At 40.7% G+C, this 72,089-nt stretch overlaps 2 protein-coding genes across 2 annotated transcripts; one reads left to right on the top strand and one right to left on the bottom strand.

The window, feature by feature from the left end:
• The first annotated feature begins 40,806 nt into the window (after positions 1 to 40,806).
• Positions 40,807 to 58,664, top strand: LOC6525402 (carbonic anhydrase-related protein 10). The gene is made up of 8 exons (XM_002101201.3): positions 40,807 to 41,540; positions 50,181 to 50,228; positions 52,282 to 52,418; positions 52,584 to 52,775; positions 52,840 to 53,002; positions 54,444 to 54,598; positions 55,518 to 55,649; positions 56,101 to 58,664. The coding sequence occupies exons 1-8, from the start codon at positions 41,453 to 41,455 to the stop codon at positions 56,185 to 56,187; spliced, it is 1,002 nt and encodes a 333-aa protein (XP_002101237.2). The 5' UTR covers positions 40,807 to 41,452; the 3' UTR covers positions 56,188 to 58,664.
• Positions 58,665 to 67,847: 9,183 nt separating this feature from the next.
• LOC6525401 (mitochondrial carrier homolog 2) lies at positions 67,848 to 69,604 on the bottom strand. The gene has a single exon (XM_002101200.4). It carries the CDS (start codon positions 69,489 to 69,491, stop codon positions 68,319 to 68,321), a length of 1,173 nt encoding a protein of 390 aa, XP_002101236.1. The 5' UTR covers positions 69,492 to 69,604; the 3' UTR covers positions 67,848 to 68,318.
• Positions 69,605 to 72,089: the final 2,485 nt, after the last annotated feature.

The following is a 72,089-nucleotide window of genomic DNA, read 5'->3' as shown; positions in this document are numbered from 1 at the left end:
TTTTTCCCCATCTACTTTCGGTGGTGGCAAATCCATTTGCGAGAATTAGCTTCAGGGAAAGTTTGTGCTTTAAAATTGCAGCTAAATTCAATGGTTTTTAACGTGAATTTTGGTGTGTGAAAAATATATAAACTGATGTTGATTTGTAATCACTTAAAGAGAGTTTCACACACGCGCTATTGAAAAAGGTAATCCAAAGCTTTAACTGAAACTGGTTTGCTTTTGAAAAAAAAAGCTTGATGAAATGATGTCAAACGGATTGATGGATGTTTTTGGTCTTTTATTTTAGCCAGAAATCCCAGTGAAATGCCAGTTCAAAATGGCAAATAGAAAGCGGCTAATTAAGGCTTTCATCGTTGGCCTGTTTGTTCCCAGGTAATTTACATGTAAACAATTGCCCGATTCTGTTTGTTTGCTCTTGGTTTTGCCAGTTCTATTTCTCTATTTTACTATTTTACTATTTTTCTATTTTTGTTTTCACATTTCAGTTTAAGCCATCATCAACTGACAATTTTGCGGCTCTGCGATGTCCTTCTCGCCGCCCGTTGCACATTTACATATACATTTTGGCCAAAAGGCTGGAGGTTGGGTCGAAAAGTCAAACTAATCTAACAACTGCTAACAATAAGAACCAGGATTTTCCCCCTTTCCCCCTTGCTTCTGTTTTTCTTTTTTTTTTTTAGCGGACCATCTAAGCGCCAAGGGCAGCCACTGGTTTTTGCCCCCATTTCCCAACAATTTTCACCCCTCCCCCCCCCTGGCAGTTTCCCGGCTTTGTGCAAGTTGTTTTAACAAAGCATTTTGTAGTTGGCAAATATATCTCTGTGTATCTGCATGTGTTTGTATATATACATATATATGTGTATATGTACGTTGACAATTTTGCGTTGTCAGTTGTTGTTTTAATTAGAAAACTTTTTTACCAAACAATAACAACAAGAGCAGCTCAGCAGCAAAAAAGCTGAAGCTGCTGGAGCAACAGCAAAACTCAAAAAACGATTTTGAACGGCACAGTATTTTCATTCGCAAACGCCCCCGCCCCCCGCCCCCCGCCCCCTTGCAGTATTTGCATTTTCTATTTTATTTTGCTGCCTGCCAAATGAATAATGAATTTCTCTTCATTTTTACATTTTCACATTTGCACATTTTCGAATTTCTCCTCCTGTTTTCCATCAGCTGTATACGATATATGTTTGGATTTACATTACTTATCGCAATTCACGCAAATTCATGGGCTCAACTGAAAGTGGGAACACTTCAATCAGATCTACAAAGCAGATATCCAACTACTATATCCAACTACTATATCCAACTACTATATCCATTTGTGGATACTGTGGATACAAGGAACTGTAGTTACCCTCAGTTGCGAATCATTATTGCGCCATTCGTTCGACGATTTTTTTTGGAATTTTCTTTTTGTTTATTTTGCAAAATTAAATCCAACGTTTTAGTTTTATGAGGCAAAACTTGCTTTGTTTGCCGAATGGAAGAGGGGTGCGTGGTCAACCGCAAAGCCAGCTGGCCAAATCGAGGTCACTTCAGCTAACAGATACCCTGTACTTGCAAAGTGTTTATTTTCTTGCAGCTGCAAGAGTTACCTGCATAAATGAGTATTTTTCTTGAAACGTTTAAGGTTTTTAAAGATCTCTAAAAATAAACATATCTTTTTTTACAGCAATATTTTTATTAGAGTAAATTATTGCATACCCATTACAAAATGATATATTGTAAACATAAATTATTTTCATAGCATGCGATCAATTGGAAGAGTGAGTACTTGATCTGGGAAAAAGAATGGAAATGAAAACGCAAACACACACACACAAACAGAACGACCCACATGTATTAGAGTGCGGTTTGTTGTCAATCTCGTTAGAAACGAATCCTTTCGTAATCCTTGTGCTTCAGCTGCAGCTTTTTTTGTCCCTCTCTCTGTGTGTGTGTCCGTGCCTGTGTGTGTGTGTGTTTTTGTGTGTGTGTGTGTTTTTGTGTGTGTTTTTGTGTTTTTGGGTTTGCTTTATTTGCGCTGCTTGCTTTCCACCATCGCTGACGTCAGAGGGCGGTTCATGCGTTTTTGCTGCCTAATCCGCTGCCACCATCAAGATGAGCTCCATGGGAGTACTTAGGGGGGGGGGCTAAAGGGATAAAGTTGGGTTAAGGGGGTGGCGTGGCTCCATCCTATCACTATATCGCTATCCCACTATCCAACTATCCCACTATCCCACTATCCCTATCAGCAGCTGAGCATCTCAGCACTCGGCCATCCAACATGCAGCGCTTCCAATTTCACGACGAGCCCCGCAAATCCCACATAAGAAATTGTTTTCCAGTTATCTTTCATTTACCGCCATTGCTTTTGCACTTTCTTCAATGTTTCCCTTTTTTTTGGGAACCTTAAAAGAAATTTGGGGCAAAAGGCTTGTAATTATTTGGGCTAGTTAAAAATGTTAAATGCCATTGCGACATCTACAAATGGGCAACATTATTTACTTTCGAAATTCGCTGCCAGGCAGCTAAATATGATTGATGGTCCTTGTCGCGTTACGTAATCGCCGTGTCCTTAGTGCGTGTGTGTGTTCATAGTTTGTGGCTGTGAGTCCTGCGAACTCAAGTCATAAAATGCCATTATTTCTGCAGGTGCGCCGTCTGGTTAACACTTTGTTGCCGGCTTTTGAGTCACACTGACATGCAGACTTCACAAAGTTGTTTACGTGATTTCTAGATAATTATCAACATATTTTGTGCACTGCACAAAAGTACAAAAAACATACCATCAGGTATACGAAAATATTGTGACACGTTTGTGCTTACATTGTTACTGTATATTCTGTAAAGATTTAGCACTTAAAACTTACCTTTGCAACTGCTTATACATACTATATATTGCCATAAACATATATAATAATTTTTATATATTTTAAGACACTTAAATTGTTTTAGCTGCTGGCTTTAAGAGTGCCCTTACTCGATTGCTTTCGATTCGATTGAGCTCAAAGGCAGCCGAGTCAAGGACGGGCAGCAAACAGGAAACTCTGAACATTCGAACGCATATTTACGCATTAATCAATGAGGCAAACACGGCTAGAAGAGCGAAATAAAAATGAATGAAGGAATGGCCAAGTTGGCCGAGATGGCAAACAGGTATAGGTATTTTCCCACTCTTCCATTTTCCATTTTCCGACGCAGCCGCTGCTCCTGCAGACGTTTTTCCTCCATCTTCATCTCCAACTCCATCTCCATCTCCATCGTCGTCATCGACTCATTTCCATTTTGATCCTAAGCTTGGCCTGGCCTATTCATGTGGAAATCGAGTGCGGCTTGTGCTCCTAGTAAACATGCCAAGAAATTCGTATTTTTTTTAAAAAGACTCGACTAACTGAATACCTGTTGCTAATATATATAAGTGAATTATTGCACGATACATGAATTATTAGTATCAAAAATGTTAGATGCTTGCAAACTTGGCTTTTGCGCAAGTTTAAGCTTAGTTGCTTTTCCATTTCTTACGAATACCCAGTATACCCCTTCGATCTGCGATTAAGGGGTATAAAAATGTTCGAGTTTCGGGGCAGCGAGTGGGCGGGGACAGGCGCGTGGCCCCTTAGGACATGGGCGCCATAATGATATGAGTCACTGACTCAATAACGACAACCGACGTCTACCGCAAATGGGCAGGGGGGTGTGGGTGGTTGGGGGGTTGCATAATAATCGGGAAAAGCGTGCAGAAAATCGAGGGTGCACAAAAAAAAAAGAAAATAAAAAAAAAAATGAGGATAAGTCTAGCGTTGACGTTCCATAAAGCAAATCAATTCGATGTTGCCGTAACAGTTTTGTTTCTTTCTGCTTACTTCAGCAAATTGTGTGTGCGCCCCGAGGGCCAACAATGTTGAGCCAGGGAGGGGGGAGGGGGTGGTGCGGCATGTATATTGACAGGGCATATAAATAAATTATTAGCAAAATAAATGTTTAGCCAAGGGCGTGAGAGTGCCATCCTACCCCCAGCAAATATGGCGCTCGAAGCGAGCAAGTGTTTAAAAGATTAGACGAACGATAAATAGAATATATTAACTTTGTGTATATGCATCTGATATGCAAACATTGGAACTTATTTTCACAGATAAATGCTAAAATAGATTTCCCTTATACATATTAAATAGCGAATTGAACTACTGCCTAATTGCTTTAATAATTACTATGCGTTTTTCGCAAATGGAAAATACATAAATATGTTGCCTAAAAGTGTTGCATACTTTTCAGAGTTACTTTCGATGGCGATGTCCTCTCAAGCATTTCAAGCATGCAAATGGGCAAACAAAGTGCTGCCATTTAAACGATGTCTTGGCCACTTTAGCTGCCCCCCCCCCAAACCTCTTAGAAAAAGTGGGCGTGTCACGCGCATATTTTTTGGGGCCAACTGATGCATATTCCATGTAGTTGGGAGTTGGCTTCGCTTTCTGGATTTTGGATTTCTGAATCTGGACTTGGATCTGCAACTGGATCAATTTGCATGCGCCGCAGAACAAAGCAGCAGCAGCAGTGGAATCCGAATTAAGCCAAGTTTATGCCAGGATGACTGACAGGGTGACTCCGTTTTGCTGCAAACTTGACGACAAAAGTTTTTAACCGAATTAGCATCTTGCCAGACAGTTTCCGGCCATCACACACACACACATAGCCACAATGGAGGCTTTGGAATTGGCCAAAATCGGGAGAACTGGTGAGTGGCCCCCACTTTTTGCCCCACTTTGATTTCCATATGTATTGTTATCCCGGCTGCCCATTTTGTTTGTTGTTTTAATTAGAAAACTTGCCAAACAGTCGTCAACGAACGGAATTAATGAATTTCCCATGCCAATGCGAAATCCATGCTACCAACTCCCCCCTTTTGGTCTATAAAAAATCGGCCAAGCGGCAAATTGGCAATGCCCATGGCTTACAGCACTATGCAGTGTGGAAAAAACTGCAGTCGTAGTTGGTTAAATGGATATTTAAAAAATATATGACAAAAGTCTTACAAAGCGTAGAGTACAAACCCTTAAGTAAAAGATGCCAACTTTAAGTTACCCACTGAAAAAACTGCTTTTTGGAATATTGTATCTCCCATTTGGTAGCAAATTTCTTTTCACTGTGCAGATACAGATTGGAATACATTTTTTTTTTGGCGATTTATATGGCTTATTGAGTGTGGCGCGTGCCAAATATATTTTGGCACCCCGTCCTCGGCCTTTTTCTCGTATCAACTTGCAAGTTTTATGACCTCCATATGTAGCTAACAATGCCTGCAATTTATGTTGATTTGCGTGTCCTGGCATTTGCAGCATTTAATTACGGGCTTTGAGTTTGTCGCCCTTTCTTTCTTTTTTTGTTTTTTGCTCAACTTGGGGCGTAATTAATGAGGCCATCATAAATCTGTTTGCAAACGGAAAGTGCCCAAGAAGTGTCTGTTCTATTGGTGGAATACGCCATTATTTCCACAGATCTTTCTGCGCATTTTACTTTCATTACGGCCAAAGAGGTTTGCTCGTTCTATTTTTTTTTTATTTTTTTTTGCTTTTCGCACTGACCCCTTGAGGGCGTCAAACACTTTCGCTTTTAATTACCGCGCTGTGCGGGCGAAATTAATGTTTGCTGTCATGTTTGGCCAGAAAATAAAAAATGAACGGCCAAGAGTACTTAGCGCAAATGACAAATGTTCCCCTTGTTGTCCGGGGTAAAAACAAAAAAAGGAGTGAGTTTATTATTAAGTTTAGCTAGCTTCCGGTTGTGTAGCCGCCCAAAAATAACAAAAGTGAAAAGATAAAGGGGCGTACACAGAATTTTATCGCAACTTTTTTTATATATTATTAAAATAAATGAAAGTGCTGTTTGTATGAACATGCTTATTATTATTTTCATTAGTGTAAATGCCATTTTGTTTTATTTATTTATTAGTACTGCTACATGAAACCCCCTTTTCTACGCCACTGAAACCATGTCCTCTGGCGCTGTGGGCCACTTTATTAAAATCAAACTTAATGCCAAGGCAAATTAATTTTCTTGGCCCTGGCAAACATTTAATCTTTGGCAGGAATAGTTTTAGGCCCCTGGACAATGAAAAGTGGACAATGGACAGTGGACAGTGGATGGCTGTCAGTGGGGAAAATGCAAAGGACGAATGCAAAGGAGTGTAATAAAGAGAGTGAACAAGAATTTCCCTTTTGCCAGTCGCCCTTTTGCCCTTTTTTTTTTGTTTTGTCCAATCCAGAAGTATTATTATTTTAATAAAGCAAAAATGTGAGTGTGACATTTCACCTTTTTGTTTGTCTCCAAACGGAATTTCCATCTTGCTCTCAAACTTGATGAGGGTCATTCCATCTTAAAGCCGAACGCAGAAAATGGAGAAGGGAAATTGGTAAGAAATGGTACAAAAATATACGTAGAAATGGAAGGGAAAGCAGAAACCAAAACCGAAATCCGAAAAACCGAATCGCTATGTGAATGTGACTGTACTGTGACTGTGACTGTGGCTGTGGCTGTGGCGAAAGCATTTCATTAAAAACTTCCAGGCTATTAAGCAAAACTTTGTGCAGCATTTTGCCAAAACTGTGTGATAAGTATCTGAACGAAATGCAAAGCTGCCAAAAGGACGCAGGACACAGGACGATGGCGATGACGATGACGATGACGACAGCTGATGAAAATCGTGAACGCGGGCGCCTCAACTCAGCTTTCCTCAACAAATCACAATTTTCGCCGCAAATTGCTGTCGGGGAAAAGAAGTTCAAACATTTGTCCAAGGATCCAAGCTGGATGATTCAAGGATCCAGGGATCCAAGTAACCGGGGGAAAGGACCCAAGTCCCGCTGGCAGGAGCCAAGGCGTTGTTGAACAACAATTGAATTGCAGTTGCTGGCCGTGCCTGGCGTGACAAGAGTGCAAGAAGTGCCGCGGAAAATTTGTGGAAAATGTGTGGGTGGGTGGTGGTGGTGGTGATGGGCGTGGTGCCGCTTCAAATGCGTGACTCAAAGCGTCGACAACAACAGCAAATACAGCGGAAAAACACAGAAAATAATACGACTAAATTGGATGAGAATCGCAGTTCAAATACTCTTCAAGTGCAGTCAGTGGGAACTGTGTGAACTTTAAAGTCCTATCTTTCTTATCTTTAATGAAATGTAACCAATTATTTGTTATTCAAGCTGAATTTTTGCAATATAACTAACAACAAATTCGTGTCAATACCAACGTAATTAAATTACTTGTATACTTTTTTTTCCAGCACATAACAGTGACTTCTTTAACTCAGTTTCTTGGCCAGAGTTTGCTGCGTCAATGAACTTCATTTCCGCTGGGTGTTGGTGCTCCTTTGGTTCCTTTTGGCTCCTTTGCAGATCCTTTGACTCCATCCACTGGAGTTTGTTGTTTGTGTTTGTTCTATACATTTTCTGGCAATTTGCAGAAGCCACAACACTCGATGCTTGGCTAATGTAGCACATGATTTATAATATTTCAAATGACAGGGGAATCGTGAAAAGGATTTCTTGGCCAAAAAGTTTTTGTGCCCTGCTTTTCGCTGTTGGCCTTCGGTGTTTTTCATGTTTTTCGTGTTTTTGGTGTTTTTGTTGCTTTTGGTTTCCTCTTGTGCCAGTAAATATATGCTAAATAGGCTTTTTGACATTCTACCTGTCTGCCCGCATGTCTGTCTGCGTTTCCTTTCCATCCTGTGAGTGGGGATTTTGGGCATTGGGGGACTGGGGCATATCCTGCAGGAGGCTGGCCAGCTGTAGGCCTGTGGGTCCTGCCATATCCAGTTACAATTCATTAAATTTTATTTTTACGTGCCGTCTGCTTTTCCCCCCCTTTTCCTGCCTTCTGGCATTTTTGGGGCCATTGTGTGCGTCGTGTGCGTGTCCTTAAGCGGAAACTTCGACAGGAAACACCTGATTCGTAAAATATTGAAAAAGTTTTCATTTTTCCCGCTCTTGTGTTTGTTGGCCTTCTTCAACTCGGCTATTTTAAGAGGCTGTTGTCTGTTGCCCTACAATTATTTGGTAGCTTAAGAATTTCTTGTATTGAAATGACAAGAAAAGCATAGCTAATAAAAATAATATTTTTTTTTTTAGCATATTTTTCATAATATGTATTATGATAAAAATGTATAACATAATTCCGTTGATAGGTTAAAAGACTTATGTTTTTTTTTAGAAATAATTTTAGACTGCAAGCCGTATTTAAGCATCCTTTTCAAAGAGCATGTGCGATTATTACATGCGAAATTTGGTTGTTGTAGCTCATGTTTGTTGCTGATGTTGATATGAAATTATTGCAAAATAAATGCAAATTGAATTTCTCATGCATAATTTGCTTAGAAGTTGAGCAAAAGTTATAGCCTGAACTTTGATGTATTTTGTGGGTGTTTACAGTAATCCCTCCTTTCAGTTCTACCAAATGTGTTTTGAATTTCAATGCGATGTGTGTTCTATGCGGCGTACAAAATCGAACGAAAAATGCCGATATATATATGGAAAATTAGCGCTTAGATATCAAATCACTAATTGCATTAACCTTTATATGTAACTTTATATAAAAAATTATAAATTATTACTTTGGGTTTCTAATTGCATTACCGAAACAAATTAATTGAAAGTTTCAATTGTTAGCAGCACAAGAGTTGATTATTTGGCAATGCTGCTTAATTGAAACTATGTTATAGTTGAAAAACTATTTATAGGAAATGTCTTATTGCAAATAGTGTTTTTAGCTATGTGGCTTATTTGAGCTAAGATACAGCTGAAAATTGGACTAAAAATTACTTTTTTTTCCCATATTGTTTTTTTTTAGATTTGTCCTTGCAACAGGACCTCATTAGGCGTCGAACCTAACAGTTTGAAGCGAGTGCAAAGGCTGGCCATGGCACTCACGTGTGAGTTCTCGTATTTCAGCACGTTTCTCATATTTATTTTGATTAATGTCCACTTATCCACTTGCCACCAGCAATTTCAATCGTCTCCAACTTCATGGTTGCCTGCGAGCAGCACGTGCTGCCAAAAGTGGTGAGTGCTGTTCGACGAAGGGAATTGTCTATTGGCCAGATAGCTAAGATGGCCAGTTAGCAAGTTGGCCAGTTGGCCAGTTGGCAGCGACAGCAATTGATGTTCCACCCACAATTTGGGACCTTTTGCACCTGGCCACCAAGGTTCACGTAGACAACAGAGCTCCTCATCTCTGGTAACTCGGCTCAACTCGGATATCACGGATATCAGCAGCGTCTTGGCCATTCCGGAATCCGGTTTGTCCGCGTCTCACAGATCCAGGCATCAGTTGCACTGGCCGGTGTACGTGTTCGCACTTCGCAGCGCACGTGACTACCAAACTCGAATTTATTGAATATTTGCCATTGGCCATTTGATTTCTTATTAGGCGCAGCATGTCCTTCCACAAGGATCTGCCCCATGCCATAGTCTATGGCCGTAACTGAGCTTTAAGCGTTGTTACATATGCTAATTTAAAGCCGGCCAACTCACACGTGGCCAAAAAACCAAGCTGTGAACGGTAGTTACATAATTAAATGCGACCCACAACTGCCAGATTTGTTCGCTGGGGCATTTGGCATTTATCTCTCATCATCACGAAAAAAAAAAAAAAAATGCCACAACAGCACAGCAGTAGATGGTTATAACAACCATTGAATGCACTATCACCCTTTTTTTTTACCACAATATAACTAACAATTTTACTCAGGCCTAATATGACCTAAGGTATAAATGTGAAAATGGCAGGCATAGCAATTAAATAAGTTGTTATTTCAAATAACATATACTACTGCCATAACGCCTACTTGGCTTATTGCATTTGAGGCTTATGGCCAGTGGCCAAAGGTAGAAGTTGGTAGTAGTAGCTAAAATCCTAGTAAAACTGGCATGCCACACCCTGCCGCATTTTATGGCTTGCGGGGCATAGAAAAACACAAGCTGCAACACACTTACAACCGGGGTTAAAAAAAAGAAAAAAAAAAACAAAAAGAAAAAGGAAAAAAAACACTTTTTAGTTAAAGCACATTCACATACGCGTACGTGTGTGTATATATGCATATTTTCATGATTTTCCATGCTTTTATGCGGCATACGAGAAATGTTTTTGCAGCGTTCTTTTTTTGTTGGTCTTTTTTTAAAAAATATTTTTACACTCGGAAGCTGGAAAACTCTGAACTGCACTGGCAGACGACTAAAATGTTGAGGATGACACTTCCGTGTTATCTACTCTCGTGGAGCAGGGAGCTGGGAGCTGGGAACTGGGAGCTGGGAGCTGGGAACTGGAAGCTGGGAACTGGGTTAATGTGGCAAGCTGACAGCGGCAAGAACGCGCAAAAGCGCAAAAGTTTGTGCCCGAGAATTTCGCCACTAATGTCCTTCGAGTCCTTCGAGGAGGCGAGAACGATGAAAGTGGATGGGTGGGTTATCCTGTTTTTGGGGCCACTACAGTGGCATTTGATGTGTTAATCATGCGTGAAATTAATTCGCTCCACAATGTCTCATTAGTCTGCATTAACTGAAGCGGCCAAGCGGTCGGGCCAACAAGGACACACAGCAGCAGCAGCAGGACAATGGCAGGATAGCAGAATGGCAGGCAAACAGGACATGGACACTCGCACACACATGGCTCATATATTATTAAGTTAATCCCAAGCCATCGTCTCACCATCGTCGCTCGGTGTGCTCAAGTGCTTAAAATTAAATAATTAATTAAACTTCAGCCTGGGAGCGGAGGGATTTTGGCGGCAATGGCTGTGGACTGTGGATTCGGTATGCTGCTCAGTTGTAATGGTTTTGTATCTCTATTTAACAGTGTTTGTGCACTGGCAGAAAAATAGCATAACATCTGATACCATATATAATAAAAGTACTTGACTTAAGTACTTGTACTTAAGTAAGAATGCGCTAACACTAATGCAGCTGACACCTAATTTGTATAAATGAATTCCTCAACTTTTAGCACACTTTTTGGGCCAGTGTATTTGGTAACGGAGACTGTATCACAATGCGAGTCACATCTGCGCTTAGCAGCTCATGAATATCGTATTAACTTTTACTTTTCGTGCCCTCGGTGGGGCTACGTGTTTGGTTTTTGGCTTCTTGCTGTTTTTTGCCCAAAAAAGCTGGTGGTTGGGTGGTTGGGTGGTGTGTGAAACAGGTGGATCAGGGGTAGCTCCACCTTGACAGCGAAATGACAGGCAAATCTCGCGGTGAGTATTCAATCTCAGTCGCACAAGTGCAAGAAAATGCACAACTGGAGTTAGAAGCTTTAGCATTTTTGGGCTTACTAATATGTTTGCATGATTACCATTAAGCACTTCTGTCTGCTGCATTGACAACTGGCTTTAAATCAGCTCCTGAATGTGCTCAATTAGGTAGCTATACATATATACAGATGCAAGTGGTAAGTTGCAAGTGGTAAGTTGCAAGTGGCAAGTGGTAAGTGGTAAGTGGCAAGTGGCAAGGTGCAAGTGGTAAGTGGGTGTGTGGCGCCAGGTGTCTTCCCCATTTTATGGCCAGTCGCTGCTGTTTGGCCATCGCTGGGAGTGAAAACAAAAGAAACAGATGATTTATGCGCTGGCTTAAAACTTTGCGGTTTTTACTTTTCACCGCATTTTTGTTTGCCTTCTTAACTATGGACTCTGGTCTTTGGTCTTTGGTCTAAAGGGGCGTGGTCAGGTGAGCACTTGAACATTTCATTCTAGAGTTGGCATTATAGCTGGCAAATTCGTTGACTTATAAATATACATATTGAATTAAATTTCTTTAATAAATACCATTGAAATATATATGCACTCTAATGTGCAATAGATTTTATGAGATTTTTTCTTTGGCCACAATCATGCTCACTGCATTACTATATTTCCCAGTTATGGCAAATACAACATCCCAATTATACTGTTGCAACGCCTTGTTGTGGGGTGTTATGGGTGATGGGGATGATGGGGGTTTGCTAGAACTGGGGATTGAGATCTCTGGGGGAGATGATGATGGCCAGAGTGGGCGGAAGTTTCGGCAAATGCTGCCTGCCTGCAGGTCACGTAGCGCAAATAATGAACTTGGTTCGACTGGCGACTGCAGGCGTCCGTTGGATGGCGCAGTTTGTTTTGGCCAGAAGATGAAGTCCTCGAAAAGGTGGCAAGTGTTCGGGATGAGGGGTCACTCCACTCCTCTCCGCCACGTCCAAGCGCCCGTTTAATGGCAACAACGATGGACCATTCGAAATGATTACGGGTTACTGATTACTGCTCCTCCATTGGCGACCGTACAAAAGGGGTAATGGACGGTCTACTATCGACTGGATTGAAGATAAATCCATGGAACATTTATCCGGATACTGGGCAGGAGGAGCAGGGCATTCGGTAATAAGAAGTTAAGCCAGACAAAACAATTAGCTTTGGTTCGCTGAGCATGTTTCCCAGCAATCAGCGGGATTTTTTTTCAATCAGCATCGGAATTGTCTTCTCCTTCCAGTGCCACTTATTCAATTTAATTTCTGTACCTTTCCTCATGTGAAGTTTTTTAAAAAATAGAATTATGAATTTTAGTTGTAGATATCTAAGCTTTTTATGTTTGGAATTAGGTTTGCAGTTTTGCTGCTTATTTTTGCTAGATATTCGCTTCGTTGATAGCTTAAGTGCATCGATTTGGCTGTCAGACCTTTCAGCATATCGAATATCATAGGAGACTGACTTTTTAGATAATTACTTACAACTTTCATGTTTAAACACAGTTCGATAGGAAATTTAATTACGAGCTCAACGAGGTATTGCATTTCATATTCGGACCAATATTTCGAAAGTTCTGATCAAAATACTGCTATTTATAGTGGCAAAATAACTGAAAAGCGATTTTCGGCCAAAAATCATCATACAAAAATGGAAGAAAAGTGAAAATAATATTTTTTTTTTGTCGAAAACACAGTTCGATAGGAAATTTAATTACGAGCTCAACGAGGTATGCCATTCCATATTCGGACCAATATTTCGAAAGTTCTGATCAAAATACTGCTATTTATAGTGGCAAAATAACTGAAAAGCGATTTTCGGCCAAAAATCATCATAAAAAAATGGAAGAAAAGTGAAAATAATATTTTTTTTTGTCGAAAACACAGTTCGATAGGAAATTTAATTACGAGCTCAACGAGGTATGCCATTCCATATTCGGACCAATATTTCGAAAGTTCTGATCAAAATACTGCTATTTATAGTGGCAAAATAACTGAAAATGGGTTATTGGCAAAAAATGATCATCAAAAATTGGAAGAAAAGTGAAAAATATATGTTATTTTTTTTGAAAACACAGTTCGATAGGAAATTTAATTACGAGCTCAACGAGGTATGCCATTCCATATTCGGACCAATATTTCGAAAGTTCTGATCAAAATACTGATATTTACAGTCGCAGAAACACGATTTTCGGCAAACATTCAAAAATCATAGTCAAAAATTGGAAAAAAAAATTTTAGAAATTCAACTTTAATTTTTAAACACAGTTCGATTCTAAATTTAATTACGAACTCAACGAGGTATGCCATTCCATATTTGGAGATATATTTCGAAAGTTCTGATCAAAATACTGATATTTACAGTCGCAGAAACACGATTTTCGGCAAACATTCAAAAATCATAGTCAAAAATTGGAAAATAATTTTTTTTTAAATCAACTTTCATTTTTGAACACAGTTCGATTGGAAATTTAATTACGAACTCAACGAGGTATGCCATTCCATATTCGGACCAATACTTCGAAAGTTCTGATCAAAATACTGATATTTACAGTCGCAGAAACACGATTTTCGGCAAACATTCAAAAATCATAGTCAAAAATTGGAAAATAATTTTTTTTTAAATCAACTTTCATTTTTCAACACAGTTCAATTGGAAATTTAATTACGAACTCAACGAGGTATGGCATTCCACGATTGGAGATATATTTCGAAAGTTGTGATCAAAATACTGATATTTATAGGCGCAGAAACACGATTTTCGGCAAACATTCAAAATTGGAAAAAACAAATTGGAAAAAAAATTTTTTTTAATTCTACTTTCATTCTTGAACATGATTGGACCAATATTTAATAATATTCCAATAAGTTCTGATCAAAATAGTGATATTTACAGTCGCAGAAACACGAGGCGCGTCCTTGAATACTGCGATACTCGTATTATGGGCATTATGGGCAATCAAAGGCGGCAAACTGTCATTAGTGCCGACAGGCGACATGTTCGATATTCAATTTGCTGCCATATTGATTGACTAATTGAGCAATCTTGATAATTCCATACCCAAAAATTATACACGCGCTATATGCGGAGTGCAATCAACAAATTAAGCCCAAGAACTGAGAGCATTATTTGTTTAGATTACATATGCATGCGCCGGGTTTTTGGGGTAACCCAAGTGTGAGTGTTACCACTCTGCCGCAGTGGTTGAAATCAAAATGCTTAATTAATAGATTAAAACTAAATTATGTTGGCCAACTTGCCAATCTGTCCATCAATCATTCAATTGAAACGTAAATAGTAATTTGGTATGTGAAAAACAACTGGCTACCCAGCTGCAATTCCAAATCGAATGCGAGAGTGAATATGAATATGAATATAATTACTGGCGATTGTTGCAACTTAAATTGAGTTGCCACAGTGGGTGTGGCATGTGTTTCTAATGCAATTTAATCAGACTTCCGACCACAACGATCAATGTTGGTTGACAAAGTTGCAAAATTAATGCACCAACTGGAATTTTTAATAAACAAATATTTTTGGCAATTCTTTACTTAATGTATAACAGCCGAATTGATTTTCATCTTTGTAATCAACGTATTTAGTAATAGTTTTCTATCTCTGCAGCTAAATCTGTTTGTAGCAACATTAAATGTGATTTTAATGGCTTTACGGATATGTGTGCATATTAGTCAATGATAACCATCTTGCAAGTACGCATTTATTTATTGTTTGGATAATTACCGAGACTTGTCGAAGGACATTCGACTTTGCGATTGTGGGATTGTGGGATAATATTATTCCGACTATTGTGCTTGGCTTGCCATAATATTACAGCTAATAAATGTTGTCCTGTCACGACAATCAGCCGGTGTTTGCCGACTTGGGGAGCGATTGACAAGGACGGGGACATGGACATGGACATGGACATGGATAGGGACATGGACAGGGATATTTCTGGGAAGCAAGCTTCCCTTTCCTGGCCAGATGAATGTCTGCATGTCTGAATGTCCTCCGGTTATGCGAACTACAATCATCCCAATAAATATGCAACATGGATGGCACAAATAAAATACATGTATTTAGTTCTATATTTGTGTGTATGTGTCGGCACAATGCGCTTGTGTGTGTGTGTGTGTGTGTGTGTGGCAATTTTGCATTCCTAATGCGACAAGCCAGAAAAGAATTCATAACAAATTTACAAAAATACATAACGAACATAAATAAAATACCCAAAGCAGCTCCGCAACCAACACTCAAATGTATGCTGGTGCACTGCGCCAAAAAATGAGTGAATTCATTGCAGATTTGTGATAAAATCAACTATGATTTAAAGTTGCTTTTATACTTTATATATGCAAAGTCTCTTTTACTCCTTTGAGAGTAGATTTTAAGTTTTTAAGTTTACAAGTTGATAATATTAATATTAATAGTTCCCAGTGCATATGAATCCCAATATATATATAGATATATATTCAGGAAGATAAACAACGCGCGTTGCGGCTGTCCAAGTTATGGATGAGCAGACAAGGTTAGGGGGGGGGGAGGGGGTGTCGTTTTGGCCCGCAGCACAAATCAATTGGATTAGAAAATTGTCAACGAAAACGTCGCAGGGAGGGTCCTTTTTTGCCGCGTGTGTGGGAGAGTGTGTGTGTGTGTGGATGTGTGTGTGTGTGTGTGGCAAGGACGCCGGCAAGACGACGCTGAAAATGTTGCAGCTTACATTGATAAATTATGGATAGAGGCGACAACAACAATAACAAATCGAATAAATATTTATGAAACTAATGAAATGACATCAGCGGGATTTGTCCTGTCTGTAAGTTGTGTGTCCTATCTATGTATCTGTATCTGCAGCTGTGCGTGTGTGTGTGTGTGTGTGTGTGTGTGTGAATATCCTGAGTATCCATGTCTTCGTTCCGGTATGTTAATCTGTGCGAAGGACGCACCTTACAGCTGAGGAACGAGGATGAACAGAACAGAATGATAATGACTCTGCCACGGGGATGATATTTTGATGGGACTTATGATGATGATGATGATGTTGATGTCGGCACCGTATAGACTAGAAAAACCTTTTAGAATGTTAATGACTTATGAGACTTTTGCTCCACCCCCTTCCCCCGCCCACTATGATGTAATGTCTTGGCTGGCTGAAGGAATATTTTTATGGCGCTTGTTCCATTCGACTCAAGGCGAGTCGTTAAAAACCGAGGGAAAAGTTTTTTGGCTACCTATCTTCTATGCCTAACCAACTAACCAGCCATCGAAAAACAAAAAAAAACAGGATACAACAATATGAAGGGATTAAAGGCAGTCGGTTTTATTGGCATACTTAAAATACGGCCTGGCACGCTTTGCGCTTACATTTCTATTATTTACTTATCATAATTGAATATTGTTGTTTTTTTTTTTGCCTCGCTGTGCATTGCAAATTGCATTCTTTGCCTGGATCGCCAAACAATTAAATGTCCTTTGTTTCCTAATTGAAATTTATTGAATTTTTGTTATGTGTATGTGCGTGTGTGTGTGTGTGTCTGTTTGTTTGTTTGTGGGTATTTGTACGCAGCTCGAAGCGCTTTAATTAATTAATTTGGTTGCGTTTTAATGTTAACTAAACACGCAATATCGTTTTGCAACCTCAAAACGCCTGGGATTCAAGTAAAAACGTGGAAAAAATGGGAAAAAAATCAAAGTGAATGGCAACTAAATAAAATCAACGGGAAACCCTTTTCAAAAAAAAAAAAAAAAACTAAACTAATAGGAAATAGATTTAGTTCGATAAAATCGAACAATGTAAAGCAATTTAATATAAAATAATTAATTACAACCAAGCCTCATTGTTTAACCCATTTCTATTTGTGTAAATCAAACAACACACGTATCCGTTATTAAATGTAATTAAGAATGTTAAGATGTTTTAGCTAATAAATATTTTTTGGCTTTTTTTTTTTAGTTTAAGATTTGTTGGCTTTTTTTTTTTTAGTTTAAGACACCATTTGAAATTGATGAGCCATTTGCAGCGTTTTTGTGGCAAACATTTAAGGGCGCCAACATGACAAAGGATATTGTGGCACTGACCGCAAAAAGTAAGCAATCCGGTTATCCGGTAATCCGGCTGGAGTCCATGGCGACTTGGAGTCGCAGTTGGAGTCGGAGTTGAAGGTGGAGGTGGAGCCAATGAGCCGTGATGGGGCCAATCGATTGCTCGGCTGCAAGACCGCAAAACGAATTTAAGAGCCAAAAAGCTAATGTGCTCTGCGTTGAGGTCGAGCTGGGGATTCAGGTTTCGGTTTCGGTTTCGGTTTGGGTTTTGGGTTTAGGTATTGGGGAATTATTTGAGAATGTGTCCGTGTACATGTTGCAAATCAATTTCGCAGGACGACGCCTGACAGTTGCGCCACATCGAGTGGCAGTTTTAGGGGGGGGGGGGGGGGGGGATGGGATTGGAATGAGAATCCGTGAATTTTGGGGCAGCGTGCAGCAAGTCAAGTTGGCCATCCATCAAAAGCATTCGGCGCCCGAAGCGTTAATCGTTGTCAAAACCTGATAAAGACTGATTGAGTGCTTAATGGCATCGCTGGGTGCTGGGCGACTGCGGCACGGACGTTGTATGATAATCAAGTTGATGTCCTTGCGCAAATAGAAAGTAAATCCGCGATGCTGGAGGAGCAGTAGGCAGTGGATGATGATCTAAATCGAAAGATGAGGGTAACGCGGCTCTAGGTGAGTTGGCCAACTGCTGACAGCCCTGATGAAGATTGAGCAGCGCCCGAGTTTCTGCATCCGAATCGCTTTGCTTTAAGCCAAATATTTGCCGCTTATGAAGGCAAATCAGTGCGGCGGCAGCAACGCCATTAAAAGATAAACAGCACGAAGCTTACTTTTTATAGAAACTGTTTATAGAACTAACAGAGTTGACAGAGCTGCAGTTTTCAAAAGCAGAAGTTTTCATTCTCAGATGTCTGGTGTCCAAGTAGAGATCCTTCCCTTGGAACTGCCAACATCTGATGCTCCAACGATTCTGGATTTTGGATCCTTGTCCCTGAATAATTCCGCAAAAAAATAGCTTGTTTTTGTTTTTGGACCGCTGCGTTTTTCTCTTTCGGCTTTTCAATTGCAGTGGAAAAGTATTTGCATATGGCGTTGTGTGTGGACTGCATTAGGAAATGGCTGCTGGTCTTATGGGTGTTGCTGCGTGTGTGTGTGTGTGTGTATTTGAGAGTGTGTGTGTGTGTGTGTGAGTTGGGCGCCTTAAGCGGCTGTTGGTGAAAAGCGGCAGCACTTGGCACTTGGCACATGGAAGATGCGGAATTTTCCCTGCTGTTTGCAGTGCAGTGCAAAAGTATAGTGCAAATAAAGAGGAAAGAGAAATATGTGTACACCAACGCATGGCATATAAAAAAAAAAATAAAATACACGTACTATACTAACAAACAAACTTATTTTTAAACAACTCGCAGGAATGTGCTTAAAAGGAGTAACTCCCTCTTTCCCAGGATGCTTTCAGCTACTAGATGTTTGTAAAAATGGTTTAGAAAGTGCTGGAGAAATGTTTGTCTATCAACATTAAAAAATCCCTTTAAAAACTTTGCCTTTAGCTACACATTTTGAGTACAAAAATATCAGCTATAGTATTGCTCACTTTTTGTACCTAAACTCTCCATTTAAATGATCATAAAAATAACGTTGGCATCTACAAAATCATCTCAATTAATTTCAGGCATCTCTGGTATTCCAATAGCCAATCGATCTATTGTCCTGTCCAATAATCTTATCGAAACTCGCAGTTCGAGTTCGCAGCGAGAGGAGGCCACTCCGCTGCCGCAGAATTCGCCCAATCAATTTATGGTAATCAATTTCAATAAACAATAAACAATCAATATGTCATGTGCAACGTGCATTCCATTCATCCATTTATGTGTGTCCAGAACCAAAACCATTCACATGGCTTTTTAAAGTCCAGCTCCTCCTTCTCCACCTCCTCCTGTTTATACTGCCTCTGTTCTTGGCTTCTGCTCCTGTTTCTGCTGCTCCTGCTGTGACTCCACCATCTCCTGTGACTCCACCATCTCCTGTGACTCCTTATCGTTATGCCGCCTTATCCTGCTCCTGATCCATCGCCCATGTGAGAGCTCCTTTGCCACTCGCTGCAGGCCTCAAAATGTTCCATTTTCCACTTAAATGGCAGGCAGCAAGTCAGAAATTTATGCATGTCCACTTGCTCTTAACGCTGCCACGCCCACGCCCACGCCAACGCCTACCACCCACCACCCACACACACCGTACACTCACATGCCCATCTATTCGTGCACTTGTGTGTGTGTGTGTGTGTGTGCAGTTATAGCTGCAATCATAGATTTAAAACTGAACAATTCACGTCAACTGCAGTTGGATTTTGAAGAGCAGTGCAAGGATAGGATGGGATGGTTTGGTTTGGTTTCGGGTTTCGGGTTTCGGGTTTCAAAATGCTACGGGCAGGCGGAAGTGCCTCCAGTGGACTTTGTTCCTCTGAATCCTTGGGTTGAGGAACTGCGCCGGCAAGGTGTTGGCATTTTGCACGCTTGCAATCAAAGCGAATGCAACACTCGCAGAAATCGAACTATGGAAATGACTGTTTAGTTTAAATGTTTTATTTAATACGGTTATATAGCTGAACTTTATTATAATTAAAAAACTAAGTTATAGTTCGCCTGGATGGATATTAAATGAAAGTCGAAAAGTTACTATTAAGTTTTAAGTATTCCTTTTTAAAATCGACTTTAGGCAATTGCAATTTTCCCTGTGCAGCCTCTCGATTTTGCCCACCACTTTTGGCCTGGCTGCCGATCCGAATGGAACTCTGACCGATGCACTGATGTCCTCATCCGCATCCGCATCCACATCCGCATCCGCATCCGCATCCTTCTTCACCTCCTGGCAAGGACTCGGCTGGTGGCTGGCTATTGGGGCATTGTTCGTCGTGGGTTGCAAATGGCAGGCGCCACAGAGCTCAGAGTTTAGTTGGCCTAGGTAAATACATCATTAAACATGTAAGGCAAATGCATTGTCAACAGCAACTGCAGCACTAATCGAGTTGTGCTGTTATTCTTGTTGTTGGCAACGCACTGAATTGGGCGTTGGGTTATCAGGGGGCGTGGCACAAGGACTTGACTTGGTGGCTGACTTCTCTCACCCCAAATCCGTTCGCATTGCTCGACGTGCTCAAGTGTGTGCCATTATGTACCTGTTTCGAGATGGGGCAGTGCTTTTCAACAGCTGAGGTCAAGCAAATAGGTCAAGAGATAGCTGCACAGTAAGTTAGTTTGCACTATTATATTATATACACTTTTCACACATTATCAGTTGTGAGACCCGCGAAGATCATAAAAATAGTTATAAAAATTGGTCACAAAATGTATGTTAAGTAATCCTTTTGCTTTTGCCGCTGCTGTGCAAGGACGAGGACTAGGTGCACTTGGCCAGAGTGATTTGGAGTGCGGGTGTGTCCTGGCATTGACGTGCCAAACAGCGGGCGATTGTCCAGGACCAAGACAAATGCACATTTTGGTAACTTGCATTTGCATTTCGGGCATTTGCAATCATCCGAGGCAATGCCATGCCCACCGCCTCCCATCTCCAATATAAACATATATGGGGGGGAGGAGAGGGGAGGGGAGGGGTGAGGCGGCCCAACATTCAATTGTTGCGTCCAGGACCCTTAATGGCAATTTTGGTTTTTGCGCCCTGCTGCCGTATTTACGTTGTGCTTTGTGTGTTTGTTGTTTTCTGTACACCCCCCGCTGTTGCACCGCCCCTCCCCCCCTTCCCCCTCACCCGCTTGCCGGGAAAGTGGTATTCATTTAAAGCAGAAATTAAAAAATGTCCAAGCGTGCAATGCAAACAACTGGGAGGTTTGTCGTCCAGTCGAAAAAGAGTGCTGTGAATAAAAAAAAAAAAAGTAAAAAAAAAGAAGTATGAAAATAATGAACAACCAGGGATTAACAAGCCCCCCATGTCTCCACATTGACAAGCGTTTCTTTTTTTTTTCTTTTTTTTTTTTATTGTTGGCCAAACGCCAGAAAGTGTTATCAACACCAATTCACCAGGGGCCAGAAAGAGACGGCAGCAGAGCAGCGCGAAAGAGACGGAGCATGCTAGCAAGCGAATTGGAGATGCAAAAATTGCTTTCGTATATTTATTTGACACGTTTATTGTTTGGTACACTGTTTTTATTTACCAGTAACCAGCCAGCACCCCGGTTTGCGAGCACTTGCGATTTTTAACCATTCTCGATATTTATTTTCAATTTCATCTATTTCGTTTCGTTTCATTTCGTCTGTGTTGTTGTCTTTCTATCGCGCAAAAGGTGTCACCTTTCTGTGGATTTTCCTCGATTTTCCACAATTTTCCTCGATTTTCCACACTCGCCCTTCGAACTGTCTATTAGCATTAGATATCGGCATACAGCAGACTGCAGTTTTCACAGGACATTTCACAGGACATGCACAGAGAGTGGCAAACTTTTGAAGTTTTTCAGCTGAATCAGCCAAAATGTATGCTGCAAAATCCCTGCTATTAATATGTATCAAATTGCAACATTGGATAATAAATGCAATGCTTTACAAAACTCAGATTTCACTTTTTAATTTAGCAACATTTTGAATTATCCAAAACATAATGCAAGTGAATAAATACACTTCTAAGATATCAATATCAGTGCAAATTAAAATCTACAATGCAGCAAATACCTGAGATCGTGCAACTAGCTGAAATCCGAAATATATATATATATATATATATATATATATAGCCATTTCGCTTGACATGGAGCATATTAAACAGCAGGTGGCCATACATACCATCGACATGTGCCTTAATATATGAATGCGAAATATGAAAACCAGTATAATGTTGCGCATGTATTCACATGTCACTGAATATATCCTTGCACATATCGGGCTTCGATTGCAGGCGAGCGGAAGTTGTGGCTGCTCTACGAGTGTATGTGTGTGTCTGTGCCACGCCCCCGGCCCAAACCCACCTGCCACGCCCATCGATTGGGGGCAAAACGAGGTGAGGAGCAGCCGCTTAACCCCACCATCATCACGGCCACCAACACATTTGTCTTCAAAGATGTATTTATGGCAGCACACTTCATCATCGAGGGTATCATCATTGAGGGTATCATCATTGAGGGTATCATCATTGAGGGTATCATCATCGAGGGTATCATCATTGAGGGTATCATCATCACCATCTTCATCATCGTTTTCATCATCATTTTCATCATAATTTCCATCTTCAATTTCATCATCGTTGTTAGCTTTGGTTGTCATTATTGTCCTCCTGCCGTTGTCGTTTTCAGCATTGACACCTCATTGATGTCGGGCCGAGAAGCGAGAAGTGTGTTCTGAATTTCAGTTCAGTTCTCAATACCCAGGACACTGTGAGAAATGTTTAATCAATCGATAGATAAAAGCATTCAAATTCAAGCAAAATCGTAAAAATATACTCCTTAGGAATTAAAAAATAAAATATATATATACAAATATGTATACATACAAATTTATAAATTTTGTAATATTTCCAATTTATTTAACACAATTCAAAATAATTTATGAATAGAATGTTTCTTTCCCACAGTGTAGACGTTATTGCATTTGGCTCGCTGTGCTTACCTCTCTGCCTCTCCCTCTCTTACCCTCAATCCAGCAGCCATCTCACTCCCACACACACACACACACACAGACACACGCACACACATGAAGACAGTTGCAGTGCCTGTCTGAGCTTTACAACTTCAATCAAATTCAATTGAGTTCAATTCAATTGTAACGTATTGTATTTTTATTGAGGCATAAAAAGAGGGAAGCTGCCGCATGTGTGAGTGTGGGTGTATAAGTCTGTGTGTGTGTGTGTGTGTGTGGGAAAGCACACTCTCAGATTTAACAAGTGCGACATAATGGCGCTGACAAGCAACAAACTGGAACGATATATATATATATATATATATATATATAGGTATATGGGGGGTGGAGGGGGGTGGAAGGAACAACGCAATCACTGACACGCAGCATAAGGCTCAGACCCTTCCCCCTCACCCCCTCCCTCGCTTCTTTTTGGGCGACGACTTTTATGACTTCAATTCAATTTGTTTACGAGCCAAGGGCTCCCAAAGTGCGAAACCGTCAGCAGCCTCCGCTCAGCCTTGTGCCATTTTCAAAGAGTCGCGCACAAATGTATGCTATGCTAAATAAGTAACTCGGCGCCAGCAACAACAAGGTCACAGCCGGTGGGTGGTGGCAAGGTGGCAGGGTGGCAGGGTGGCAAGGTGGGTGGTGCGGAACAGCGGCAGGTGATGAGCGTAAAATTTATGCAGCCACATGTAAGGCAGACACCATGAAAGTTGCCCAAAGGGGCAACCAGCGCTGCTCAAACCTGCACTGCAATAAAATATGTGTACTCGTTATCTCAATCGAAGCATACAAAAGGGATTCAATTTTCATAGTGTTTACTATACTTTTAAAAACTATAATTTATAAGAAACAATTATTTAAACTTTTACCTTGTTGTTTATGTATTTTTATTCCGTTGCAAGTTGACCCAGTTTTTTCTCGCTGTGCCGGAAAAAGTGTAAAGTACTCGAAATGGGAAGCGGAGGTGAAGTGGGCTTTCCCGCATTAGGTTGACAGATTTTTCGGTATTATTGTCACGTCACGTCTGGCGGCGGATTTACTTTCAGCACACGACAGCTTAAAGCGAACTGGGAAAATGGGGGGTGGGGAAAATGGGAAAGTCCTTGAAAAGGTGGCAACTTTAATGACAGGGCCATGGTCGGTACACTAATTAAGCAAACTCAAGTGGCCGTCGGTCGCCAGGTGGATTTTGGTTGCTACTTCTTGCATTTCTCAGGGCCTCTGCTCTCCAAGTGCAGCCAATTAAATTTCATGGATAAACACTGGTTGCAGAGTGCGGTAAGGGGGGGAAATGGAGGGGGGGGGCTTGGGGGAATCCCGCCGAGGTGACTTTGGATTTGCGGGCGGAATAGGGATCCGCTGCCGCTGGCATTTTCAAGTTTCGCTACAAATTGAATTTCCAACAATTTTTGCCGCGTTGGCGTTATGAAGGTTCTAGCCACAAAAGCGTTGGGCAAAAAAAAAAATACAAAAAAAAATCGAAAATAAAAGTGGGTGAAAGAAAGTAAGCAACAACAATGGGAGTGCAGAATATTGAGTGCCAGCACAATGGGCAACAAAGGGTTAAGTGCTTGATAAGCGGAAATAGCCGTCTTATTTTGGCTTTACTTGAAACTAGAGTGTCCTTTTATTGTGAGGAAGCAGATAAGCAGATGCTATCTATCGATTTGACAATACAAAATTTATATATTTCATGACTTTAAAAACTAGTTACAAATGTTGCAAGTGCTTATATTACTATGTTTTCTATGCAATAGAACTCTTTTGCCTTTGATTATGGTTTTATTTTAGCAACCTCTTAAGCACATTAGTGATACATCTTATGCCCGACATTCGCTTTTAACCCATTGTGCTTAATTTGCTAGTGTCGAGAATATTCTGCGATGGTTAAAGGGGGGGGGGTGGTGGCTTAACGGGTTAATCGGGATCGGAAAAGGAAAAGAAAGAGGAGGATTTTGGCGTGGAGTCCGCAAGAAACCAGAAACAAAAACCAGTTAACAGCATTTTAAAATTACAAACAAACAAAAAGGAGGGAAAACCTAAATCAACTCGAGGATGACGTCGTCGGCTGCCTTAACTCCATACACCACCATCCACCTTCCACACTTCAGTACTTCTCGCACCACCCTCGCTTTTTTTCCTTAACCCTTTCGATGCTCTTAAGCGGCGGCAATCGCGTTTTTGCACAACTTTTTCAGACGTAATAAAAACGTTCAACTTTTGCCTAGTGCCTTGCATTCTGAGCGTTTCTTTCCCCATTTCTTTTTTTTACCCCCCGCTTCTGTTTTTTTTTTTCTTTTTTTTTGCAGCTGGAGTTGCTTTTGCCATTTTCATTTGCCGCCACTGCAGTTTTCCTCTAGTTGGCGCAATTTTCCGCGTTTTCATCGTTTTAATCGATGTTGGTCAAAGTTGATGGCGGCGCACAGAGGCGGCGTGGATTGGTGGGGATATAAAGGGGGATTTTTCGTTCCGCCAGACAGACATTTGCAGTGAAAGGGGAGTGAAGGGGGAGTGAAAGGGGAGTGAAGGGGGAGTGAAAGGGGAGTGAAAGGGGAGTGAAAGGGGAGCAAAGGAGGAGGAGTAAAGGGGGCCATGGTGCAGGAGCAGCCATCAACAAGGACTAAAAATCTTTGTAACCATAATTAAAAGTTGTGCCAGGCATCCCCTTCGACCCCCTCCCCCCGCCCCCGCCCCCGCCCCCGCCCACGCCCACGCCCATGCCACTTGTGGTGCAAACAATAATTAATTTAAATTGAAACATTTTAGCGCGTTGGCTGCTGCGGGATGAGTTGGGCTGAATGGGTTAAGGAAAAAGAGATGGCTATCCAAGGAGTAAGTACTTAATAGCAGTTAGGAAAAAATATGACAGAAGACAAGGGTTAAAGGTTAAGCGAAATTAAGTTGATAAGTGGTAAAGATCAGCATTATTATTACTAATATTACTAACACAGCATGACTTTATTTGCATGGAAGTTTGGTAAGCAATCATAGTTTGTAATAGCACAGCTTTAATATTGACAGTTATTTAATATCGATTAGCAAATCGATGCATAATTATTGCTCAATTTCCGACATATTCAAATTGTATTGGCTTAAACACTTTGCTGCCCGTTGGCCATAGTATCTCTGCAAAATGTCGACAAAATATGAACTAAACTGAACTGAATTGAACTGAACTATGGCAATGGTTTCAAATGCACTGTCGATAATATTCAACTTGGAGTTGAGGAGTCGAGGCAGTTGTTGCATTTGAGCGGAATTGCAATGCAAATATTTCGATGGAACTCGGACTTCAACTAGAACTCGAACACAAATATTTATTGAATATTTGTCTAATGCGTTATCAAGCACTTTGCCACTGGGCCTTGGCTAAAACTGAGAAATTATTTCATTTGATTTTATTTTATTTCATTTGATTTGATTTCATTTTATTTTTCATTTTATTTTTCATTTTATTTTTCATTCCGTGCCGTGCCGTGTTGTGCGTTTCTTTTCAATACGTGCACACCGCACACTTTCTGGCATTTAAATATTTATTTATTTATTTATATATTTATTTATTTATTCTTGCAAAATGGTTGAAAATGTCGAAGCAATCAGCTGAAAAATACACCTTCTTTTTGTTGGCTTTGCACTTATTGTTATTGTTACTGCCATTTGAATGCTGTTATTCTTTTACGTTTGCCAAATTTATTGTTGTTCTTGTGTGTGTGTGTGTGTGTGTGTGTGGTGTGTGTGTGTGTTGTGGTGTTTCTGGCTAATTGTGATTGCATGTAACTGAAGCATTTTTAGGGGAATTATCTTTGCTTAATTGAATGACATGGCAATTAATTCAGCTAGTTGCGAACAGGGGTTAAGCGGCAAGTGAAGGGGGCGGTGGCTAAAAAACATGGCTTTTTCCTTGTTGCTATTGATTTCCTGAATAATGGATTTTTATGCTCACTTAAGCTGTTATTGCAGCGATTGCAGCTTGTTGCATTTTAGCAAGTGAAACTGTGATTTTGCAGCTGTGAGATGGAAAACTTTCTTGGGAAAACTTGTGCACTATTACTTCTTTCTGCTGGGGGATTTTCTCTATGCCATTTAGGATAGCTCCCAAAAGAGCAAGTGTCCTATAATTGATCGCAGCTCTCTTCAAATCACCTGTCAGCTTGGAAACATAGTAGCCTACTTTCCACGGCGTCCGTTTGTGGCCATTTGCATTATAGCCAAAAAAAAAAAAAAAAAAAAAAGAAAAGCGATGCGAAGTGAAGTGAAAATAAAGAAAAATGAGACGGAACTGCCGCTGAATGGATGCGGCTGTCAAATGCCGTGCAATTTGCCATGCAGCCACGCCCACTCACCCTCACGCCCACTCGGCTGCCAAACTCGACTCAATCTCAGCTGCGGAAATGCACAACAAGCGGGGTGGAGAGGGGGGTGTGTGTGTGTTGCATGTGCGTCGGTTGCAACGGGGGCAACAACGACGAAATGGGGCCATCTGGCAATCTATCTCCGACGCTTGCCATGAATTTTCCACCCCCTCCCCCTGTGAAAATGAAGGGGGGGTTGGGGGGAAGTGCAGGGGAGCCTGTGTGATGTATTGCTTTGTGTGATTCTGACAGAATTAGCAGCTGCTGCTGCTGCTGCTGCCGAAAATTGCACAACAATTGCCGACTTGCTTGTCGGCCAAATAAAGTTTCGCATCTTCGATCAACAAATGGCCAACATAATATTCCTGGCCAAACACACACAATCATGCACCTTCTAAGCCAAAAAAAAAATATATATATATATATATCTATATATATATGTATCTATGCAAGTAAACATTCAGCAGAAGAAAGCCACAAAACAAGGACAAGGAGGTGCTGTCAGTTTTAATGTACTTTCAGTCTCCAAGGATATATTAATTTGGTTTTTATGTAGCTGCGCTTTTAGGCCAGCGGCATATTTTTATGTTTATTAGCCATTATTAGCCACAAAGTAACCAGTAACAACAGCCCAAGAAGTCCGTCCAATATGCCGCACAACTTTACCAATTAAAAGTTGTTGCGAACCGGATTAAAGGTTGCCAAATCAAACGAAACACTCTCGCTTTTTTTTTTCGGTTTTTGGGGTAAAAGGATACTTTACACAGCTGTCTATAAACTCAATTCCGTCTGCCCTTGATTTGCTTAATTTTTAATACTTCAAGCGCCTTTTTTCCTGCCTACAAATTAATTACTTATCTCACGAATTACTCAAGTTAATAGCGTATAAAAGTTGGCCATTTCAAATAGCTTGTTATCGCAGGCATTGGAGTTCAACAATTCCCGGCAATTCTTTGCCATACAATTATTCCATATTCCATATGCAGAGAAGGCAGCACAACAATTACATACGGCCAGACACACACAATAAAATAACTTTTAATTACGCACAACTAAGGGCTGATTTGCATATGTGTGAGATATATATACATATATATTGTGTGCTGCAGTTTCGTAAAATGTAATTAGAGTTTTGTGTAGTGAAGTTGTCAGCTTTTGGATAACCGAAAACGAGCGTTTTAACAAGTTTAATTGGTGCAAAGTTGCACACAAGTTCATCGAGTGAACTTTGCCCCAAACTTTTACCCAAAATGTATGTACATACATATACGAGTATCCGTAAATCCACGTATGCATTCTGCATTCTACATTCTGCGTTTTGCGTTCTGCGTTCGACAATGAGTTGCAAGAATGAGCGGTCGCCAGTGGAAAGTTGTTACACAAATTGATCCGCATTTCGCCGACATAAGTGCTGAGTTGTTAAGCAAATGCAAATCGTTGGTATAACGACCCACTATTATAACTTACTAAGTTTCATCACAAACTTTGGGAATATTGAAATGTATGTGTTTCGAATTTAACGAGTATCTTTTCTTTTGTAAGGAACTTTACTTACTTATTTACTTTAAGTAAATTTCTGTAAGTAGGTTAAGGCATGGAATTAACGCTTTGTGGTCTGCCGCTGACAGAAATACCCCCCCACCCCCTAATTTCCTCAGGTTAAGGATAAAAAGGATAAAAACGCCCTGCCAGCAGCTACAAACTTTCGCCAGACAACTTTTGTCATCTCATTCTTGACTTTAGAATTCTTTCTTTGATTTTTTTTTTCGCTTTAGTTTTTTTTTTTCCGTTTGGTTTGTTTGGCTTCCTGTTGTTGCTGTTGCTGGTGTTGTTGTGCTTAGTGCAAAATTTTCATATTTACTAACTTATGCAGAAAGTGCCAGCCGCTGTCGCTGTTGTTGGCTAATGAAATGCAGTCCCTGCTGCAGCATCTTCCACTGTCTGAAAGCAAAATACAAAAAACAAAAAAAAAAAAGTGGAAATCATACAAAAAAAAAAAAGGGGGGGGAAAAAAAGAAGCAGCAAAGTGTCGGCGGCAACTTTTGCCAGCTGCCAAAACTGGAGACAGTTGATAGCCAGCGAAACGAGGAAGCGGTTGGGGAAATGCAAACTTGGACCTAAGTAAATGCTGCCAGTGCACACATACCTTTACCCCCTTATCCCCCCTTTTCCCCCATTTCCCCCTTTTCACCACACACTTTTCACCTGCTGCAAGATTTTCCTCGGCTCCGCTTTTCTCCGTTCTCCTGGCTGGCAAATTGCCCAGCAACAAAAACAGCCTCAATTTGCCACTGGTTAACAAATTGAATTGCCAGTGACTCTGTCACTATCTTTGCTATTTTCACACTGACAAAAACAACGCCTTAATACTCTCAACGATTTCAGTTTATTTTTAAGTTTGATTCAAATATTGTTTCACTACATTACAACTTTTATTGGCAAAAAGTCCTTTTATTGGCAAAAAGCCCTTTTATTGGCAAAAATCCCTTTTATTGGCCATACTACGTATGTAAAATTCTCGTTATTTCTTGCAGTGTTTCGAAAATGTTTAGTTCTAATTTCCTATTAGAGCAAACAATTTGCACGTTTTTTGGAGGACAGGTAGCAAACCTGTTGCATTTGCGCCAAATGAATTGCTGTTAATTAAGCGTTTTTTAAATCGCTGGCTTTTCTAGCTGCCCTTAAACCCTTTGGGAAGCCACCTTTCCCTTTCCCTTTCCCTTTTCCCTTTTCACTTTCTCTTTTTTTTTTGTTTTGTTGATGAAGCCCCGAGGACTATTTAAATGAAAAACATTGACAAACAGATAGCACTGCCTGTCTGTCGGGAGCAGACCCCATTGACATGCGAAATGAGAGGAGACCCCAGCACCTGTCCATATATGTATGCCCAATCCCAACCAATGCCACCCAATCCAATCCGATGCGATCGGATCCGGACCAATTCTCAGTTGCCTTGGGGGGAGCTGCCGGTGGAGCCCGGTGGAGCAGCCATTGTGAAAACAAAAGTATGACTGACTGAGTGAGCGGCAGTGAGCCAGCGCCAGGAGCAACGTAGCCGTGCACCCTCGTAGTTTTTCACCCACTTTTCCCTACACTTTCCACACGCTTTTCACAACCCCCACTCTCACTTCTCCCCCCTCCCCCACGTCTGTCAGTCTGTCTGGGTCCGGTTTTCACATTGATTTACGGTGGGGGAATGGGTAGGGGAGGGCAGTGAACAGAAGGACCAGCCACTTAACGCTGCACACACGCTTCCTTGGGTGCTTGGGTTTTTTTCATAACTGAACTGTCTGCCTCGAATTTTATGGAGTTTATTAATTTGAGTGCTTTCCACCCTCCGGTGACATGGTTGTTCATGGGCTCAAACAACAAATGGCGATACTTGTTTTATTGAATGACCCCAGAAGCTCAGAAGCCGAGAACCCCACAACCCCCGAGCTCAAACCCCATACTTCAGAGCTAAAAACCCAAACGTTGGCCACTCCAACGCATGTGTCGCAAAACTGTCAATGGAAGTAAACGGATTGGCTTTGAAATACTGCTCTTGACCCGCCAGCCAAACAGTAACATCTGTCAACTGTCCGGCCAATTGATTTTCAACCTTGTCTGGTTGCTACCACGTACTTTAAAAATATTTTACAAATATTGACACTGCCGATTAAACAAGCGCAAGCAAGCAAGCAAGCAAGTGTCGCACATTTTCCGCAAGAAAATGCGAGCAAATAAATCACGTATACGCCATGTTGCTGCTGGTGCGTGAGTGCAGCAATTAGCATGCAATTAGTTGCAGAAAGCAGTTTCATACCAAAACGCGAAACGAAATGAAATGAAAAGGAAATGAAATGAAAGGAAAGGAAAGGAAAGACGCAAGGAGACGGATGAAGGAGGAGGTGAAGAGTAAGGGAAAACTTTTTGATTTGTGTCATTGTCTTTTCCCCAGCTAGATGGTACATGTTGTTCTCGTTGTTCTTCTTGTTTGTGCCATAGAACGTGCCACAAGTTGAGTTTTCCAACCATCAAAATGTTCATCTTGTGGGAGCCGCCAAAAATGTTTTTGGGGGCGCCAACTTTTTAATTGTTTTGCTGGAAAGAAGAAAAAAAAAGGAAATGAAGATAGGAAAAGAATATGTAGATCTATGAAGAGTGCTGAAAAGATGTTCACTTAAAGCTTGTTGCAACTTTAAAATGAAAATGTGTTTGCCGCCTCTGATTTCACTGCTTGCGCTGCTTAGTTGGCCACAAATTGCCAGACAAGCCAAAACATAAAACAATTTGCCGGCTAAATAACAAAACGACAGCAAGATGCGACAATGAAGCTGCTGAAATAATGATGATGCTGCTGATGATGATGATGATGAGTTGGGGATGAGACTGATGACAACATCGCCAGACGGCAAACCACAACAAAGTGCAAATTTATGCCACAATAAATGTAGCCAGTGCGACTTTGGCCCCACGTTTCAGCCCCATTTGCTCACCGTCAAATGAAAATTCAGTTGAAGAAAAAAAAACAAACTTTAAACATTGCTCGAGAGTTTTGGAAGAAGTTTTCTTTAACTATTGCTTATTGGATAAACTCAATAAATACTAGATATGACAAAGAGTGAAGCTTTCCAATTATTGCATCAAAGATGTCAAATTTTAAAGCTATTAATGATATTTAATCATCTTGATTCGATTCTAAAGTCACATATCTCCTGTACCCATATATACTCTTATATATATATTTGTATAAGGTCAGTTTCCTTCTTTTTGTTGAGCTCACTTGTAAAACGAGTGACGAGCCGAAACGAAATGAAACAAAACGAGTCCAAAAGTGAAGTGAAGTGAAGTGTAGAGAAGTTTAGAGAAGAGCAGAGACGACACCTTGAAAGGCCGCTCAACCTTAACCCACAACAGACCATAAATAAAACGTCTTCTTGTCTGGCCACTTCAAGTGGCTATAGGCAGAGATCGGAGATGGTAGAGATGCTAGCTACTGGATTCCAGGACATCGGAGATAGGGGAATAGGCAGAAGCGTCGCCGCAATTTTAGTCTCCATAAACTGTCAGGCATCAGTAACTTATCGACCCTTAGCTTTTAAGTGGATGATTTCCGGCTTCAGATTTCCTCACATAAACAGACACTCCACCCCACACACACACACACACACACACCAGCACACTGGGAGGCTAAGGACACCTGGCCAGGTGGTAAAGTGGATGTGGAAGTGGAAGGAGTGGAGGAGTGGAGGAGCAGCCCTTGTCTCGGTATTTTGTTTTATTTCACTTTCTATGCGGGCTCCCCTGTTCTTTCTATTTTCATCTATTTTCTTTATGTTTCCATTTTTCCAGCGTTCTGCTCTCAACTATAGATAAACACTGTGCAAAAAGTGACCATTTAAAATATTTCACATATTTATGCTGCAATTTGTAAATTAATAAATATATGTGCTTCCATCATTGCAACTTGTACTTTATCGCTATAAATGCTATATATATTTATACATAAAATTATAGTTAATATTTGATTTTTTTGCAGAGCATTTTCGTAACTTCATCATCTGTGGCATCGTTGTCGTCATTTTATTTTATAAACTCCAGCACTTCTGGTCAACTTGACTGACTTTTAGTTGGCTTTAGCGGCCAGGGGGCCTTGAAGTGACATTTGGGGTAAAAAGGTAAAAGGGAGCGGGGAGCGGGGGGGCGAGGAGCAAGGACATGGCCATTTCGACTGGGTCCGAGGTGTGCCAGATCCTGCCGTTGTTCTTGTTGTTGTTGTTGTTGTTGTTGTTGTCGTTGTTGGTCGTGCACACGTCAAGTGTCCTTAAAGGGATTAAGGGTGAATGATAGCGGCTTATGTCTTAGGTGTGTCTGCTTTCCTTTTGTAAAATAACTAATGCCCTTACCTTTCTCCTTTCTCCACTCTCGTTGTTATTGCTATTATTGTTTTTGCTATACTCTGCCATTGTGGGCGTCGTGATTGTTAGTGTTTTAGATGATGACCATGATGATGATGATGGTGTGGCTGCTGCTGCGGTTATTTTACCACAAATTTAGCAAATTTTGTAAGATTTTTTCGTAATCGCACAGCTCAGTGAACGGCTAGCTTATTAATTTAAATAATGTTTAAATTGTATATATTTAAGGATTTAGTGATATATTCCCACTGTTTGCACCAATCCATGTCCAATCTCGGTTAGCTGAACTGTCGAAACTCATTGGCGCATCGATAAGGATTCGCAGTGGCAGTGGCAAACTCTGATCGTAACTCTTCGCCACATAAAATCGGTTGGGAGCAAAGTTATTCCATTTGGATGCCAGGCGGACGCCTGGTCGAGCACTTAATTAACACCAAACAATATAATTTTCCAAACATTCCCGATGTCCAAAGTGGAGGAGGGCCAAAAAACTTTTGTCATTTGCTGGCCCCAATTTTACCACAGTCCCATTTCCCATTTCCCATTTCCCATTTCCCATTCCCCATCCCAATCACCTTCCACTTCCACTTCACCTTCCCCGTCGCCACTCCATCCCAGTTCACTACTCATTAGGAAAGCTCATTATTGTCAATAGTTGGTAGATAATTTCAGATCCTTTGGGGCCTCTCGCTTTGCCCATTGTTTTATTTCCATACCCTTCTTCTGCCTGCGTTTTCTTGCCATTTGTTGTGCTGTTTTTATTTTCAAAGTCATTACTGAAGTTTGCCGCATCGATAAATGGATAACCAAAACAGGAGACAGTAACAACAGGAGCAACAGTAGCAACAGGAGCAGGATGCCAGGATGCCAGGACTCAGCATCCTTCCGGTGGGCAACTTTGTGTTGTCATTGCGGCCCTCTAACATCCATACCTATATACCTATATACACCTATAGCACCTATATACCGACCAATACCTATAGCAGTTGACTGGTCAACAGTTTTCCTACCTGTTCCTGTCTGCCGAGAATTTCCAATTGACTGCGGTGCTCCACAACTAATTGGCAACAAATGAGCACGAAGTTGGTTGGTGGTGCATTGTCTGGATCCGCAGGACTTGGATCTGGGAGCCAAGAGGGACCTGCAAATCAATTAGGCAACGCAGCGCGTTGTTAAACATTGCAAAAAAAAAACAAGACCTTTTGTGGCGCTCATGCAAACACAAAAAAAAAAAAAAAGACAAGAAAATAGAAAGTTGTTAATTGAAAACGGCAAATGTTTCTTTTGTCCGCTAGCTGCGTTTTCCTTGGCGTTTCCTTAAGCATTTCCTCCATTCGACCAGCCAGCCAAGAAGTCAACTGACCTCTGACACGACAAAACCAACTGAATTAACACATTAAAATTACATTTTATTACAAGTCAAGCCAGGACACGGACACACACAGCCGAACTCATAAGTGCAAACAAAAGCCTCGTCACTGTGAGTTGAGTAATAAAAAGGAAAGGCAGTCGGCCACTCAGGAGGTGGAAGCCCAAGGTGCAAATACTTGCTGCTCACCCACAGCTGCCCACTTAAACACACACACTCACACACACACACACACCAGGGAGTCAGGTGTGGCGTTTTCCGCCATGTGCGTGACCAAAAGAATAAGGGCTCTTCCAGCTTGTAAGTCACCCAAATCCACCCAAACCACCCAAACCACCCAAACCACCCAACACCCCAAGCAAACCACGTAGGCCAAGTTAAGCTGGCCGTAGTATCTCACTAAAGACTGTGGACTCCAAATCAGTAGCTGCTAATTTCCGGAGTTTTGATTTGTGCCCAGGCAAGGATAACAGGGGATACTGATTTATAGACGGCTTGTGCTTGTGGGGAAACTCGAGTTACCTTCAAGGGTTAAATGCGGCCAAGGGGAATAGCTAACAGAATAAATATAATATTTAATGGGAATACATTAGAGGGAAGCAGTTCAATTGTGCAAATTTCATAATTAAAGGATTTCTAAGCTTGGAGCTGTAAACTGATAATTCAGCAGTGGATGGATCAAAGCTAGCTGTATCTGAATTTGTAGTATTAATAATAATAATAATAATAATAATAATAATAGTAATAATAATAATAATAATAATAATAATAATAATAATAATAATAATAATAATAATAATAATAATAATAATAATAATAATAATAATAATATAGTAGGTACGTTAGTAACTTGCAAAGGATCATAGCTGCCATCTGGAAGTAGAAGGAGTAGGATCCAAGATCCATTATCAACCTGCGATCATAATCAGTAGCAGGTGCACAATGGAAATCAATAGATTGCTGGTCAGCTTCTGGAACTCCCTTTCGCCTGCATTTCATTGAGTCCTGTGAAGCCAATCGACTCATATTTCATTAGCGCAAAGTTGCAACCGAAACTCGATCGAAATGCCAAATGAAAGCGATGCCGCGCAGAAACTCGACAAACTCGGAAAATTGCCAGGTTGTGCAGCGAATTTGTTTGCGTCGCCGTCAAATTAGATGAGGTAGACGCCCAGGGAAAAAGCCATGGATGCGAAAGGGGCAAGGGGCAAGGGGCGAATCCAAGGCAGTCGGGGAAAAGGCCAAGGCGAAGAACCGCAGAAATTCAATTGAAGGAATGCAACAAACGAATTCGATTTTCCAGAAAGATGAGGCAGATGGGGATAGGGATGGTTGACAGGTAAGGTCAGGTTAGCTGCACCGTCAATTCAATATTCAAAATGTAATTTAGCGTAATGCACACACACACAGACACACACACACACACACAGACACACTCACGCAGAGCAACAGTCAAGTGGCGGAAGATGAGACGGAATTGCAGCGATAAAGTTGCTCTTCGATTGCCCAGACCGCATAGATAGCAGGATGTGGCTGCTTTTCCAACCCATTTTCCTTTAGTACAACAATTTTCCATCACCTCCTCTCCACTCCAAGCTGAGTTCGAAGCAAACCCAGCAGCATCGGCAATAAATTTCTGTTTGGAGCGTGAAAATGCAGATAATGTTTACACCTGAAGGCCATGCACAGTAACTTGGGAAAAGGAAAAAAAAAGGAGCACGGATACGGACGGCGGATATGGCGCCTTAAACTAAAACGGAAATATTTCTGTAAACCGAATTAAGAGGCAACAGCAGGTGTCCTGTGTCCTGTGTCCTGTCCACCTTGCAGGTGACTGGGAAACTTGATAGCGCCACAGTTCAGCAGCGACTTCGTTTCGAGTGCACAAATAAATAAATAAATTACAATTTGAAAGCAAAAATGTTGGCAAAATATAAATGATATGATATAGTGCACAAGATCGTTGCTGCTTAACCCATGTGTTTTGTAATCAAACTGCTTAGCGTTTTAATCATGATAAAATCATGGATATTTAAGCGTTTAGCGAAGCTTCTGCAAATCTCCGCTCGTAATGCTTTTAGTGCCAATCGAATCCCTCGGGCTCTATCAACCAAAATGAATGAAAGCCAGCGCCAGGAGTTGAAGCTCCAATTTAATTAGTGGTCTGTTCGACGTACGTCACTGTCCACTTTCCCTGCAATGCGTTCGCTTTGGCCGCCCAAGGGTTAAGGCAGCAGGCTTTGTCCGTCAGAAAGTGTGTGTGTGTGTGTGTTGGTGTGTGTTGGTGTGTGTGTGTTGGTGTGTGTTTTTGTGTGGCTTTCGCTTTGGCTTTGGCTATGACCCACACCAGCGTATCTGTACTTCCGCTTGAAGCGGCAGCGTCAAAGGAATAACCAACTAAACGCACCGCCGGCGATGAAACGGAACGGAATGGAACGGAATGGAATGGACCGGAACGGAAGTGGGGCGGGGAAACGGAAAAGAGAGCGGGTTTTTCCGCGAAAAGAAAAACTATACTATATATGTATATGTATATGTATATCGGGGGGAAATAACGAAGCAGCGCTGAGTGAAAATCAATAAATAAAAAAAAAGAAACGAAAAGAAAAGAAAAGAAAAACAAAAATAAGAAATAAGCAATGGAGAGACAGGAAAATGGGAAACCCATGATGGAACGATAGAGCGATAGAATGCGGCGCCGTAAAACCTTTTAGTTATATTAATTTCAAATCACACCCCACTCGCCAAAGGCGTGAACCCAAAATGCCGTAAAAGTTTTATGACTTCTTTTCCCACTTCTTACATTTCTTTTTTTCTTGCTTCATTTTCTTTTTTTTTTTTTTGTTCGTTGCTCGATGGAAATTTACAACAATTGCAGACCTTGAACCTGCCGCAGTCGCACTTGCAATCGCACACGGATTCCCAAGCAATTCGATGGCCAAATTGATCTTGTCGCATAATTCTCAGCAAATTGCCACAGCGATTTGTCTTGTTGCCAATTAGCCGCCGTTTCCTGTCGTCGGGGGCGATGGAAAATGAGGTGGAAAATGGGGCGAAAGGGTGGGCGGAGAGGTGGGCGGAAGGCCCAGAGACACGGAAATGCCATGGCAATTGCGATGCTGCCGGTGGATCGCAGGCCAATGGCAATTGCCGTTGGCGTTTTTAATTAGAAAATGCGCAGTGTCTGCGCCAAACACCCACTGCGCCCACTACACCCACTACACCCACTTCACCACCCAATTTCCCCCTCCCTTTTTCCCCGCCCCCGCACCGCTCATCCCCCGTCCACACATTCAATTCGCAGTGTCTGTCTCTCATTCGGTTTGGCAAGGTGTAAAAACTAATTACATTAAAACTGCCACGAATTCAATTGCATTGCCTGCAATTGCAATGTGCAAGTGCAAGTGTGAATGTGAATGTGAATGCGAGTGCGTATGTGTGTGTGTGTGTGCATGTCCTTGTGTGCGTGTAGCTGTCAGCGTCAATGTGTAAGTCAGAAAACTGCAGCAAACCAATGGAACTCTAAGTGCACCCGCTAAACACCGGGTGTCTCAGGGTGTAGCAAAAACCCGGGTGTTTTGCCATTTAACAAAAAACAATCGTATATAACTATTATTAAATAATATTAATACTTAATTAACACTATTCTATTTCTATTGTTCTAGCTGGCATTCAAAGTGAAATTATAAAATTATGAGTAAAACAGCTGAAAGTATTACGTTACATTAAAAGGAAATGATGAATAACACTAAATATTAAATAATACTAAGTACTAAATACTAAATACTAAATAATACTAAATACTTAATACCAAATAATACTAAATAATACCAAAAAATTAGTGCCCTTCTCTGCGCTTCTCAAAAGTTATACATAAGCAAACCACTTTTTCGATGTTTTTCACAAAAAAAAATACTAAATGTGAGTGAGTGGTGCAGTGATTTTAAGTGGCAGCAGAGGATACCAATAATGTGATTTCGACCTACTGGAGGAAGTGCCTGAGCTGGCTATAACCCAGGAGCTACAACCAACTATCTGCTCTGACGTGGAAAGAGCTTGAGGAAAGGGGTGAGTACCTGGTGTTTACGAGACATAAAAGAGTGTTTTTGCCACCCATCCCTTTTTGGGCACGTGCCTTTTTTTCCAATATCGGAAATACAATGATTTCTCTCTAAAATATTCCCAATCGGCAGTTAATATCACATATAGTTCTCAGAGATTTACTTGATTGCAAATCTTTAAAAGTGTTACGAAAAGACAGGTTTTTAATAAAGAATTGTGAACCTTATCGTCACTTGAATAACTAGGCCAACTGCTTCCACAAATAATCACATTTTATTTATGATAAATAATTTATAAAATGTTCTCTATTTTCTAACCACGTAAATATTTAAAAATATTTCCGGTGGTCGCATCATTGTTATTGTTAGTTAGTGGCATTGCTTTTGCATTCAATTGCAATGTGAAGTGATTGGCTTTCAGTGCGGTGATGAGGAGAGGGGTGGTGATTTGTGGGGTTAAGACCGACGGCAGCTGATTGCCAATTTTCCGATTTGCCAATTTTCCGATTTGCCCGACTTTCCAACAGCCGCCGATTGTTAACTGACTGTGATTGAAAGCTTTTAATAATGCAGCAAAACATTTGAATTGAATTAGTGGCAAAAGCGATTTTATGGATTAGCCGGCGAAAACTTGAAGTCGATGCGAGTGCGTAGTGCGGTTGGAAAATGTTAACATCGCGGCTAAAATGAAAACTGTGTAACGCCTGGCTTAGCGGCATTAATATGTTATCGCGTCGCATTTAATGCCACAAAGGCCTCATTAAATATATATATATATGAAATATTTTATTTAGCTAATTTATGCGTGTATGTTGGAAGTACTGATTCGCCATTCATGGATTCGTTTTCATTTGTATGCAAATGAGTTGGAAATCTAATTACCGCAAAACAAAGGACCAAATCCGTTGTCTGTCGCGAATCAAAGAAAGTAAGAAAAAAAACGGTTTATGCCTTGTGTTATGTGTAAGGCGATTACATAATGTGCAAGGACCTGCCCACACAAGCACACATCTCCATTCAAGACGGCAATTTGTAATGCGCCAATAAGAATTTATATCAACGCCGGCTGCCAAGCAGAAACCAGAACCCAGAACCCAGCCAGGCCACGACTCCCGACGAAATCCGACGACTCCTCCTCGTTGTCGGAGTATCCTTGCTCCCTGCTCCCTGCTCCTTGCTGCTTTCTGCTTTCTGCCTGCCTCATCTGCTTTCTCCTTGCCACTGATAAGATGTGCCCGTCCCGCGGCACAGGACAAAAACACAAAAAACACAGGCAACGCACGTAACGTTTCGCTGATTGCCAGCAGCGAGGACTGCCGTAGGGGGGAAGGGTACTAAGAAAAAGAAAAAGGACGAAACCATAACCCAGGACAATCGCAATAACAGCAACAGCAACAGCAACAGCAACAGCAAGAACAACAAGTAACAACAACAATTATGAGACTTGCACGTGGCTGCCAAGCGCTGTAATTCGCCGGATCCGCGGCATTCGGCGACCCAAAGTCGCGCAGGCGTCGGCAGCGACGCAAGGACCTCGTGTCCTGCCACGAAGTCCGCCGAAGAGTTTGGCATTTCGTAGAGTTTGCCGTATAAGAGTGGTGGCCTTAGTGGGAACAGATGTTATGCTAAAGGAAGTAATAACTTCAAATAAAAAGCAGAAGAGTTGAGTTTTCAAAACATTAAAATTTAATAAGTAAAGAATTAAGTTCAAATATATTTGAAGGTAGGCAAGAAAATGCTGCAAAAAGAACACTATTACTTTTATATACTATGATTTATTAATTGAAATTATATATATATAAATATATATATATGATATATTATATAAATTAATAGCAATTAAAAAACCGATCACATCCATATTATTAACTGTATATATTTGTTAATCACTTGAATATATTGACTATATCTTATTTCCCACTTAGTTTGTTCCCATTTGTGGCGATTTCCCAGCATTTATAAGAAGATTGCGTCCCAGTATTTCAAATGGCAACGCTTCGTGCGGCAGCCTTTCGTGCGACATTCGGCTTCGCTCGTTCCTTTTCGTCCTGCCACGAACATCCTGTCGGCGCTGCTGCTGTTGGTAGTGTGCTGTGCCGTCGTTGTTACTGTTGTTGTTGTTGCTGCTGCTGCTGCTGTTGCTGCTGCGCGCCTGCCGAGCAGCACGTTGCATATCCTTTGGCGCTGATGCCACTGACAGCGCCGTTCAGTTTCAATTCGCATTCAGAGACAGACGGACGCGTCCTGTCGGCCCTGCGACTGCAGTTCTTTCGAAAAAGCGCGAAAATTGAAAATTACAAATTTCAAAAATCCAAAAACCTACTTTCGTTCTTGCCCATTGAAGAGCAAAAAGAAAAAACAACAGATTTTTTTTCGAGTGTGCAGTGTGCAAAAAAAAAAGAGCGGGTCAAAAAAATAAGTCCAAAAAATAAAAAAAAAAATAGCAAAACGAGCAAACAGAAGACGGAAATGAAGCCAGCAAGTTGTGTGCATATCGGAGAAAGTAGCGGAAATTAAAATTTGCATATATGCAAAAAGGCGGCGGGCGGCGGTGGGCGGGATATTCAGGAGCAATGAAGATGGAAATTAAGATGAAAGAGAACCCGCAACTGACCGAAACAAGACCCAAGTGTCAGATCTAACTGCAGACTCGTGCGCAATCCAACCCACCAGCCTAAAAGCTTAAGAGGGGCACCCACAAGCACCAAATAAAAAAAAAAAAAAAAAGAAATCCCCAGAACTCCCAGGAGCAATAGTCCAGTTGCAGTTTCAGCTAGTGCAATCCCAAAGTCCAGCCACAAAAACAGCTACAGCTACAGATACAGAGTCCCAGTCAGAGTCACATAGAAAGAAATGCCGTCGCCAGGACACCACACATCATTCTGCTGCTCCACGGCAGGATTTATCGCTTGCTCAGCAATCGTTCTGCTTTGCAGTTCCGGTAAGTGAAATATGCCCAACAAAGGGACTCACAGGACTCACAGGACTCACAGTGCGGGTTTGCCAGTATTCTGGTTGCAGGATTCGGTGGAAAGGAGAGCACTTCCACTCACTCCTTAACTCCAATGCCTCGATTTCTTTTCTGTTGACCAACAAATTTGATTTTGCCAGCTTCTGGTTTTATTGTTGACGTTGCATCTTGCAATGGAAACGTCATCGAATGTAAAATGTGATGCGAGGCAAGTTTAAAAGGATTTTGGCAGTGCCGCACACAGATGCAGCTGCAGTTACAGATACACTTAAAGATACATATACATATAGAGATACAGATACAGCTACAGATTGAAATACAGATACAGATATAGATAAAAATACAGCTACAGATAGATATACAGATACAGATAGATATACAGATACATTTACAGATACATTTACAGATGCAGTTACTCCTAGCCGAACTGAAACGCACCGACACTTGCCGCAAACAGAGAGTGCAGCATGGGGCAGTGGCAGTGGCAGTGGCAGTGAAAGGACGAAAGTCCTGCCACAAAGGGCAGGCGGGAAAAACACTGCCAAGGTCTGGACAAATGGACAAATGGACACATGAACAAAGGGGTAGAGACAAGGACGTGTGTGGCAGGATGTACGCGGACAACTTCAGCTGGCTTAATGCATTTCGTTGCACACACAAAAAACGGCAACAAGCATAAATATATTTGCACAAAAATGCGCTGCAAGCAGCTTGGGGGCAACAGCGTGCTGCGCCACTCACATGTTGAAATGGGAAAACAAATTAACACTCAATTAGCTAAGCCGCAAGCTTGCAACAAAAGGGGGTTTTCCTCGTTTTCACTGTATCTGTAGCTTTTAAGGAAAGGCATTCGAAAGTACATTCTACTCAAAAGATACAAAATTTATTTGGAAAAATGAGCGTTTTGCTTGCCGCAGATCGTTTTAAGCTTAACTCTTTTCTAAAGTGTTCTAAACACTGAAATTGTTGGACTAATAGATGAACTCAATGCCATCCGCAAATCAACAACTTTAAATAATTTTGCGCAATTTTACCCATTTGCCATTGAAAGGCCGGAAAAAGCAGAGGCCGAGTTCATCAAGCTGGTTTAATTCCATGCATTTGGCACACATTTTCTGCAGCATTTTCATAGTCATTTTGCACTGCAGCTTTTTGCAGTTGATGGGCACAATATATACATATATGTATGTATAAAGTATATATATTTAAATTTAAATGTTATATTCATAATGTTTTTACACATTGAACAGCGCATTAGTAATAAAAACCGCAGACAGATCGGTTTTTGGAACAGGCCTCTTAATTCTTTGCTGTTTTTCCTTTTTGATTTTTTTTGTTTTTTGGCTGTTTGTCAGGTGGTCGGGGTGCAGAACAGGACACTCTGGCGTTTGTTATAAAAATTGCAGCATAAACAAGTGCAAATAAAAATAAACCCAAACAACAACAGTGGCAGTGCGGTCAGACAACAACAACAACCACAGCAACAACAACAAGAGCCAGAGGAACAACAAAAGTGGCAGCAACTGAAATTGCATAAACTGCAAAGTGCAAAACTGAAAAACGAGCGAGGCGAATGAAAAGGGGTGTGAAAAGCGGGGCATTGGCGACAAAACATTGCCAGTCATAAATATGAAAATATTAAACCGTATTCACAAAAAACGAAACCCAAATACTCTTTGCAGTGCAAAAATATTGGCCGTGTCAAGTTAAATTGAGACACGAAAGTAGGTGCTCTTCTTCAGTAAATGATTTAAATGTTTTTTAATATTTAGAGATACAGTTAAAAGAAAACAAACTTGTTATTAAAATAAATAACATTCAATAAGCTTAAAGTTACTAGCTTAGATAAACATGAAGTGAAGTCTCTTTGAGTGAAGCACACTTCAAATAAATACCATTTATTCCAAATTCCAAATTCAAGCGATGAGATGGCCAAAAAAAAATGCTTTTACCAAATCAGGTCAGTTTAAATGCAAAAGCCGACTAATCATATGAATGTGGCCAAAACACGCTGATAATAATCGAAAGGCCTTTCCATGGAAGGCAGGTCATAAAAAATAAAGTCGGGAAGCCCAGGAAAAGCGAGAAAATCGAGGAAAACGAAAAAAAACGGAAAACATTTTGTGGGGCGTAACAAAAGCGAACTATATGGCAGAAATGCATGCAGGACAATCAACTCTCTCACAAAACACACACACACACACACACACACACACACACACACACCGTCGCACTCGCAGGACTCAATACGTATATAAATGTGCGTGTGTGTTTGTGTGTGTGTGTGTGGTTTATGATACCATTTAGCCGGAGGGTTGTTTTGACAAATTGTGCAAATTATTGTGTTAAATTTGCCCTTGAGGTGAAAAATCACTTTGACATGACCAGCCAAGAGCCAGCGATTTTCCAGCCTTCTCGCATTTTCTCGCATTTTCCGTACTCCATCAGCTCCACTCAGCTTTTCATTCCATTTCCAATTTTTCGCTTTTCCAAGAAGTGCTTAGCTGATTGTGCTTTTGTCTGTCGTATTATAGACGCCAATACATATGTCAGCCGGAGGGCAATACGCCTCGTTTGACCAGCGATCCACTTTAAGTGGCTGCCCCAATCTGCTGCAAGTGCTGCTGCTTCGAGTCACAGCAGCGTTCAAGGAAATATCGCTCAGAAAGAGATTTCTAAACTTATCTAGAAGATAACTTGTAAAAGGGTCGAATATTTGCCAGCTTACAATTTACATAACTTGTAAATAAATATATATATAAATATATTTTGGGATGTAATTGTTCAACGTGCTAACTATCTATTTAATGCCTATTTTTTTTTTTGGTTGGCGAGTGCTAACATTTTGCTCGCCACTAAATGAAGAGACGTGAAGTACTTTTCGGGTTTCTTTTTTTTTTTTTTAGGGCCAATGCCACTAATTGAGACAGCGCAGATATCCGTAGTTGAAGTTGCCAAGCTGGAAAAAGTTTTCAAAAAACGATTTCGCATGCAGCGTTGACGTGACTCGCATTAGCCACCGAAAACTGCACACGTGTGTGTCTGCAACACAGCCCCCTACCCCTCTTTTTTGGCTGTGACCGGCTCACCTTTGACCTCCAGCTCCAACTCACTTCACTTTGCCGTGGTGCAGGGTAAAATGTACTGTTGCTTATTATCGAAATTGTATATGCCAAGCAGCAGCGGCCACAACTTCCTCTTGAGCCTTCTTCGTCGCTTTCTTTCTTTTCTACTACTTTTCAGCCACTTTTGCCGCCAGGTGGTTTTAGCTGCTTTTTGGGGCAAGTTGGTGGTGCAATTGGTAGTTGGCAGTTGGTGGGTAAAAGTTTGTTGGCACCAACAAATTAAGATAGTTGGTTAGTTGCAAGCGGCAAGCGGCAAATGTCTAGACGGTTTTTAGCCAAATTATGGTTTTCAAGCGTTGTATTTGCTTCTGCCCCCCAAAAAACCTTTTCAGAACATGAGCTTTGGCTTACTTAGCTGGCAATTACCACGATGCACTCGGAAAAAATACATTAGGATTTAATAAACTGCATTAAGCTGAAATAAGAATTATTGAAACAAACAGAAAGGTGACGCTTTAAACATAACTACTAAAAGAGAAGTTATTTATATGTAAATACTTTTTAGGGCGGTTACCGTTGCGGTTGTACGAGTATTTTATTTAATGACTTTTTGCGAAGCTCAGCCGAAGATCCTTATCCGGATGAAATTGCTTTTCAATCAACGTTTTCGGTAGCATTTAAACGCATTTGCACAGCATGCGAAAAAATAACAAATCAAACAGCACAAACATCAACTTTTGCTGTTAACTCATCGCGTGAGTTGAACGTTTATTTCCCTTCACTTTGTTCATCAGCATTCCCCTCGATATTTTCACCTCCTTCTCCTCTTTTTTTTTTTGGTTTTTCCTGACCCATTTTTTAATTTACCCCAGAAGATGAAATGGGAATTTTATTTTTGGCGCCAAGAACCAACAAAAGTATTTCACTGCAAGAACGCAAAATGAAAATTCGCCAAAACAAAAAAACAACAAACGAAACGAAATGAAATGAAGTGAAGTGAGGAATTCCTACAATGTTTTTCTTTCTGGCGAGTGGGAAATGGAAAAACTTTGACCAACTATTTAGAAAAATCATGTAATGGTGTGAAAATTGTTTGTGTACCCTGTTTGCTGGTTAATTTGCCTCGCGATTAAATGTAAATTTGTAAATTTTCAATATGCATTTCAGCAAATTTCGAAGTCAAAGGCATGCAAAATGTATGTTAGTTCAGCATTCGCTCAACTCAGTTGATAATATATTTAAATCTGCAAATCTGCAAATCTGCAGTTGAACTATTTTCCCCCATTTCGGAGCCATGCATTATGCAGCTAATCAGTATTAATGCGATTTCCATTGAAATGCAGTGTGAGCTTTCAGCTCGAGTGCGGGCAACAAATTAAATATTTAAGCGATAAAAAAAACCAGAACCGAATCTGATTGAACATTTGCGAGTAAATGAACTCGCCCCAAAGAGTTTATGAAGTGCGGGAAGCTGGAAAATTGGGAAATTGGGGTAACACCTCAAATGAATGTAGAAAACTCGAGGGCTTTGGAGTTGGAGTCGTCAATCTTTTGGGGTAAAGTGCCAAGGCGACAGTTTGATAAACTTCAGATACTAATCAGCGCTTCTCTGCGCGCTTAACAGGAAGCAATAAATTCTGCCAGGACATGCCAGGATATATGCACACACACACACACATAAATACATACATATATTGTAAGATTGTAAGTTTGTAAGTTTGTGCGCATTCCGCGCCCTTGTCTAGAAATTTTAATTAAAAGCGATGACACAGCGAGTAATTCAATATCGAAATGTCGCCTATTAATTTTAAGGACATTTCCTTTATTGATTCACTGTCAATATTATATATTGAACCCATAATTTACACATAAAAGGGCTATGTCTATACCCAAACCACCGCGATCATTCGCCTTAAGACGCCTTTGTGTTTGGCTGGTTTAATTCATTTAGACATTGAATTGTGGACGGGGCGTGTTGTATGTTTATGTATGTATGTTGGATGTTGGTTGGTCTTTTGATGGCACCCACGCACGATACGCTATGCGTGACTCTATGGTACTCTGTGGAACCCCATTTCGAGGACATTTTCCCGCTTTTTGATAGCCAAACATACCATCTTTACGCCATTTTCACGCACACCAAACTGGCGAGCAAACAAATAACAATGCCTAAATGGCCCAGACACACGACCTCCCTTTTCACTTCAACCACTTCATTCTGATTCAGAAACTGATTTTGATACCGATTTAGATACTAATTCTGATTCCGATTTGACGCCCCTACTGATTTCAGCTAACAAACAAGCCGAATGGAAATCCCAGTTAATTTAGTCATCTAAACGCGCTGGTTATTGATAAGCAAGTCTGTTGAAAGGAGGAAAACACGGCAATTAATACACCTCCATTCTCTGCGATAAAGTAATAAAATGTGTTTAGGCAAATGACGAATAACATTCAAATTTCATGCAAATATTCGTGATAGTTGTAGACATTTTTATGCACTCCTTGGACAACAGAAGATTTATCCAGCTTAACACTGCCAACAAGTTTCTATAAAATATATATATTGTAAATAGTTGCTGCACATAAACCAGGCCAAATTGAGTAAGTGAACCAAGCCAAGCACTCATTAAATAAAACTGTCAGCCAAACCAAATTGAACTCATTGAATTGAGACCCAAAACAACCAGCCAGACATCTCTAATCCGCAAATCCATGAACTATTTATAAGCCCAACTATGGCTATAAACATACGAGTATAGACGTGTTTCGACTTCTGGCCGCCGGAATTGATAAACAGCCTCAGATACGAGCTAAAGCAGCTGGAACTGGCACAAATGCCTAGTGCTCCCAAATAGATAGTTATAAATATAGCCAGATAGAAATGGAGATATATATATGTACATATGTATATATGTATTTGGGGGGATGCGATTGAGACAATAACCCGAAAGCCAGATTCCATTTGAATGGCCAACAGGAACCCATAAACCATTGGCACACACTCGCAAACACACACAGACACACACACACACACACACACACTCGCAAACACACACTCGCAAACACACACTCACAAACAAACACACACACAATTGTGGCGACAGACTGACTGTCTTTGCCACACAAAAAATGGAACTCAAGTCTATTTAGTAGAACCTCGCAATTCTTCGGATATATTTCACTTTTATTAGCAGATTTTGAGACGCAGATAGTTTTACATTCCTTTGTTTTAAAAAACTTTAAATTCTTATAAATATCACATCTGTTGCAAGTGGCATGGAAATTTTTGCAGTGTAACCAAACTTTTTGGGGGGCGATGAAGTGAAATGGTTTTAGCTATAAATTAAGTTGCTGTTGCAACATAAAATAAAAGAGTTTAGCAAATGACTAAATTGTATTTAAGAGAATTTGCGTAGTTGACGAATCCTGGAAGTGAATTGAGATCCTTTTGGACTGCAAAGTGCGGGTATCCTTAATGTTATTTGCAAGCATTTATCGCTCGCCATTTTCGGGGCCAATTCAATAGCATACTTTACAGCGCTAAGCAGACAACAACAACCGGACAAATAAGAGGCAAAAAAACAAAAAAAAAAACAAAAAATAAACGAAGAAATCGCCGGCAAGCGACAAGCAAAGAAACAAACAAACTAACAAATAAACAAAATGAAGTGACGTCGCCGAGTCGCGACTCACAAAAAACGGACGTTCATTGTTATGCCAAGAAAAGCAACACGACGACCCCAAAAAAGGAATTCAGCAGGAGCAAACAGAGACAAAGGCACGAGATGCCCAAGGATCAGCTGGCAAATTGCGGATACACTGTCCTGTGGTGGTGGCCACATTTGGGATACCTCAGAAATGAGGGAGATCTTTTAGGACAACTAAACAACTCCCTTAATCACTCAGAGAACTAACTATATAACAGAGAACAAATATATAATTATAAATTATTATAACCACAGACAAGGCAAATGCTAGAACTTAAAACTTGAAATATATAATTAAAAATTATTAAACCTACAAACATAGCAGATATTAGAACTTAAAACTTAAAATATATAATTAAAAATTATTATAACTACAAACATAGCAAATATTAGAACCTAAAACTTGAAATATATAATTAATAATTACTATAACTACAGACAAGGCAAATGCTAGAACTTAAAACTTGAAATATATAATTAAAACTTATTATAACTACAAACATAGCAGATATTAGAACTTAAAGCAGCGCATTAAATGCCATATTAAGTGTTATCAATATAAATTGACAGTATTAATGGGAAGAACCAATTGAGCAATTGAGCAATTGAGGTGGAATTGTGATGACCCTGGGCAGTCACTTCCTTCGCTCCAGTCGAAGTAACCCCATCTGCTCAGCTGCCTGCTCCAGGGTATTCGCACTGATGCCAGCGCACAGGAAGCGGGCAACGTTTCCCCAGTTCCAGTTCCACTTCCACTTCCAGTTCCACTTCCACTTCCAGCGACTCCCTTTTGAACTTCCGCTTTGGCTTGCAGCAATTTCTTTGGGCTTTATTGCTGCTCCACACCCAACTCCCCCCTTCGACGCTGCCAAACAGCTCGGTTACGACGCATATAGCATAAATTTTGAATACGCTCAAACTGCTCCAGGGGGGGGGGCGGGGTGCGAGGGGGTATTTGGGTGGGTTTTGGCACAAAAAAAAAAAAAAATGGAAAAGAAAATAGCGAAAATTGTCTGTCGCTTGATAAAGCGGAAGCAGAACTTGCCCATAAACGAAATGTGGCAACTGAGTGTAAACTTTATTGGCGCCAGACTGCCTGGCGACATCGCTGTTGTCATGCTCATCCCTTGCTCCCGAATCCACTAAACCAGTGGACCAGTCAGCCAGCTTCTCCGCATCCCCAGCATCTCCAGCATCTCCAGCATCCCCAGTATGCCCAGTAACCGGGCAAAAGACGACTGCTTTTTTGTGTGTGGCCCAGTTGGACGTTGACTCATGCGACACGCAGGCTAGGATAAGCAGGACCAACAGTGGAACCAGGACCAGGATCCGATGGCGTCTCGATGGCTGGCAACTGAAGTCATCGTTTACCCCCCAGAAAGCAGGCAGGCAGCCGCCTGTTTGTTTTGTCTGACTTCGCCGGTGACTTTCAGTCTGCGGATGAAATAACGGCAAAATAACGGCTGGCAAAATCGGAGCAAGTTCCAACATTAGTTGATTTCATGCGCTGTTTACATTGGCAGCGAATTATGCGCATCGAAAAACCGAGATTTTGCTGCCAACGGATGGTGTGTTATTCCGCATCCCCCAAGATCCTGCAATCCTGCTGCACTCCTGCACTCCTGCTCCATTGCTGCACTGCTGCATATGCAAAAGGGATTCGGGGATCTGGGGATCTCGGTATCCTGGCTGACTGCTCCTTGGTGGCAAATTCCAAGGGCCTTTTGCCAGGTGTCTAGACTTTAAGCTCCTTGGCACCTTGGTGCTTACCTTTCAGCTTTAGGCCGCCCGATTTGATTGCTTCCAACTCTCTATCCTTCTTTCCTTCATTTCAGAGGTCCTGTCCAGCTGGGAGGAGTGGTGGACATACGATGGCATATCCGGTAAGTGGCTCAAAAGTAGTCTTAAGCTCTGCTGCGTTTCAATAACACACAAATGTACAAATATGCCAGCAACTATTTCAAAATGCAAAACTTTTCAAACAGGCCTCAACTTTTATTTTTTTGCCGCACTTTAATCAATTTCCATTGTGAATGGGCCAAATGTTTGAATCTTCATATGAATAAATTGGTAAAAACTTTTGCAGTCTGTGGCTGATTTAATTACATTTCAAATGGTTTGGCAACAAAAACGCAGACAAGCAATGTGGGTGTGGCATGTTGTTGCTGTTGTTGCTCTTGTAATTGTTGCATTTCACTGTCTGCCTCTCTTCCCCTCTTTCCCCACTTTCAGCAACAAAAAGTCAAAGAAGAAAAAATGGTAGAAACAAGCAACATGCAACTGCAACAGTGGCAATAGCAACAGCAACAGCAACAAATGAATGCAAAACACAAAATGAACAGCCGCCACAAAAGCGACAATTGAGGGGCGGCAAAGGGGGGCGACGGTGGGGGGCGTTGGCCGGAGTGGGCGTGGCAGTGAGAGTGGGTCAAAACACAATGGCCGGGTCAGCAGCATCACCACGGAGCAGTTTTTAAACTTTGGCATTTATTGCCGCCGCGTGTCATCAATGCACCCACACAAATACAGGGGAAAACAACCACACACACACACACACACACATATCACACACATATCACACACACACACACATCACACACACACACACACACACACACACACACATCACACACACACACAGCAGTTAGCCATCGAGAGCAAATTGCAGAAAACGGAATGCATTCTGAAAATGCTGAAAAACGATTTGGGATTCATCAGTATGGCTGAAAATGATTGAGCCACACTTGCAGATAATTAAATATGCACAAAATGTGCTTCAAATCAATTGTTTATTATGCAAATACAATAATGCAAATATTTTTTATAACAATCATTTGTTAAATGCCGCTGATACTTTGATACTAAATAAATAAAAGAAAGTATAAACTTTAGTCTACTATAGCTACTTAATCAAACACATATTGCTGACATTTATTTGTGCAACATGGAAAGAAGGATATTAAATTTTGAATAAGGCACACAAACCTAATTCCACTTGCCCCCCTTTTTTATTTTGACCAGCAACCACAGCTGCACCCCCCCCTTTGACCACACACACACACCCCACTCAAATGGCCAATACACACACACACACACACTCACTCACACACTCCCACTCACTCACACACTCCCACTCACACACACACTTGTTTGGTGTAGCATTGTTTTGAAAACTTTCGACAGTTTTCAGCCCATCACATCGCAGTTTGAAAGCGACCAAAAACCCAAACCCAAAACCCAAAACCCAAAAACCCAAACTCAAACCCAAAACATGTGAGGGTGCCTGTGACCCCCCAGACGTTGCATTTAATTGCCATTTAAAAGGGGGGTCGCTGGGGTCAGTTGGGCGGCTTATGAAATTTCATTTGGCATTTGAAATTGTCATCGATGTTGCAGCTGCAGTTTCTCTATCTCTTTCTGTTCCTGTTGCTGTTTCTGTTGCTGTTTTTGTTGCTGTTTTTGTTGCTGTTTTTGTTGCTGTTTTTGTTGCTGTTTTTGTTGCTGTTTTTGTTGCTGTTTTTGTTGCTGTTTTTGTTGCTGTTGTTGTTTGCATTGGGCGAAGAGGCGAAGACACGTTTTCCATTTGCTCGATTGACAGAACACCAACCCATATATGTATGTACTATATATGGCAGAGGAGCAGAAACAGCAGCGATGATATATACATACATATACATATATATGTATATAGCCATGTTCCAGCGGTGAAGTACGCCTTTAAGCCACTTTGATTATGATTACCAGCTAACTGGTAACTTTAAAACGTATCTTTTTTTGATTGTTAACCTAATCACTTATGTATAGTAAGTAGTTGCTACATCAGTTAGCTTAAATTCTTGCACTTATGGTATTAAATCCCATTCGCAACTGTGTTACTCACTTTGTTGCAATGTATTCATCCATTTGCATCCTTTTTTTTGTTTTTTTTTTTGGCAGGACCAAGCTTCTGGGGCCTCATCAATCCGCAGTGGAATATGTGCAACAAGGGGCGCCGCCAATCGCCCATCGATGTGGTGCCCGACAAATTGCTCTTCGATCCATATCTGCGACCTCTGCACATCGACAAGCACAAGGTGCGTATAGGTCACCAGGTGACCCCCAATACCCCAAAACCCCCAATCCCCCTTCCCAAGACACCCCTAACTTGAGCGGAATGTTCGCGATATTCGGGATGTCCTGGATGTCCTGGATGTCCTGTATGTCCTGGATATCGTATATATGGCATTTGCAATCCGCAGGTTTCCGGCACACTGCACAACACGGGCCAGTCGCTGGTCTTCCGCGTGGACAAGGACACCAAGCAGCACGTGAACATATCCGGTGGCCCACTGGCCTATCGCTACCAGTTCGAGGAGATCTACATACACTACGGCACCGAGAATGTGCGCGGTTCCGAGCACTTTATCCAGGGCTACAGCTTTCCCGGCGAGGTTCGTACTTAAACATATTGTAATAATAACTTATACATATTTACTATTTGTTTTTTAATTATAGATCCAAATCTATGGATTCAACAAGGAGCTGTACCACAACATGTCCGAGGCGCAGCACAAGTCGCAGGGCATCGTTGGCCTCTCGCTGATGGTGCAAATTGGCGAGACGCCCAATCCCGAGCTGCGCATCATCACGAGCACCTTCAACAAGGTGTTGTATAGAGGTGGGTGCGAATTTCCAACCATTTTCAGACATTTTCCCAACCCCAAACCAGTGACCAGCCTTCATTTCCGTCTACGCAAAATGCTACCGGAAATATTGCAATACACCGTAATGCCGTTGCAAGTTGCAAGTGGCAAGTGGCAAGTGGCAAGTTGCCTTTTTCGTTGGCTTCGCCGCTTTTATGATGTCATTGCAACAACAGCAGCATTGCTTCGCTGGGCCATAATTATGTCCAGGCGAACCATAAAAAATCGAAGGATCAGGGGGCGGGGGGCTGAGATGGGGGGGCGTGGCAAATTGAGACTGGCCGGCACAAAGTGACGAAAATGAAACCTCGAATTACACTAAACCGACACTTAATAATTTCCCCCCTCCTCACTTCCCCTTCTCTCCGCAAGCTCATTGCACGTCTCGTTGGCATTTTCTTGGCCAGTTTAATAGCCTTTTTACAGGTCGTACAACTTTATGGGGGCCCAACCAGCAACCAGCACCAACCAGCCTTAATTTGTAAAACGTAAAATGCCCAAGCGAAACCGAGCACCGCAAGAAGAAAGAAGTCGAGAAATCGAGAACCAAGAAATATGCCGGGCCATTCGGCAACAGCAAAAGCAAAAAGAACCATAATAACTGCAGGATAAGGCGGCTATATAAAGTTTAAAGTGCTTAAAATGCAGATACTCTTTCCAAAATATTGGAAGTTGAAAAAAAGTATCCGAATTATGATATTCTTGCACAATGTATAACTATTTCAGTAGCATATTCATAGTGATAACCATTCGAAGCATTTCAATAGCATATTCTTAGTGATAACCATTCGAAGCATTTCAATAGCATATTGATAGTGATAACCATTCGAAGCATTTCAATAGCAGAAAATAGTGTCAGATAGTAATTAGAAAATATTAGACAAAAATTAAGCACAAATTATGATATTCTTCCACATTGTAGAACCATTTGAAAAGCACAACATGGTGCTAATTCATTTGGATAATGCTCAAGATAGACTAACTTAAGTTTATGCTTGCAATGCAGCCAACGTATCCGTGAGATACTTCCCTCAATCAGCTGATTTGGTGTGAGAGAAAGTAAAACTACACTAGCTCTGCCCAAAAGTGGAACTCCCACTCGAGAAAGAAAGCTTTCCCTTCCATCGAATTCCATTCGACTTGGGCTACAAGCCGCGAGTTGCTTCATTTCCGGCTGGCAAAATGATTTGTATGAGTAAAGCCGAGCGCTGACTTTGAAGTGGTCATGTTGGCCACTGGGAACTGGGAACTGGGAACTTAGAACTGGAAACTGGGAACTGGGAACTTTGAACTGGCTTGAATTATTCATTAGAACAGCGCCATATGCGCATAAATAGAAGCAAGCACCTTGAACTTAGCACTGTAACTTTGATACCCACACTCTAACGCTAACTCTGACTAACATGTCCTTTGCAGGATTCTCGACGCCCATCAGGCACATATCCGTGAGGTCGCTGCTGCCGAACACGGATCACTACATCACCTACGAGGGCTCGACGACGCATCCGGGCTGCTGGGAGAGCACCGTGTGGATCATAGTTAATAAGCCCATCTATATCACCAAACAGGAGGTGAGTTTTGTGCCTGTTGTGGTCCCTCCATTTGCGAACCGCAAATAATTAAATGCATTTCGTGTGTGTTTTTCAATTGCAATTAGAGCGGCTTGTACTTGCTGGTTTGCTGGTTTATTTATGTTCGATTCGATTCGATACGATACGATACGATTTTTACCCATTTTTTATTTGTATTTTTTTGTACCTTTTGTAGTACTCAGTCCATTTTCACTGGTCGCTGATTGCAAGTACAATGAAATCGCATAAATGCAATTATAAAATTGCTCATCAATTTGGGCATTTGGTCAGATCGCGGTGGAAATGCGGTCAATATTCCGCTCTGTGCATAATTAAAAAACAATATTTGGTTAGTTTAATCAATTTGCATAAATGCATATGAAACATGTGTAATGGCCATGCCGCTGGGGTCAAAAGTGTTCGCACACAACAACAACAGCAACAAAAAAAAAAAAAAAAAAAAAAAAAAAATACTCAAAGTAAATGAGTCAACAATAAAATAGGACTGGCAAAAAGCCCAAAATGCAATAAGTGCAATGTAAACAAGTCGGCGAATGACAAGTGAGATGAGATTTTCATAGACTATTTCAGCAGTTGCATTTCTGTAGTTGTAATTGTGGAAAAATATTACAAAAAAAAAGAGTAGAAATATATGCTTCTTGATTAGAAATATCTATTTAAATATGAAATTTTACATATGCGAATTATGCTCTCTAATCGCTAGTAGTCACATCAATGGGGCACTTGACACATTGCACAGCGGAATTTGCCACATAATTTAGCGGCAATTAGTGGCTCATTTGGTCAGCTAAGCGAACCACTTAAAAGCCGCATATAAAGCCGTTATCAATACGTGTTTATATCTATATATATAAATGATTAATATTCGGGTATATATATGTGATTCTTATTATTGCAGTTGTACCAACTCCGACGACTGATGCAAGGCTCCGAGAGTACCCCAAAAGCTCCACTAGGTAATAATGCGCGACCAGTGCAAAGTTTACACCATAGAACCGTAAGGACGAACATAGATTTTAAGCGAAACAAGGTGAGTGGCATCGGTTTAATTAACCCATTAGCTGGCCACACGGTTGTCCACCATGGCTGGGCATGGCTCTTATTTGTGGTCACATCATTATACATTACACTCGTAGTACACGTATTTACACGCACATTTTTTTCCCTTTTTTTTTTTAATTTTTCATTCATTTTTAATGCCCCAATGGGACAGTTGTGTGGGCACAACTTTTATCGCTGATTACTTTTTTATGGCCATATTATTTGTGTTAATTTATTTTTAATGCAAAGTGCGGCGATTTTGTGGCCTCATGCATTCTAAGTGTGAAACATTGTAACGATTTCAAAACTAACCATTTATGTTTTTGCATTTGAAGTTTTGAGTTCGGCAACCGTGTGTTCAACACCTTAACCATACCATATACCCATGTATCTAAATTTCTCTCCCCATTTCTCCGCAATGCCAACGAAATTGGGAACAGAATCAATATGCGTGCCCTTCGATGTACAAGGATATGTACTATCGAGCGAATCGATGGTCACCGGACACGGGACTTTTGATACGTTGACAACTCGGATGGGAATGGGAATTATTGCTATTATTATTATTATTATGTGTGGTAAATAATGTTACAGCAATTACAACTATAATGACAACAACAACCACAACAACAACAGCAACAGCAACAGCAACAACAACTGGTTACAAAAACATCAACAACTGAGGCTGGCAACGAAGCATTTTGCATTTTGCATTTTTTATGTCGCATTCAATTTTTATATTCACGTTTACAACACGAACTCAGGATTCGTTTGGCTTGCAATTGCAATATTCCTACAACAGCAGCAGCAGCAAATTGTATTATTTATTTCATTATTATTAATAATACGACAACTGGACAAATTTAGGTAACAAAAGCAGGAACAAAAAAAATGCTTGTAGAGCGAGTATAACAATAGAGTAAATGCCGCGCCAAACGCAAATGCTAAATTTAACAACAATTTAAACAAAAAGCTAGCACACACACACAGACACTAGCGCAAAATAGGAAAAATAGCAAAAAATAGTAGCTGAAAATTTGAGTAAAAATTGTATGCATATTCTGGTGGCGCAGCATGAGCAGTTAATTCAATGGAATTTAATTCAAATCGGTTTTTGTCTTCAATTCATATGTATTTATGCAAAGCGCAAAAAGCACGAGTCCATCATCGTTTTTTTTTTTTATGCAAGCCCTAAAAGTTTTTAAATCGCTGTGTGTGTGTGTTAATTTAATAAACAAGTACTCTGGATTTTCAATTACCTAATTTTCAATAGTTTTCTAGTCGTACGGAAAATCTGGTCGATTTAAAAGCTTTGCTTTAATCTGGACTCATTTAAATATTTCCGATTCAATGCATTCTATATACACACATGTATGTTTTCATAATCATTTGTGATTTGCCTGCTTTGTTAAATGCCGATACCAACAACAATTTAGCAAAAAAAATAAACAATGTAAAGAGCAACAGAAAGAAAGCAAAAAAAAGTGCGACAACAAAGTGAAATAAGAGAATTTCCGTAAACTGGATGGGTGGACAATAACTAACAAACAAAACTAACGAAATATTAATGAAGAGTTCGAGACGAAGCATAAACAAATGGCAACAGAAATTAACAAAAAGTAAATATTCATATAAGTATACACAAAACTAAAGGTATCTATATAAAGTCATATATATACACACATATATATACATATATAGATATATATACCACTATGCCAGGGGATCTACAGATATCGCGCGGGATTGCAAGTTTCAGGATATTTCTTTCGCATAAATGATGCTATGATCCTTTCAAAATCCTTTCAAAGTTATTGCAAATCCTGTTGCGATTTCTGTGATTTCCTGTTTATATATACACCACTATACGAGTATATGTACGATCGAGAGAAAGTGCAGTCACTAAAGTGAAACCAATACGAACTACTAAGCAATGCAGCCAGGAAGTTGAACAAAAATCACCACTCTATATAGGATGGCTATGTATAACTAACACACCCTTAGGTACTCACACACACATACACACAAACACAACCAATAGCAACCAATACCAATCTATAAGCGTCTATATACTTGGCTTTGAAACTTATGATCCCATCCTCAGTTGGCGGCCATCTATATATATATATATCTATGAATCTATAACTCTAGTCACCAGTCATGGAGTATACAATAAACAATAGCATTAGAATTAACTAAAATAAAATAAATTAATTGATTAACTAGCCGTGTTGCTAACCAAACAGCCCAAGAAGAAATCAAATTCGAATTAATGCGTAAACCAGAAACGATCTATATATATATATAATATATAATATAATATAACATAAAGTAAATGAGTTTTTTTTTTGAAGACAAACAGTGTTGTAAAGTGCTGTAAAGACAAGTATTATGGCTAATGTAGGACCTAAGTTACTGAATAGCATTTAGCAGTTAGCAGTTAGCACCAACTGAGTTTGTATAATATACACGAATATACAGTATACCTAAACATATATATACACACACACATATATATACAAATATATATATATATATATATTTATCAGATCCGTTCAATTCCCACATTCGCAGCTGTCGAGCGACACTTTGTGCAATTATTTCTTTGGGCCAACAAGCAAGCAACTAACTTTGTTAACTAAGGAACATACTAATGGCCCCCCGATTATGTGTAGAGCATTAACTATTTGTATAAAAGCTATTGGGATTTCTCAATTCTGAATTCCTCAACTCGGTAACACTTTGCTACGACTGTAAGTTACTATTGTGTTGCCATATGAAAAGCAAGAAAAGCAGGAAATGCAAGAAAAGCAAGAATGAAGCAAAAACTATATATATAAATATATACAAATTCTATATATATAGATATATGTAACTATAAATGCAAGAATTACTAAGCATAGAACGGGTGAGCAGAAAGAAGCTATTGTTGCCCGAGAAAACTGAAAATTGAAGAATGCAAAACTAATAAATGAAAAGCGAAAGTATTATATGAAAACCAAAATCACAGCCTGTTCTTCATTTCATTTTGGATGGGTAATCTCTTCCCAATATCCGCCAGCCGAGATATAAATGGAATTTCAAATCCTCATCATCATTATAGGCCATCGAGTTGGGGCGAAAGTGAGCTAAGGATTTCATGGCAAACTTCTCATACATTTTCGAGAATTTTCTCAGAAGAATTTCCAAAGGATATCGCAATATCATCGAAGTTGGTAAGCCAAAGCTGCACTGAAAGTTAATTGTGCCAACTAGGGATTTACATTATTATTTTACATTTTCGAAATATCATTCAAATGTGCCGCTACAAGTGTAATTCCAATTGGAATGTCCTTGGGCTGCAGGACAATAATAATTATAGCAGCGAATGCGTAACGCAGTCAAGTGCTTAGAAATGGGCCAGCAACAAAAACACACACACTTTATATCCGTTTGCCGCCACAATGACGACACGCACACATCTATGCACTCACCCACACTCACTCAAAACACACACACACACATATACACACACACGCATATACACACATACACTTACACCTACACTTAGTGCGATGGACACAGTGGGAATGGCCTGTTTAAATATGCAATTTCAATTTCCGAAAAACACAAAACGCGTGCAGCACGCAGAGGATTCACAGCTCAGCATTTCACTGGATGGAAATGGAAATGGAATAAAGGGGTGGGGAAAGCGGAAAAGCGGAAAACCGGTGGCGATTGGGATTGGGATGTAAAATTTGATGTTGGATGTTACCAGGCAATCGGAAATGGCGGATTTGAGCGGCGGTTGGGCGATGGCCGCATGTTTAATTGGACGCAATTGAAACTAAACTAGCGTAAAATAGAAATAAAAACACATCTAGAATTGCTGCTTGCGGCCATATGGCACAATGGCCCATACAATTTCATTCGTTTCGTTTAGTTTCGTTTCGTATAAAAATTAATTACAAATTAATTTACCATAAATTGCAGCAGCGCGCACGACTCGCTGAATTGTTTGGTCACTCGAGTGGCCCAAAGTTCGCCAAACGCATTACGAGTGCGATTTTGTGGGGACCCCCAAATGTTGGCAGTTGGTACTCGGTAGCGGATGCCCCCTGTACTCATACATATAACGACTGTTCATTAGCGCGCACAGTAGTCACTCGATTTAAGGGGGAATTAATTCAAACTGATAGCCGTTTATTTAAAGCTGCAAATTGCTAGCCAGTTGGGGGATTTCAAAAATAAGCAGAAAATACATCTTTTATTAGAGTGAAAATCACATAAACCTATTTGTGATAAAAATGTGTTGCCTGGTCAGGTTTTCAGCTGTAAGTTAGTCGAAAAAAAGTCGCAAAGCTAAATGATGACTGTTTTATGAAGCTGCAAAGCCAGGCTAACAATCTACACAATTTTTGGGATTTAGATTTTCCAGCATATAGAATCCCATACTTAGGGAAAAACTTGGAATCTGAGTTATTTGGTATTAACCCAACGGAAGTGCATGATATTTCCCTGATTTCCTTGATTTTTGCCATTATTTATTGCGGATGCAGCAGCCTTGGGGCAAATAGGGGAAATAGAGAAAATAGGGGAAATAGGGGAAAAGGGGAAGGGAGGCATTGAGGCATCAACCGCATTTTACGAAATGCGGTCAAAGGACTAATTATGCTAAACGCGAAAACCGCAACAACCAGTTAGCCATGGTCAAAATAATAAAATGCGTCCGCTTCTTTTTTTTTTTTTTTTTGTTTTTCGCCACTGCAGTTGTTACTCGATGTACTGTATTTGAATTTTTCTTCGTGATGCGATAAACCAAAAATTGTGCACGATATTTCAATTAAATTGGAATGCCGATGGCCATGCATATGTAATGCATTATGATTTTGGCCACATTTTAGCTGCATTTTCAGTTGCATACACACACACACACACACACACAGTGGCCACGCCTTCCAGCGACAGTTTTTGCATTTTAGCAAAAAACGATGGGCGGAGCAAAAGGGCAGCAGCACATGTAAATAACAGCAAAAGTTTTAATTAAATTTTAAATACAAGTTAATTTTTGTGTATTCTCATGCTCCACACACACACACACATACACTCGCACACTTTTGGCAAATCCATTTTATTTAACTTTGTCTATTATTTATCTTTGTGTATGCGCATCGCGCTGAAAATGAGTTATAAATATTTAGTTGTAATTCTTGTTTAGTTTTTGCACTGTTTGCTGCGGCCCTACAATCGAAATCGAAATTAATATTCATGAGCCAGCGGCGCGACCGGTTCAAATTTTAATTAGAAATAAATAATTCCAGCACTTGTTGCTCCACAAATCCACAACTCCACAGCTACACACAGCAGACACACATTGCCATTCATAATCCTCATCGCATTCAGGTGATTTACAAGTAATCATGTTGTGCATTTGCAGGCCACACAACGCATATTAATGGCAAAGCACAGGGCTCAAAGCCGATAGTCGAACACCCAACGCCCAATGCCCCGTTGCGAATGCTATTCTCCGATCCGGTTTCCAATTCCTGCTTCTTTTCCAGTAATAAACGTGCGTAATCAAGCCATGGCCAGCTGTATCTGTCTGCATGTCTGGGGCACACAACAAAGGCCAAAGCCGGCGCACATATGGGGCATTGAGTGGCAATGCCCAGTCATTGGAAATTGGCAACAGAAAATCCGTCAACGGGTCGTATACGTTTTTGAAACAATTTGCATAGCATACTTTTCGGCGGCAACGCATTTACGTTTTCGTAATAATTTCCATAGCATACTTATGGGGGCAACGCAAGTAGTACGTTTTCGTAACAATTTTCATAGCATACTTTTGGGGGCAGCGCAAGTTCACCGCTCAAGTTTTCAAACTCCAATTTACAAAAACGTTATTAAGTGTTGTCTATTTAAGAGCTAAATAAAATTTATATTTTCTTAATCTTATGTACATTTTTTTTTTGTGCAGTGTATGTGCTGGCACCTGCCTGCCCCTTTTGCCGGGTGTAATATTTGATTTTGATTGAAGTGCAGTCAGGCTTGTGCGGCCAAGGAAAAATCGCACGAGACCTTCTGCCTGTTGCCTATTCAGGACCTGTCAGTCCGGAGTCCTGCCTCCCGCATCCCGCATCCCTCGCCCCGAGTTCGTAGTCCGTAGTTCAAGACGAACGCATAATGAGTGCCAGCCAAAGCCGGAGAGACGGGCTGCACACACACACAAAAAAAAAAAAATTGAAAATGAAAAAAGAAGAAGGAAATGCATTATAATGCCGCCTGCCAACCGACATGAACGTGAGCGAACGCCTCCGGTTCTCCGGTACCCGGTACCCGGCTCCCGTCCCTGAGTCCTCCTGGGACTCCATTTAAGCTACGTGACCAACAGGCCAGGACTGCAGCCAAGGATGCGTGGAAACCGGTTCACAGACACTCCGGAAAACGAGTCCAATATGTGTTGTTTTCCCCCATTGACTCCACCGATTGCTTGCTAATTCTGGCATAGGAATGCCATAGTTATTGTTATAAAAAATGTTGGCCTTTAACACAATTAATTTGTAGACTTACACTTTTTTGAGTTGCAGAATATTGCCTCTCAGTTGGAGGAACTAGTTCGCTTACCAAGACGGCACTGGGATTGGGAACTGGAATCTGTGAACCCTTTTGCCGAGCTGACAGACATCCTGCGCCTGCAGCCGAAACACGTTGAGCTCCTTTTAGCCCAGAGCTAAGCCATCTCAGACTTGGATTCGGACTGCGATCCCGCTTCGCACTGTTTCCCCTCCCATTTCCCTGCCGCAAAATAGATGCGGTTGCTGCTGCTGCTGCGGCTGCTGCTGCACTTCTTCAGCTTCGACTTTCTCCACTTTTTACACGCCAGGCAATTTTATGGGCTGCATAAATCAGAGATGCCCCCGCCAATCCGGCAAGTCGTCTGTGGGCGTGGCAGGCAATTTATACATGACGACGTTATTATTTGCCAGCCTTCCCTTCCTCCCTCCCGGCGCCCCAAACCCCAAAAACTATATACTCGTACATACGTATATATAGTTTAGGCCTTGGTAATTGCCGACACTCGCTGCGCATGAAAATTTAAAACGCAACAAATGAAAGAAAATGTTTCGACTTTTTTTAGAATTTTTTTTTTTTTTTAATTTTTTGCACCCTACACATTTCCAAGTGGCTTTCTGGTTTTGACTGCGAATTAAGGATGGGGGGGAAAAATGGCGAAGGGGACGAAGGACGAAGGACGAGGCCGGCACTCTGGGCCACAATTTGTTTTGGCCCGTTTTTATTTGGCTGTCTGAAGCTGGCGCTGCGAAGAAAAAACATTTAGGCAACTTGGCCCTTTGAAGGCTCGTGGTCATAAATTCCGTTCTCACCACATTTTCCCCGGCGCCTTTCCTCCTGCGACTCCTGCGTTTTTCATTTATTCGTTTTCCTTGCACACTTTTTTGTTTGCCATTGGCAAGGGGCCGGCACAAACATTTTCGTCTGCCAAGGTGCAAAAAACTGTGCCAGCATCAAGCAAGTCAGCCAAGGCAGCTAAAAATTAAGTTCCCTCAAGAGAAAGTCGAAAATTTAATGCTCTGTAGTCCTTAAATACTGTACATACTTTGTGGAATATTATAAAAAATATAAGTAAAATTAAGACAACTATAAAATTAGTTAAACTTACAGTATGCTTGTTGGCACAGAAGAAAAGATACAACCAGAAGATTCAAACAATTAAGTTCGAGAAGCCTCCAATTAGTTTAGGAAAACCTTGTGCATATATGTTGCATATACTTCAATTTGGAATCTGGAATATTGCAACAGGCTGCATGTGTAATAACACTGCAAGTAGCTCCATCTGGATCGGCATGTCCTGACAGAGGAAAACCCAAACAAAGCATATTTCCGAGTTGACTTTGCCTTGGTCCTTCCTTTTGGTTTCGGACCACGCCTCCTTGCTCTTTGGCTCTTTGGCCAGGGGAGGGGGTGGGGTGTGCGTTGGAAGGGAAATAAGGAATCTAAAATGATAATAAAATATTCATATTAATCTGCTTGGCTCATAAAATATTCAGCTGCGTAATTGTTGGCATTACGTTCGAGTCGAGATCCGGGGCAGCCAGCTATGACGACAGTCGTGCCAGGATTGTCGGGAGTGCCATCATCATCATCAGCATCCACCCGCCCGCAGAGGAAATGCCAGGGAAAATCTTACAAGTTTTGTAATTTACACCTGGCTGCTCACCTGCCTGCTCCCCCCACCCCTCTCCCTCCCGCATAAAAAGCAGCATGTCCAAAAATTTGCTTTAAGCGTGGAATCAGTGGTGAAAGTGCGTACGACAAACAAACGGAATAATTTCACATGCTGCAGTTGAAAAAAACACCGCTCTACACACTGAGTTCAATGGAGATTAAATACTTAAAAAATTGCACAGAATAGTATAATATATTAATCCTTAATAAACATCGTAAATATATTAAATCATATTAAATTCTTACAAAACAGCATCAAATAGTATAATATATAAAATCCTTTAAAAGTATAAAGTAGTATGATATTATCCTTAAAAAATAACATCAAACAGTATAATATATTTAATCCCCAAAAAAAGTAGAAAATAGTATAATATATTTAATCCTTAAAAAGTAGCATCAAATAGTATAATATATTAAAACCCTTAAAAAAAGTAAAAAATATATAATAGTATGATATATTTATATATCTATATAATAATAATATAATATAATAATATCTATATATAATATATTAAATCCATAAAAAATAACATCAACTAGAAATAATAGTAATATATTTAATACTTAAAAAAAAGCATACAATAGTAAAGTATATTTAATGCTTAAAAAATAGCATCAATATATTTAATCTGCAACCAATAGCATTAATAATATAATACATTAAAACATACAAAAATAGCATGAAATAATATAATACATTAAAACATACAAAAATAGCATGAAGTAATCCTATATTGAGTCCATAAACAATAGCCTAAAATAATAGAAATTAATACTTTATTACGTAAATAGCTTTGCAAGAGCTGATTGCAAAAATACGCTCCATCGCCAAACTCAAAGGGGAAAAGGACTCAAAGGACGAGTTGAGTAAACAAAGGAAAATCGAGGAAGCGAAACCAATGCCAGTCATCGGCAATCCCATTAAGCTATTCATAATTGCTCATCATTTTGGCTGATTTCATTAGCATATGTAACATTTTAATTTGATGTGGGAAGCCGCCACTCGCCCCCCTTCCCCCCTTCCCCCCTTTTCACTTCTACCCCCCTTCCCATGCACCCACACAAGCGCACACATTCCGCACCCGCAAAACGCGTATGCATAATCAATGGAGCCTCATTAACCTGCGTGTGTGTGTGTGTGTAAGTGTGTGTGTGGGTGAGTGTGTGTTATTGTTGTTGCCCGTTAATTACGCAACCCATAAAATATATATTGCTTCTCATCGCGTTTTACATCAGAATGACGTCGATTAACACCTCATGAATGCGTGTGTCTGTGTGCAAAACCTGTTAATTGGTTTAACGTTATAAAATTGAAACCGCCGTTGAAACGACATTGTTGTTGTTGTTGTCGGAAGTCGGAAGCCGATGCGGCGTATGCGTAATATATTTGTGAACCGCCGGGAAACGCGTGCTTCCCCACCGGCACTTCCTGTCAATGCAGTGAGAACACACCGTGTTCCCAGCCCTGAAACCGCTTTAAATCACATCTCAAACATTTCAAACAAAAGGACTCCAAGGAAATATATATACATTAAATCAACTAATATCCTTTCTGTAATGAAACATTATGTGGGGTTTAGGCATATCAGAGGCGTCATTGCAAAGAGATTGCATTTAGGGGAACATATCGGACTATTAATAACAATGAATAACCCATACATATTGGCACTTTGTGGCTAGTGTTAATTATGACATTTACCCTTCAATTTTCATTTTCCTATTGCCGCCCTTAGAACACAGCCCACATGCACATTCACATATAAATATATATGTACATATACATATCGTTTTGGAAACGGATACAGATGTGGCTTTAATTTGATCTGATAGCAATAATAATTCATAATTGACTTAATAATGGACTCGATATTAATGTTAATTAGGCCCGAACTCTGGGCAATTACTTCTGTGCCCAGAAACCAGCAGCTTTGCGAGTTGAGCCCAAGACAAAGCCCCAAGTTATCCATGCAAATGCATGACTTTGTTCAGCATTTCCGCTACACATAGAGACATAGACACAGATGAGCAAAAATTGAAACACGAAATTGCAGCTCAGTGTGCGAGGTTTGTGCGAAAACAATTGGCAATTTATGTACTGTACTTAGGGAAAGTTATAAATTCAATTTAATATTCGATTAATGAAGAAAACAAAACGTGTATAAAAAACTAAAGTAGCATTTGGTTGTGGTAGTTTGGTTTTACATAATTAATTTCATGCTCTTGTTATTAGAATTTGAGACTGTCTTGCAAGGAAGTCCATGTCAAGCCCTCGATTTGCCACTGACCATCTGACTATGTCAACTGGCCGCCCAATAGTGCCGCCTCCTTTGTCCTTCGTCCTTCGTCCTTCGTCCTTCATCCTTTATCCCGGGCATCGCATCTTTATGAAGCTGAAGACAAAATTGTGTTGCATCGTTAGTCTAATTGCATTTTGCCAGGCGACAGTAACAACAGAATCGTGTTCTGCTCAACAGTTGCCCCCACACACACACGAAGCCCTATCTATATATATATATCTATATATACATATATATGTATATATGTATGCCTCTATGCAGGCATGCGTGAATGTTGCAGGACACGTAGTCCTTGTAGTCCTGCAAAGGCTGACGGCTGATGCCTTTTTTTGGTTATTAAGACGATACGACTTATACCCACTGCACTGTCATCGTCACACAGATAGACACTCACACAAGGACATACAGAAACCACACACACACACACACACATGCTCATGTAATAACTAGTAATTTTGCAACGTTTATGGAAGATGTAGGAGGTCCAACTTTTGACTCTTGATTTCTCTGGCCCAAATGAACCTGACCAACTTGCAGCAGCAACAACCGAGCATAACTGGCATTTAGGTAATCGATTGTCGATTTTCAACGGACTTGCAAATACCCAGTACATGATATCTACAGCATTTCTTGTTACTTACCTCTTGAGAGTAAGAATTTAAACTACTGCAGCTACTATGTGCTTAAAGGATATGAAAAGGATAACAACTGATTAGTTAAGCGAAAGGCAAAAAAAATGGTTTATCAACTGATTACTTAAGTAGAAAGCATAAAAAATGGTTTATCAAATGATTACTTAAGTAGAAAGCATAAAAAATGGTTTATCAACTGATTACTTAAGTAGAAAGCATAAAAAATGGTTTATTAACTGATTATTTAAGCGAAATGCATAAACAAATGGTTTAACAACTATAACTTACTATATTTGAAATGTGACTTTCGGCTCCACTGACACTTGAGCTTTGACTTTGCCTGCGAAGGACGCGAGTGCCGAATGCTACCCTCTGCCCACCGAAGTGTGGCCCGCAAATGTGTCGCATTCAAATGAACCAAAACTGAATTGTGTCTGAGCCATCGCAATCCCCCCTCTCTCTCCCCCCCCCCCCCTTTCTCCACCACTTATCGCCAAACCCCCTTGCCGCACGCCACTGGCCACTGAAATCCTGTTGGCACATTTCGTTGTAGATTTTTGATATTTTCATTACGTGCATCTGCCAGTTACGCCTCATTGTGTGGGTGTACACACTCACTGCATGTGCACACTATCCACATACATACATACATACATAAATATATGTATATATGGGTTGGTGGGGGTTAAGGAGTACATAGAATGTCGTACATGTGTCCTGGCCTTGGTTAGTTCCATTCTGCCCGGATTTCAGTCGCTTAATCTCTGCTGACATTTGGTGAAACAGCAGTAGTAGTGGCAAGAGTAGCAACAGTAGCAACAGCAGCATTCCCAGTGAAAAGATACAGATATAAAGAGCGACCCTGCAGCTTTGCAAGCTTATGAATGCGAAAACAACAAGAGGATGTGCAAATCTACAACTCAACTGGGGGTCTTCTCGTTTGCCCATCATCCTTCTGAGTCCTTTTCATGGGCCAAATATGTCGGCTGACTTTGTCCTTGTTGACTGTTGCCCTAATAATACGCTAAATTGCAAACGTGCAACGGCTTAAAACTACATTTATTATTACTTCAAGCCCATGATTATTACACTATGATCGCCTTTACTTCTTCCGCTATCCACATATCCACAATCTTCCAGTTCCGTGACTCTTCTGTACTATGCTTTGCATACTAAATGTTCTTCAAACAAAATTCTTTGCAATTCTTCCAACTCCACATGCTTCCCTGCTAATTTGATTAACTTTTAATTTTCTTCACCATCCAAAAGTATCCTTTATCCTGTAGTTCCAAAAGTATCCTTTTATCCTGTAGTTTCCATCCTTCAGTGTCTTCCATGTATCTTTTCTTCATAACTCATTCTATTTACTTGCATATCATCATCTATTCTTCGCCGCTCCAACATTCGATTCTTCGCCTTGAACTCTCCACTTTGCTTGATTCTTCCTCATCTCTGAACTCCTCATTTCCCACCTATTTACAGTTTCTCCTCCACATTCACCTAACCCGTCCTGGCAGTGAGTGCATCCTTGTGGCGCAGCAACTGGATCCTGGGCACTGAGCGCCAGAAGAGCACGGCTCCACGGTTTTGGCCACCGCGGGCATAGAGATCCGTGAGGCAGTCGACCCAGTGGTTGTAGAGCGGCATGTTTGGCGGCTCACAGGCGGCCAGTGGTGCTCCGGCACCAGCCATGCAGGCGGATGTGACCTCCAATGGATACACCACCAGGCTGGCCAGCATCTGGATGACGACGGCATTGTACTGCTGCTGGGTGTGGCTCATCGGCAGGAGACGACGGCAAAGGTGACTCAGGGCGCTCGTCACCACCAGGACGCTCCACTCGCCCAGTAGGCGTGGCACCATGCCCGCAAAGAGTCCAGCACAGCCCTGCTGTTGGGCCACCGCCATCAGGCTGCCAAGGAGTCCCTCGTAGACGCGTTCGCGACCAACGAACTGGGCTATCTGACGCACCATGACCACGTAAAAGGGATGCGATATGGCCACTGCGGTGGCCAGACGCACGCTGTCCCTCGTGAGATTCCAGCACAGCTCCTTGAGGCCCAATCCCTGTCTGGGTCCTCGCTTGTAGGGGGCAAAGTGCAGGACAGCCAGCAGTAGGTCACCCAGTAAATAGTCCACTATGCTGGCGGCCAGGCGAGCGGTCAGTCCACGATATATGCCAGTGAAGCCATCCATTTGCTGGATGTGCTGCACATACCGATGGACACTGGGCAGAAAGAGGCGTGGCCGCCGCTGGAACAGCCGCAGTTGAAAGGGTCGCGCCTGGAGCGGCTCATGGCCCAGTTGGATGAGCACCTTGGCCATCTCGTACGGATACAGCAGCGCATTGTAGCCCACCCGCAGGCAGAAGCGCACCAGCTGATTGGGTCGTCCATGGACTGGCACTTGTCTGCATGGAACCAACTCCGATCTCACACATCTTTCCTCTGGACTGGCCAACGCATCCCGAGCAACTGCCTGCTGCTGCTGCTGGTTGGATGATCTCATGGCACGGGCAGCTGGCAGTGGTGGCTCCATCAGCAGCGGCTGCACCGCCGACATCGGTGGTGCGGTGGTGCGTCGCATCCGTGCACTGTTGTCCGCATCGCCACCACCACCAAGTTCCAATCCTTCTGCCTGGGCATCGCGACGATTGTACTCCATGTGGGCCATACCTTTCCCGATTTATAACTATTTCTCTCAAAAAACTCGAATTTAGTTGAAAGAACGGATGATCTAACCGAATGCCGTCTCAGTTCAAGTTATACTGCTTTTTTGGAGTGCCAAACTTTTGCCTTCAAGAACTTGACATTTGACATTGAATCCACGGCCGACTGGGTTTTGAATAATATTTAAAGAACTCTATTGATTGCAATTAAAGCGCTCTTTATTTGGGTTCATTTTTGCGATGGCCAAGCTGAGCGATTTCTTCTCCACTTGATAGCAAATCGCGGCAAAAGGGCAGCTCACACTTGCCCCAATTGATTTCCAAAGCCCCACCCCCCGCCGACGCCTCCCACTTACTTTTGCAACATGAAATTTCAATTAGGCTGACCCCGCAGCTCTTTTGCTGTTTTTCTGGTCAATTAAATGCAACCGTATTGGCTGCCTCTGCACTCTGCCAGCTTCATCATTGCCATGCCCTTTACCCCCTTTACCACCTTCCCCCTTTCCCCCTTCCCATCCCCCCCTTCAGATTGCATTTTAAGCCGTTAAAACCTAGTGCCGATTTCGACCAAAATGCACAGAATGCTTAAAACTCGCTAGCATTCGCTAGTAAAATAAATGAAAATGTATTCGATTTGAAATTTAATTACCAACTCAACGAGGTATTCCATATTTGGAGATATATTTCGAAAGTTCTGCTCAAAATACTGATATTTATAGTGGCAGAAACATGATTTTCGACAAACATTCAAAAATCATGGTCAAAAATTGAAAACAAAAATTTTTTAAATTCAACTTTCATTTTTGAATACAGTTCGATTGGATATTTAATAACGAACTCAACGAGGTATGACATTCCATGATTGGACCAATATTTCGAAAGTTCTGATCAAAATACTGCTATTTATAGTGGCAAAATAACTGAAAAGCGATTTTCGGCCAAAAATCATCATAAAAAAATGGAAGAAAAGTGAAAATAATATTTTTTTTTTGTCGAAAACACAGTTCGATAGGAAATTTAATTACGAGCTCAACGAGGTATGCCATTCCATATTCGGACCAATATTTCGAAAGTTCTGATCAAAATACTGCTATTTATAGTGGCAAAATAACTGAAAAGCGATTTTCGGCCAAAAATCATCATAAAAAAATGGAAGAAAAGTGAAAATAATATTTTTTTTTGTCGAAAACACAGTTCGATAGGAAATTTAATTACGAGCTCAACGAGGTATGCCATTCCATATTCGGACCAATATTTCGAAAGTTCTGATCAAAAGACTGCTATTTATAGTGGCAAAATAACTGAAAAGCGATTTTCGGCCAAAAATCATCATAAAAAAATGGAAGAAAAGTGAAAAATATATGTTATTTTTTTTGAAAACACAGTTCGATAGAAAATTTAATTACGAGCTCAACGAGGTATGCCATTCCATATTCGGACCAATATTTCGAATGTTCTGATCAAAATACTCATATTTATAGTCGCAAAATAACTGAAAAGCGACTTTCGGCCAAAAATCATCATAAAAAAATGGAAGAAAAGTGAAAAATATATGTTATTTTTTTTGAAAACACAGTTCGATAGGAAATTTAATTACGAGCTCAACGAGGTATTGCATTTCATATTCGGACCAATATATCAAAAGTTCTGATCAAAATACTGATATTTATAGTGGCAAAATAACAGAAAATGGGTTATTGGCAAAAAATGATCATCAAAAATTGGAAGAAAAGTGAAAATAATATTTTTTTTTTGTCGAAAACACAGTTCGATAGGAAATTTAATTACGAGCTCAACGAGGTATGCCATTCCATATTCGGACCAATATTTCGAAAGTTCTGATCAAAATACTGCTATTTATAGTGGCAAAATAACTGAAAAGCGATTTTCGGCCAAAAATCATCATAAAAAAATGGAAGAAAAGTGAAAATAATATTTTTTTTTTGTCGAAAACACAGTTCGATAGGAAATTTAATTACGAGCTCAACGAGGTATGCCATTCCATATTCGGACCAATATATCAAAAGTTCTGATCAAAATACTGCTATTTATAGTGGCAAAATAACTGAAAAGCGATTTTCGGCCAAAAATCATCATAAAAAAATGGAAGAAAAGTGAAAATAATATTTTTTTTTTGTCGAAAACACAGTTCGATAGGAAATTTAATTACGAGCTCAACGAGGTATTGCATTTCATATTCGGACCAATATATCAAAAGTTCTGATCAAAATACCGATATTTATAGTGGCAAAATAACAGAAAATGGGTTATTGGCAAAAAATGATCATCAAAAATTGGAAGAAAAGTGAAAATAATATTTTTTTTTTGTCGAAAACACAGTTCGATAGGAAATTTAATTACGAGCTCAACGAGGTATGCCATTCCATATTCGGACCAATATTTCGAAAGTTCTGATCAAAATACTGCTATTTATAGTGGCAAAATAACTGAAAAGCGATTTTCGGCCAAAAATCATCATCAAAAATTGGAAGAAAAATGAAAATTAAATTTTTTTTTTTTTTAAAACACAGTTTAATAGGAAATTTAATTACGAGATCAACGAGGTATGCCATTCCATATTCGGACCAATATTTCGAATGTTC

The sequence above is a fragment of the Drosophila yakuba genome, chromosome X, assembly GCF_016746365.2.
Source record: "Drosophila yakuba strain Tai18E2 chromosome X, Prin_Dyak_Tai18E2_2.1, whole genome shotgun sequence".
Lineage (NCBI taxonomy): Eukaryota > Metazoa > Arthropoda > Insecta > Diptera > Drosophilidae > Drosophila > Drosophila yakuba.
The sequence above is the reverse complement of the archived record's forward strand: the minus strand, read 5'-3'. Positions and strand labels throughout refer to the sequence as shown.

What these genes read in the sequence shown, in the direction of transcription:
- LOC6525402 (XM_002101201.3), top strand. Translation starts at nt 41,453, where the DNA reads ATGCCGTCGCCAGGACACCACACATCATTCTGCTGCTCCACGGCAGGA. An exon ending in CGTTCTGCTTTGCAGTTCCG is followed by an intron (nt 41,541 to 50,180) that starts GTAAGTGAAATA and finishes CCTTCATTTCAG; the next exon opens with AGGTCCTGTCCAGCTGGGAG. An exon ending in GACATACGATGGCATATCCG is followed by an intron (nt 50,229 to 52,281) that starts GTAAGTGGCTCA and finishes TTTTTTTGGCAG; the next exon opens with GACCAAGCTTCTGGGGCCTC.
- LOC6525401 (XM_002101200.4), bottom strand. Translation starts at nt 69,491, where the DNA reads ATGGCCCACATGGAGTACAATCGTCGCGATGCCCAGGCAGAAGGATTG.